At 40.8% G+C, this 72,089-nt stretch overlaps 1 protein-coding gene, 1 long non-coding RNA gene and 2 other non-coding genes across 5 annotated transcripts; 1 reads left to right on the forward strand and 3 right to left on the reverse strand.

The window, feature by feature from the left end:
* Positions 1–26,547: 26,547 nt before the first annotated feature.
* On the reverse strand, positions 26,548–26,681 carry LOC111751354 (small nucleolar RNA SNORA31). Its single transcript, XR_002786435.1, has one exon. It is a non-coding gene; the product is annotated as a small nucleolar RNA SNORA31 (small nucleolar RNA).
* A 457-nt stretch (positions 26,682–27,138) lies between these two features.
* Positions 27,139–31,181, reverse strand: TPT1 (tumor protein, translationally-controlled 1). 2 transcript variants are annotated; one of them, XM_023551276.2, is made up of 6 exons: positions 31,038–31,181; positions 30,709–30,782; positions 29,989–30,179; positions 29,619–29,724; positions 28,634–28,750; positions 27,139–27,673 (listed from the first exon to the last, which is right to left on the reverse strand). In XM_023551276.2, exons 1-6 carry the CDS (start codon positions 31,063–31,065, stop codon positions 27,671–27,673), a joined length of 519 nt encoding a protein of 172 aa, XP_023407044.2. In that variant the 5' UTR covers positions 31,066–31,181; the 3' UTR covers positions 27,139–27,670. The 2 variants fall into 2 exon arrangements, with proteins under 2 accessions (XP_023407044.2, XP_064126171.1); XM_064270101.1 differs by lacking the exon at positions 27,139–27,673 and adding an exon at positions 29,247–29,306.
* Positions 27,742–27,870, reverse strand: LOC111751353 (small nucleolar RNA SNORA31). The gene has a single exon (XR_002786434.1). It is a non-coding gene; the product is annotated as a small nucleolar RNA SNORA31 (small nucleolar RNA).
* Positions 31,182–31,236: 55 nt separating the features above from the next.
* Positions 31,237–37,691, forward strand: LOC111751339 (uncharacterized). Its single transcript, XR_002786410.2, has 2 exons — positions 31,237–32,509; positions 37,011–37,691. It is a non-coding gene; the product is annotated as an uncharacterized LOC111751339 (long non-coding RNA).
* Positions 37,692–72,089: the final 34,398 nt, after the last annotated feature.

Here is a 72,089-nt window from a genome sequence, read left to right on the forward strand (position 1 = left end):
TAATCTAAATTGTGAACTGACTACATGGGAGGATGTGGAAGGGAAGCTACAGGGCTCAGGAGAAAGAAGAGATGGGAGGTAGGCGAAAGAAAAAAGCTAAATCTTCATCTTCCATAGAGGAAATATTTGATACTGAGAAATAAAGAAATAATACTTGAAGCAAGTTATTTAGAAATAAGGAGTTAAAAAAAAAAAAAAAGACAGTAAATGAACAGAAACTGGTGACTTTAGAGAGTAGAAACATCCCAGATAGGGTGGAATGGAACAAGGGACTAATGCCTTTTGCTCTAATCATTAAATCTGACCACTTAAACTATTGCATGAAATATCTTGACTTTTTTAAACAAGCATATTTAAGCCACACTCGGCACAGTATATGTAATAGCTCATCTTCCATTATTCTTTTAATCCTGTAACAAACATGCACTGAGCACTTACCTACTAAGCGCCAAGAGCTGTTCTAAGCACTGAAGATACAACAGTAAACAAAAAGCAGTGAGAAAAAAAAAAACAGAGCAAAGCCAAAGCCCTCTTGAAACTTGCATGGGAGGGAGACAGATGAAAAAACAAGCAAGTAAAATACGTAGTATGCTAGATGATAATAAGTGCCATGGAGAGAAATAAGCAAAGAAGGGGGTTGGGCGTACAGGTGGGTGTGGGCTTAAATGTGGTGGTCAGGGACATCCTCTATGAGATTGACAATGTGACCTTTGAGTAGAGACTTAAAGGTGGTCAGAGTGAGCTATCTGGGAAGAACATCTGGGCAGAGGAAACAGCCAATGGAAGCATGCCTGGGTAGGGCTGCCCGGTAAAATAAATGTTGCTCAGTTAAACTTGAATTTCAGGTAAACTATGAATAATTTTTTGGTATGTTCCAAATATTTCATTGGGAATATTTGGGCATGGGAAGTATGGGAAGAGTGGAGTAAGCAAGAGAGAGGAAGATATGAGACCATCAAGACAGTGAAGGTCCAGACCAAGAAAGGCTTTTAGGACACTGTAAAGACTTGGGCTTATTACTCTGGGAGAGATGGGAAGCCACTGGAGGATTCTGAGCAGAAAAGAGGCAAGATTTGACTTATGTTCTAGAAGGATCACTCTGGCAAAGACATGTTGAGAATAAACTGTGAACAGGCAAGTTTGGAACCAGGAAAATCAGTTAGAAGACTGCTGCTGCAATGATTCCATGAAGAGATGGTAGGGGCTTGGATCAGAGTGGTAGCAATGAAGGTACTGGAAAGTGGGAAGATTCTGGATATATTTTGAAGGTAGAGTCTACAGGATTTGCTAGTAAACTGTGATGTCGAATGTGAGGAAAAGAGAAGTCAAAGATAGGCTCAAAGTTTCTGAGCTGAGTAACGAGGAGGATGGAGTCATTATTCATGATGGGGATGGCTGTAGCTGTGGGAGGAGTACATGTTGGGGTATTATCAAGAGCTTGGTTTTGTACATGGAAATATGGAGGAGGGATTAGATGTACGGGTCTGGAATTTGAGGGAAAAATCTTAGCTCAGATGTAAATTTAGGAGTTATTGTAGTTATAATGATCACAACCATTCCTTTGTCTCCTCCTTTAAAAGTTGAAAAAAAAAACAGTTGCCATCGCTCCAACTCACGGCACCCCATGTGTGTCAGAGTAGAACTGCGCTGCACAGGATTTTCAATGACTTATTTTTTGGCAGTAGATTGCCAGGCCTTTCTTCCGAGGCACCTCTGGATGGACTCAAGCTGCCAACTGCCAACCTTTCAGTTAGCAGCCGAGTACATCAGCAATTTGCACCACTCAGGGACTCTCTTGTGATAGTTACCTATTGCCAAATTAATGCTATGTAACAAACCACCCCAAAACTTGGTGACTTGAAGCAAAAAACATTTATTTAGCTCAAGATTTTGTGGATTAGCAATTTAGGCTGAGTTTAGCTGGGCAGTTCTGCTCATAGGTCATTTGGCCAGGGTTTCTCATGTATCTCAGTGAGCTGGAAGGTCAAGTGACTACTCTGGGATGACCTCTGCTGGAATGATTCATCTGTACTTCGCTTGACCTGTCATCATCCAGCAGGTTAACCCAGGTATGTTCTCTGGATGGAGAGAGGGGCAGATGGGGAAGGGGGAGAGAGAGTGGGAGAGGGCTGGGGGAGAGGGGAAAGGGAGGGAGATGGGGAGAGAGAGAGAGGGAGGGAGGGGGACAGCGAGAGGGGAGAAGGGGGAGAGGGGAGGAGGAAGATGAGGAGAGAGCAGGAGGGGGATAGGAAGGGTGAGAAAGGGAAGGGGCAAGAGGGAAGGGGAGAGGGAGAGGGCGATGAGGAGGGGAGGGAGAGGAGGGAGGAAGGGAGAGCGGGAAGGGGAGGAGGGAGGAAGCGGGAGAGATGGGAAGGGAGGGAAGGATGGGGAGGGAGGGAGAGAGAGAATAAAAGAAGGAGGGGGAAAAAAGAGGGGGAGGGACAAGGGAGAGAGAGGGAGAAGTGGGAAAGGGAGGAAATGAGGGGGGAGGCAGGGAAGAGGAAGAGGGAAAGAAGGGGAAGGGAGGGGGAGAAGGAGAAGAGGAGGAGAGTAAGGAGAGGGAGAAGAGGTGGGAGGGGATAGGGAGGAGGTAGGAAGGGATGTAGGAAGGGAAGGATAGAGAGAAGAAGGAGAGGAAGAGGAGCTTAAGTTCTCTAGAACCCTAGACTTGGAACTCTCACACCCACACTTCTGCCACATTCTAATGGTCATTGGGGTGGGAAATAGATTTTACCTCTTGGTGGGAGGAGCTACAAAGTCACACTGCAAAAAGAAGCGATACAATGAGGTCACTGGGTCCATCAATGCAATTAACTTACCACATGTCCCAACTCTGATGAGACATTTTCAACCCAGCCATATTAAAGTTTGAAGTCATTCTTTAAGGGCTATTAAGAAGCTTCCTGGGTTGGGTATAATGAGTTAGGTGAGCGTGGTTTCAACTAGTGGAACCAGAATCTCAATGAGATGGAGGCAGGATCCAAGAAACATCAGGACAGAGTGAAGGTGAGAAAATAGAATGAGGGTCCAAGCAGAAAGACAAGGAAAACAATAGGGGTATGTCATGACTGTATCATGATGAGGCCACTAGAGAAAGAATAAAGTTAAAAAGCTAAAAGGCCTCATCTTTCATCTCCTGTTTTCATGCAGCCTCTTGCCTTTATGAAGTGATACATGAAAAGCATTCCAGAATAGTATCCATTTTTGCCATATTAATCTTTCCATAAGGAGACCTGGTGGCAAAACGGTTAAACACTTGACTGCTAACTGAAAGGTCGGTGGTTCGAATCTACCAGTGGCCCTGCGGGAGAAAAGACCTAGCGATCTGCTCTGGTAAAGATTACAGCCTAGGAAACGCTATGGGGCAGTTCTACTCTGTCATAGGGTCGCTATGAGTCAGAATTGATTCGACGACACACAACAACAGCAATCATTCCACAGTACCTTGTTAACAAGTCATGTCGGATGCCTGATAGGCCTGGGGATTGTCAGGAAATTCTTCCTTTTTCCATCTTAAATTCCTATTTCTCGGCGTGGATCTTAGTCTCTCTCAGGATGGAGAGGACAACAGTATTTGTTGCCGTGGATGTCTTTAGCACTGTCTTACTACAACAGCACCTATTGAAAGTGGCATCCCCAGGGCCACTACAACAGTGTATATGGGCCTTTCACCTGCCTCGTGAGCACTTCTTCCAGAAACAAGCCAAGAGCAAAAGCACCAGCTTTCAAGACTGGGATCAACTCTGCCATTTCAGTGTTCTATTTTGGAAATAAAAAGAATACAAGCACACAGAGAAAAGATTCACACGGTATAAGAGAGGTGTTAGGCCCATCCATTTTTAAAGTGCCATCTAATAACTACTTGTTAACCCTGAACAAGAATCTAGGAAAGGGGAGTGGCTCAAATGAGTTTTAATAAAGAACCAAAGTCTCTAAAGGCTCAGTAACTATCAATGTATAGAAGATGGAACAGACCTGGAAATTAAACCAGGGGTCCCCAGGTTTAATCATAGCATTTTGGATGAGGGCTCTGTGGCCTGGGGGCCTGGACCAGCACTGGAGCTGGGACTCTGACTCCCCATCCACGGTTTATCTCTGGGGCGTGTTGCCACCCATTTACCAAGCTGCTAAGTGTGTGATGTTGTTGTTGTTGTTGTCGGGTGCCCTTGAGTCGATTCTGATTCATAGCGACCCCATGTGACAGAATGAACTGCCCCACAGGGTTTTGTGGGCAGCAGATCACCAGATCTTTGTCCTGAGGAGCCACTGGGTGGATCTGAACCACCAACCTTTTGGTTAGCAGCCCAGTGCTTTACGTTGCACCACCAGGGCTCCTTCAAGTGTGTGATCAGGAGGGATTTTGGGCAAAGACGTTTGAGAACAGCAACAGGGAGTAGGTTACATAAATGTTACATAGTCTTGAAACATTTCCTCAGGGCATCACAAAAGCCAGAGGATGTGAACAGGTATCCCGAATTTTGTATCAGACTTACAGGAGACCAGTATTCCCACAATTTCTCATGGTCAAGGACTCTTATGACAGCCACCAGGTATTCAATCAGCTGATGAGGTTTTATAGCTGAGGAGACTGAGGCTGACAGAAGTTGTGATTCTGAAGTTCCTACAGTCCCCCTTAGTGTGGGGCTTTTATTAGAACCTAGATTCCAAAACATCCTCATTGTGCTGGACTCATTCTACATGCCTTCTACCAGAAATTGACATAAAATCTTTTTCCTAAAATATTCTACATTCTACTTTGGTGAGTAGCATCTGCGGTCTTAAAAGCCTGGGAGTGGCCATCTAGGATACTCCACTGGTCTCACCCCTTTGGGAGCAAGGGAGAATGAAGAAAACTAAAGATAAAAGGGAAAGATTAGTCCAAAGGACTAATGGGCCACATTTACCATGGCCTGCACCAGACTCAGGCCAGTACAACCAGGTGGTGTCCGGCTACCACCACTGACTCCTCTGACAGGGATCACAATAGAGGGTCCAGGACAGAGCCGAAGAAAAATGCAGAACAAAATTCTAACTTAAAAACAAAGACCAGATTTGCTGGCCTGACAGAGACTGGAAAAACCCTGAGAGTATGCCCCCTGGACACCCTTTCAGCTCAGTAATGAAGTCACAACTGAGGTTCACCCTTCAGCCAAAGGTTGGACAGGCCCATAAAACAAGTGGAGACTAAAGGGGCACAGCAGCCCAGGGGCAAGGACTAGAAGGCAGGAGGGAACAGGAAAGCTGGTAATTGGGAACCCAAGGTTGAGAAGGGAGAGTGTTGATATGTCATGGGGTTGTTAACCAGTGTCACAAAACAATATGTGTACTAACTGTTTAATGACAAACTAGTTTTTTCTGTAAACCTTCATCTAAAAGTACAATAAAATGAAAAGCCTTTTTCCTATAAGGTTGCCAAATGAATGCAAAAAGTATCGTCATCTTTGAATTGTTTTAGCAGATCTAGAATGAAATTTCAAAAAAGAAAAAGATTTAGGAAGGAAAACATCTACAGCACAAATAAAATGCTGAAACATTTGGTGTACAAAGTGAGAAAAAACTTCATAAGTCTTTGTTATGGATTGAATTGTGTCCCCCCCCAAAATAATGTGTCATAAATCCTAATCTCTATGCCTGTGGTTATAATCCTATTTGGGAATGGGTTGTCTTTGTTATGTTAATGAAACAGGATTAGTGTAGGATGTGTTTTGAGTCAATCTCATAAAAGATATAAAAGGAACAGATTAAGAAAGCAGAGATAGGAGAGGATAGATGCCATGCCATGTGAAGATCACGAAAGGACCTTCTCCCAGATTTTTTTCCCAGAGCCAACAGAGAAAGCCTTCCCCTAGAGCCAACGCCCTTAATTTGGACTTATAGCCTCCTACACTGTGAAAAAATAAATTTCTGTTTGTTAAAGCTGCTCTTTTGTGGTATTTCTGTTATAGTAGCAATAGATAACTAAGACAGTCATATTTAAACTAAAGGGTTGAGCTTAATTTAAAGAATGTTCAACATGAGCTTTACACTCTTTTAAAAATTATCTACATGAGATTGGAAACTCTGATGGTGTACTGGTTAAGAGCTACGGCTGCTAACTAAAAGGCCTGGAGTTCAAATCCACCAACCACTCCCTGGAAACCATATAGGGCAGTTCTACTCTGCTCTATAGGGTCGCTATGAGTCGCAACCAACTGGACAGCAATGGGTTTGGTTTTTGGTTTTGGTTATAAGACTATCAACAGTACAGATAGTCCCCAGTCTAAGATGTATTCAAAGCACAATGAACTGAACTTATATGACTGTTTTGTTTTTTTGCTTTGTACATATTATCATTAGTAATCCGCACTACATAAGGTGTTGTAGTGCGTGATTTGCTGATGTCCTCATTCTCAGGTATTGACTCGCAGATGTTCAATGTTATGATTTACTGTTCAAAATACTGCTGTGTAGCAGGCTATGGAAACAAACAAAAAAAGGTATTCGACTTACTTCAAAACCGACTTACGATGGCGTTGTAGGAAGAGAACCACGTCCTAGTGGCCTACCTGTAGTGGCCGCTCAACCCCAGCAGGCCTCAGAATTCCCAGAGGGGTTTTAAAATGCTGGACATTCTTTTTCTTTTTATTTTTTTAAATAGCTTATTTTATGATTATTTGTTGTTGTTAATACACACAGAACATATACCAATTCAACAATTTCTACATGAATAATTCAGTGGAACTGATTACATTCTTCAAGTTGTGTGACCATTCTTACCCTCCTTTTCTGAATTGTTCCTCCCCATTAACATGAACTCACTGCACCCTAAGCTCTATCTACCCTTTCCAGTTACTGTTGTCAATTTGATCCCATATAGATAGTTCTTTAAAAGAGCACAATGCTCGAAGCAGACACTCTTGACTAATTCAGCACAACTATGGTTTGAAGAAGAGTTCAGGGAATATTAAAATGCTAGTCATTCTGATTCAATAGGACTAGTGTGGGGCTCAGTATATTTTTTTTAATTAAATTGATTTTTTGAATAGGCAACACATTCCTGGGGGAGCCCCGGTGGTGCAGTGGTTAAAGCATTCAGCTGCTAACCAAAAGGTTGGCAGTTTGAACCCATCAGCTTCTTCGTGGGGAAAGATGTGGCAGTCTGCTTCGGTAAGATTACAGCCTTTAAAAACCCTATGGGCCATTAGAGAAATGCAAATTAAAACTACCATGAGATTCCATCTCACACCAGCAAGGCTGGCATTAATCCAAAAAACACAAAATAATAAATGTTGGAGAGGCTGCGGAGAGATTGGAACTCTCATACACTGCTGGTGGGAATGTAAAATGGTACAACCACTTTGGAAATCTATCTGGCGTTATCTTAAACAGTTAGAAATAGAACTACCATACAACCCAGAAATCCCACTCCTGGGAATATACCCTAGAGATACAAGAGCCTTCATACAAACAGATATATGCACACCCATGTTTATTGCAGCTCTGTTTACAATAGCAAAAATTTGGAAGCAACCAAGGTGTCCATCAACGGATGAATGGGTAAATAAATTGTGGTATATTCACACAATGGAATACTACGCATCGATAAAGAACAGTGACGAATCTCTGAAACATTTCATAACATGGAGGAACCTGGAAGGCATTATGCTGAGAGAAGTTAGAGGCAAAAGGACAAATATTGTATAAGACCACTATTATAAGATCTTGAGAAATAGTAAACCTGAGAAGAACACATACTTTTGTGGTTATGAGGGGGGGAGGGAGGGAGGGTGGGAGAGGGTTTTTTATTGATTAATCAGTAGATAAGAACTGCTTTAGGTGAAGGGAAAGACAACACTCAATACATGGAAGGTCAGCTCAATTGGACTGGACCAAAAGCAGTTTCCGGGATAAAATGAATGCTTCAAAGGTCAGCGGAGCAAGCGCGGGGGTCTGGGGAACATGGTTTGCCGGGACTTCTAAGTCAATTGGCAAAATAATTCTATTATGAAATCATTCTGCATCCCACTTTGAAATGTGGCGTCTGGGGTCTTAAATGCTAACAAGCGGCCATCTAAGATGCATCAATTGGTCTCAACCCACCTGGAGCAAAGGAAAATGAAGAACACCAAGACCACACGACAACTAAGAGCCCAAGAGACAGAAAGGGCCACATGAACCAGAGACCTACATCATCCTGAGACCAGAAGAACTAGTTGGTGCCCGGCCACAATCGATGACTGCCCTGACAGGGAGCACAGCAGAGGACCCCTGAGGGAGCAGGAGATCAGTGGGATACAGACCCCAAATTCTCATAAAAAGACCATACTTAATGGTCTGACTGAGACTGGAGGAATCCTGGCGGCCATGCTCCCCAGACCTTCTGTTGACACAGGACAGGAACCATCCCCGAAGGCAACTCATCAGAAATGAAACGGACTGGTCGGCGGGTGGGAGAGAGACGCTGATGAAGAGTGAGCTAATTATATCAGGTGGACACTTGAGATTGTGTTGGCAACTCTTGTCTGGAGGGGGGATGGGAGGATAGAGAGAGAGGGAAGCAGGCAAAATTGTCAAGAAAGGAGAGACTGAAAGGGCTGACTCAAGAGGGGGAGAGCAAGTGGGAGTAGGGAGTGAAATGTATGTAAACTTATATGTGACAGACTGATTGGATTTGTAAACGTTCACTTGAAGCTTAACAAAAGTTATAAAAAAAAAAAAAAACCCTATGGGGCAGTTCTACTGTGTCCAATAGGGTCACTACTAGTCGGAATCGACTCGACAGCAGTGGGTTTGGTTTGGTTTTTTGACGTAACCTTCTAGAGACATTCTAAGGAATATACAAGCAAATACACTCTTTTTTAACACGCTGCTCTGCACCTTGCTTTTTTTTTTAGAAAAAAGTCAATTTTACTGTATGATACTTTTTTTTGTTTTTATTACTGTACCTTAGATGAAGGTTTATAGAACAAACTAGCTTCTCATTAAACAATTCGTACACATATTGTTTTGTGACGTTGGTTAACATGTCAACACTCTCCCTCCTTGACCTTGGGTTCCCTATTACCAGCTTTCCTGACTCCTCCAGCCTTCTAGTCCTTGCCCCTGAGCTGTTGTGCCCCTTCAGTATTGTTTTGTTTTATGGGCCTGTCAGGAGTGACTTCATTACTGAGCTAAACAGTGTCCAGGGGCCATACTCTCGGGGTTTCTTATACCTTGCTTTTTTATGTAAAAATAGATTTGGGTAATTACTTCATATCAGTACATAAAGAACTCTTCATGGTGTTCTTGTTGTTTCATGATACTTCTATACACAATACCATAATTTATTCAAATTTTCCTTCATTGATGGACAAAAAAAAACAACACTTATGTATATTCAATCTTTTCCTATCACAAACATGTTTCAAAGGATAACTCTTTACACATATCCATTCATTTGAGGTGATTACAGTTGTAGAGTCAATTCCCAGAAGTGAATGTTTGGCCAACAAACACATGAAAAGATGCTCGCAATCATTAGCCATTACCAAAGCCAAACCCATTGCTGTCGAGTCAATTCTGACTCATAGTGACCCTATAGAACAGAGTGGAACTGCCCCATAGGGTTTTCAAGGAGCAGCTGGTAGATTTGAATGCTGACCTTTTGGTTAGCTGCCATAACACTTAACCACTACACTACTGGGGCTCCATTATGCAAATCAAAACGACAATAAGACACCATTTCTCTGCTGCTAAAATGACACTGATTAAAAAAAAAAGAAAATAACAAATGTTGGCGAGGATGTGGGGAGATTGGAATCCTTATCCACTGCTGGTGGGGTGGTAAAATAATACAACCACTATGGAAATCAGTATGGTGCTTCCCTAAAAAACTATAAATACAACTACCTTATGATCTTTTTTTTTTAATGATCCAGCAATCCCACTCCTATGTATATGCCCTAGAGATCTAATAGAAGAGACAGGAACAGACATATGTATACCTATGTTCATTGCAGCACTATTCACCATAGCAAAAAAGATGAAAACAACTTAAGTGACAGATGAATGGATAAACAAAATGTGGTAGATACATATGATGGAATACTATGTAGCCAAAATGATGAGTCCTCAAAACATCTTATAATGTGGATTAATCTGGAGGACATTATGCTGAGTGAAATAAGTCAGTATCAAAAGGACAAATGTTGTATGATCTCACTTTTACCAAACTACAGGAACAGGTATATGTACAGAAATCAATGTTCATTGGGGGTTACTAGGGATGGATGGGGTGGGAGGAGAGGGAGGATCATTCTCTAAATAGTAGACACTTTTATTTTTGGTGATGGGAAAAGTAACACCAAATGTGGGTGAAGTGCAAGCAGCTTGACCAAGGTAAATACACTTACTCCTCACTTATTGATTTTCTCATTATCCAACATTTCACATTTATGACAATAGTAAAAAATCTACTCTCCAACTATCTTGTGCATTAATGATGTACGTCTGGCAGTAAAGAATGCCAAGATGTAAGGTGAGAATAACGCTGGCTGTAATGGTTAAAGTTATGTGTGAAGTTGACTAGGCCATGATTCTCAGTGGTTTCACAGTTATATAATGATGTATTTTGGCAGTTATATAATGACGTAATTTGACAGTTCAATATGTAGTCATCTTTTATTTTGTTATCTGATGTGGTCGTCCTCCATTTTCACATAACACCGATCTTCATGACTCGGGTCTTTGGAACTTAACCATGTGCTTAAGTGAGGAAAGGGTATAATGTTACTCAAGAATAAAGGATGTTTTTGATAAATGCTATGACATATATAATTTTGCTACAATAACCAAAAAATGTGTGGTTATGTATGTATGTAGGTATGAATATATGTGTATAAGTATGCATATGTATGTATGTGTGGATATATGTATATACATGTATGCATATACATGCATACATATTCATATGCATGAGAAAGCACAGAGAGAGCACAGCTACAGCTATTTCTAAGACATAACCAAACACCTTGCAGGGTTGTTTTACTGGATTTAAAGGCTTCGGACCATAGTCTCTGGGATAATTCAGTCAATTGGCATAATATAGTTCACAAAGGTCACGTTCTGCATCCTAGTGAGGTGAGTAGGGTCTGGGGTCTTAAAAGCTTGTGAGCAGCCATCTAAGATACAACTACTGGTCTCTACTCATCTGGAGCAAAAGAAAGAAGAAAACCAAAAACTCAGAAGAAACTAGCCTACAGGACTAATGCCAAAACCAAACCAAATCTGTTGCTGTTGAGTCGATTCTGACCCATAGCAACCCTATAGGACAGAGTAGAACTGCCCCATAGGTTTTCCAAGGAGCAGCTGGTGGATCTGAACTGCCAACTTTTTGGTTAGCAGCTGTAACACTTAACCACTGCCCTACCAGGGTTCCACAGGACTAATAGCCTACACCTCCTCTGGCCTCATCTACCCTGAGACCAGAAGAACCAGATTGTGCCTGACTGCCAGTACTGACAATTCTGATCAGCGCTGCAACAGATAGATCCTGACAGAACGGGAGAAAAATGTAGAACAGAACCCAAATTCTTAAAAGGTTTGGACTTACTGGACCAGTTGAGACTAGAGGACTCCCTAAGACTATAGCCCCGAGATAGTTTTTAAACTATCCGCCTGAGGTCGCCTTTTAGCTAAATAACGGAGTGTCCTATAAAATAAAGAATATCACCTGTGAGTACCGCATTCCCTTAAAAAATCATCTATATGAGACCAAATGGTCAACAATTACACTAAAGCAAAGATAAGAATGTAAGGGACAGAGAAACTAGATTACTCAAAATGGAACAACCAGAATGGAAATTATGAGAATATTAACACATTGTGAAAAATGTAATCAATGTCACTGAACAATTCGTGTAGAAACTGTTAAACGGGAACCCAATTTGCAGAGTACACTTTCACTGAAAACAGAAAAATATTATTAAAAAAGAAGTGACTGGCTGGGGCAATGGTTACATATTTGTGACTCTGGTAGATATTGCCTCCTTGCCCTCTGTAGAGGTTACACTCTCACACCCACCCGTGGTGTCTGGGGGTGCTTGTTTCCCTGCAGCTTCCTAGAGAAGGGTGAGTAAAACGTCTTATCTTCACCCATTTGATAGGTGAAGGACAGTGTCAGAGGGCAAGTTTAATTTGAACTTCTTGCATTACAAGTGAGGCTGAATATGTTTTCATATGTTTAAAATCCACTTACAGTTCCTTTCCTGTGAACTCTTTCATTATATCCCTTGCCCATTTTTCTATAGGGTTGTTGGTCTTTTCCTTATTGACTTATAGTGTTGGGAGACAATTCTCTTGGATTTTTCACATTCCTACATGGTTCAGGCCTTCTGAGTAAAAGACATATTTGAATAACCAACAGCCTTAGACGCTAGAGATAGAGATGTACCTCGTCACAGACATCCTGGGGTAATAGACTAGAGGCTCCCACCTACTCCTAGAGGACATCTGACTACATTCCAGAAAAAAAAAAGTTTTTTTTTTTTTTACATTCCAGAACAGTGAGTAAATGCCCCTCTCTGGAGGGGAGAATAGCACATGTGCTAGCAGCTCTATAGCTCAGCATCTTAATTTGGGGTTCTGCTCCTACGATGCACCCCACTGCACATGCAGGCAGCAGCTGGCTCTCGTCACATCACCTTGTGGGGGTTGAGGTCTGGGGGATGAATGGAAGATGTTGCTTTGGCTGCTGTTTTTGCTGTAATAAACCATCTATACCTCTGACCCAGAGCTCTTGTGTCCTCTCAGTATATACATAGGAAACTGTGGTAGACTAACTTCTTAGTTTGCATACAGGGTAAAACCTCAGACGCTTTACGGGTTTTGACTTGACATGTAGAAATTCCTCTGTCATGTGAATTGCATCTGCGTTTTAAAAAATCATACCAAGTGATTATGAATCAAGGCCAGAGATGCGAACAAGGGTGCTACATCCTTCAAGATTCAGCAAAATGCCAGATTTCCCACTATGGAGTCACATACTGCATGAAACTTTGGAATCCCAAGTAGGATGAGAAACATTCTATCACGCAATAGCAAATGCAAAGAGCATTACATTTAACTTCAGACACTGAAAGGAAAGGTAAGTGTTTACAGATATTAAGTGCTTTGAAAAATAATCATTTCACAATCAAGGTAGAAGAGAAGAATTTTGCATTACTTTGACAGTTTAACTCCATTAGTGACCAAGAGGACAAATGGCTTGTGTGAGAAGCCCTTCGGCTGTAAGAAATTGCTGCTCTTCAGACCCAAACACTCTTGTCTATGTGATTATCCAGTTTTCCAATTTTAGTGACTGTTTTTTGAAAACAGGAGTGACACAGGAAGAATTATGGCCCAAAGCATTTCAGGAACCCGTGAAAGCTCATTATTTACTCCACTGGCAAGCCCTTACTGACTGCCTCCTATGCAATACACTGGGAAAGCAGGGAGACTGACAAAACCCCATCGTAACTTTCCCTGGGTGGCTCAAACAGCTAAGCACTCGATTACTAACTGAAACGTTGGCAGTTTAAACCCACCCAGAGGCACCTTGGAAAAAAAGCCTGGTGATCCGCTTCCAAAAGGCTGTAAGGTCACAGCCTAGGGTGTTGAGTTTGGGAGTGAGAAGTCTAGTTGAGTATGTTCAATCCTTAAAACCTGCACCCAAACTTTAGCTACGACGTAGAAAAACAAAACGTCTGTTTGGGAGTGAGAAGTATGGCAGAGTGTGCTCATTCCCTAAAACCCATCCCATTCCATCTTAGGGTCCATAGCTATTCCCACATTTCTCCCTTGAAGAAAAGCCAAATTTAAAAACCCGTATGCTCAAAGTTTATATTTGCACTTTTAGTATATATGAGTGGGTTAGATTATACACTGACCAATTTCCTGTTATCTGCCCAAAAGAACTATATTTGCTGCCTAGCTAGTTGCCTCTACTTGACCATCTTACCTTGCTCCACCTGCCATTAATTACTAACCTCTAATGTGGAGTCCCTGGCCCTAACAGTTAATGCACTCCGAAGTCCACAGACAGGCACCTCGGAAGAAAGGCCTGGAGATCTACTTCTGAAAAATCAGCCATTAAAAACCCTATGGCGCACAGTCCTACTGTGACACACGTGGGTCTCCATGAGTTGGAGTCAACTCCAGAGCAACTGGTTTAACAAAATACGTAATCACACACCTCTCACATCTACCTATGCCATGTGGACCAGCCACATACTTTGCAGTGCCCCATGAAAAATGAAAATGTGAGGCTTCTTTATTAAGAATTTCAAGACAGTGACAGCAGGAGCATTAAACCCAACAGATGGCCCTTATAAGCACAGGGCAACTGCACCGTTTGCAGGCCGTGCAGCCAGCCTTGCATGGGCTGCAAACAGGAGGGGAACAAGGTGAGCATGAGTGTTGGGGTGTGTGAAAGAATGAGGCCAAGTGAACCCGGGGCAGGAGATGGAGTAGGAGAGTAAAAAGGGGCCTGGGATACAGACAGAAGAGGAGATTATTCAGCAAAATTACTATAGGGTGTTAAGAGAGGAAGCTAAGCAGTAGTTGGAAGGAGCTTTACATAATACACACACACCCCCAAAACCACAGGGCTTCGGCGAATGCCTTACTAAACACGCCTCCACATTGCTCCTGGGGTGCTAGAAGTTCTGTTGCTTTCACTCCCCCCAAGCCCTCCTCCTCCCTTGCTGTGGAGCAGAGCAGAACAGGTTGTAAGTTACATAACCCATTTTCAAAATCTTAGTCACTTTTACTTTTAATAGATGCCAGCAGTTGGTGTTTACTGCCATGCTCATATGACAGCAGTCAACAAGGGTATGGACACCCAGTCTATGTTCTACTTAAAACCCATCAGTGTGCATGCCTCTCAAGTTAGTACAAAGGGCGAGACATAGGAAGGGCAGAGTGCTAGGAAAGCGATAGAGAAAAATATTAAATCACATTGCAGACTTGAGTTTCACTTAGCTTCTAATTTTGTCCCTGCCATCTGTTGATTTACAGTATTGCACCTCAGGGAGGTACTCAAAAGAGGTATTGATTTTTTTCTTTTAAATTTCCTGTGCAGTAATGTTCCCCCTTTCACTTGCCAGTTTTTCCCGAGTTGAATATTAGTTTGGTTACTTGACCTACATACATGACAAATTGGTAGTTCTGAAGGGAAACTCCCAAATTAATGCACTTGAGGAAAGCGAATGCATCTTGGTCTTTTCTTTCTTTCCTGTCTTTTCAATGACCTCTTCTTTCTTCATGGATGATGTCCTTGGTGTCATTCCATAGTGTTCAATGCATCAAATCTATTTTTCAGATGATTTCTAAATTCAGGTGGGATATAATCAAGGTCATATTTTGGCTCTTGTAGACTTGCTCTGATTTTCTCCAGTTTCAGCTTGAACTTGCATATGAGCAATTGATGGTCTGTTCCACAGTCGGCGCCTGGCCTTGTTCTGACTCATGATATTGAGCTTTTCCATTGTCTCTTTCCACAGATGTAGTCCATTTGATTTCTGTGTGTTCCATCTGGCGAGGTTCAGGTGTATTGTCCCGTTTATGTTGGTGAAAGAAGGTATTTGCAATAAAGAAGTTGTTGGTCTTGCAAAATTCTATCATTCAGTCTCTAGCATTGTTTCTATCACCAAGGCCATATTTTCCAACTACTGATCCTTCTTCTTTGTTTCCAATTTTCGCATTCCAGTCGCCAGTAATTATCAATGCATCTTGATTGCACGTTCGATCAATTTCAGACTGTAGCAGCTGATAAAAATCTTCTATTTCTTCATCTTTGGCCCTAGCGGTTGGTGCGTAAACTTGAATAATAGTCGTATTAACTGTTCTGCCTTGTAGGCATATGGATATTGTCCTATCACTGACAGCATTGTACTTCAGCATAGATCTTGAAACATTCTTTTTGATGATGAATGCAACACCATTCCTCTTCGAGTTGTCATTCCCAGCACAGTAGGCTATATGATTGTCCGATTCAAAATGGCCAATACCAGTCCATTTCAGCTCACTAATGCCTAGGATATTGATGTTTATGCGTTCCATTTCATTTTTGACAATTTCCAATTTTCCTAGATTCATACTTCATACATTCCAGGTTCTGATTATTAAAGGATGTTTGCAGCTGTTTCTTCTCATTTTGGGTAGTGCCACATCAGCAAATGAAGGTACCGAAAGCTTTACTCCATCCACATCATTAAGGTCAACTCGACTTTGAGGAGGCAGCTCTTCCCCAGTCATCTTTTGAGTGCCTTCCAACCTGGGGGGCTCATCTTCCAACACTATATCATACAATGTTCTGCCGCTATTCATAAGGTTTTCACTGGCTAATGCTTTTCAGAAGTAGGCTGCCAGGTCCTTCTTCCTACTCTCTTAATCTGGAAGCTCAGCTGAAACCTGTCCTCCATGGGTGACCCCGCTGGTATCTGAATACCGGTGGCATAGCTTCCAGCATCACAGCCCCCACAGTACGACAAACTGACAGACACGTGGGGGCCATTGAAAAGACAGGGTCACTGAAAAGACAGGAAAGAAAGAAAAGACCAAGGTGGATGTCAGAGGAGACTCTGAAGCTTGCTCTTGAGCGTCGAGCAGCTAAAGCAAAAGGAAGAATTGATGAAGCAAAAGAACTGAACAGAAGATTTCAAAAGGCCTCTAGAGAAAACAGACTAAAGTATTATAATGGCATGTACAAAGAGCTGGAGATGGAAAACCAAAAGGGAGGAACACGTTCGGTGTTTCTCATGCTGAAAGAACTGAAGAAAAAATTCAAGCCTCGAGTTGCAATAGTGAAGGATCTCACAGGGAAAATATTAAAAAACGCAGGAAGCATCAAAAGAAGATGGAAGGAATACACAGAGTCATTATACCAAAAAGAATTAGTCGATATTCAACCATTTCGAGAGGTGGCATATGATCAGGAACCGATGGTACTGAAGGAAGAAGTCCACGCTGCTCTGAAGGCATTGGCAAAAAACAAGGCTCCAGGAGTTGATGGAATATCAACTGAGATGTTTCAACAAACAGATGCAGCGCTGGAGGTGCTCACTCATCTAGGCCAGGAAATATGGAAGACAGCCTCCTGGACAACTGACTGGAAGAGATCCATATTTATGCCTATTCCCAAGAAAGGTGATCCAACTGAATGCGGAAATTATAGAACAATATCATTAATATCACACGCAAGTCAAATTTTGCTGAAGATCATTCAAAAACGGCTGCAGCAGTATATCGACAGGGAGCTGCCAGAAATTCAAGCCGGTTTCAGAAAAGGACGTGGAACCAGGGATGTCATTGCTGATGTCAGATGGATCCTGGCTGAAAGCAGAGAATACCAGAAGGATGTTTACCTGTGTTTTATTGACTATGCAAAGGCATTCGACTGTGTGGATCATAACAAACTATGGATAATACTGCGAAGAATGGGAATTCCAGAACACTTATAATTGTGCTCATGCAGAACCTTTACATAGATCAAGAGGCAGTTGTTCGGACAGAACAAGGGGATACTGATTGGTTTAAAGTCAGGAAAGGTGTGCATCAGGGTTGTATGCTTTCACCATACCTATTTAATCTCTATGCTGAACAAATAATCTGAGAAGCTGGACTATATGAAGAAGAACGGGGCATCAGGATTGGAGGAAGACTCATTAAGAACCTGTGTTATGCAGATGACACAACCTTGCTTGCTGAAAGTGAAGAGGACTTGAAACACTTTACTAATGAAGATCAAAGACCACAGCCTTCAGTACAGATTATACCTCACCATAAAGAAAACAAAAATCCTCACAACTGGACCAATGAGCAATATCATGATAAACGGAGAAAAGATTGAAGTTGTCAAAGATTTCATTTTACTTGGATCCACAATCAGCAGCCATGGAAGCAGCAGTCAAGAAATCAAAAGACGCATTGCATTGGGCAAATCTGCTGCAAAGGACCTCTTCAAAGTGTTGAAGAGAAAGATGTCACCCTGAAGACTAAGGTGCACCTGAACCAGGCCATGGTATTTTCAATGGCATCATATGCATGCAAAAGCTGGACAGTGAATAAGGAGGACCGAAGAAGAGCTGACGCCTTTGAATTGTGGTGTTGGCGAAGAATATTGAATATACAACGGACTGCCAAAAGAACGAACAAATCTGTTTGGAAGAAGTACAACCAGAATGCTCCTTAGAGGCAAGGATGGCGAGACCGCGTCTTACATACTTTGGACATGTTGTCAGGAGGGATCAGTCCCTGGAGAAGGACATCATGCTTGGCAGAGTACAGGGTCAGCAGAAAAGAGGAAGACCCTCAATGAGGTGGATTGACACAGTGGCTATAACAATAAGCTCAAGCTTAACAATTGTAAGGATGGCTCAGGACAGGGCAGTGTTTTGTTCTGTTGTGCATAGGGTTGCTATGAGTCGGAAGCGACTCGACGGCACCTAACAACAACAGGAAAGGGAAATGACTTGTAGAGCTCTGTTTTGAATAGATGTCCAGGAAACACCAACTTCCTCTGTGCCTTGCCAGATTTCCACCAGCTGCTTAGGAAATGGTAGATGATGCGCACAGAAGAATCATTTTATAACCCTGCACTGTAGCTGAGGCCATGAACAAGCTGCATTTTACAAGGACTTGTCTGCTGTCTTGGTTGTTGTTAGTTGCCATCAAGCCAATTCTGACTGGTGATGATCCCCTGTGTGCAGATTAGAACTGCTCCATAAGGTTTTCAAGGCTGTGGCCTTTGGAAAGCAAATCGCCAGACCTGTCTTCCAAGGGCCTCTGGGTGGGTTTGAACTGCCAACCTTTTGGTTAGTAGTCCAGCACTTAAGTGTTGCGCCACCAAGGACTCTTGTCTGCTGTCTTTACACACAAGGAAAATCACCAAGAGCACAATTAGATTTCCAATATCTAAATGTTAGACACTCATGAAAGAATGTCTAGTAGTTACAGACCTTTTATTAAAAATACCGTGTTTTTAACTCTTGACTAACAATTGTCTCAGGGTCCTCTCCCATCGGCCGAGGACACCGAGTCACCTGATGTCTCATTTCTGCTTTCTCTATTTGTGTCAACTGTGACTCACATGCAGAAGCGCTGCATACGGCATCTCCCCGTGTGTCCCTGTGCGCCCTGCTCTATGTCAAAGCTCGCTGATGCATGCGTGTATCAACGAACAGACGTGTCAGGTGGACCCAGGGAGGAGGGAAGTCAGCAGCTGAAGGAAACACTTTAATTCCAGAGGTTTTCATGGCCCAGCAGATGGAGGAACTATAAATGCCAGTTTCCAAGGTCAGGTATACAAAACCATACATAATAGCACAAATCCATAATGTACAGACTAAAAAATATTAGAGTGTTCTCATAGTTAAAAAACATTCCCCACGGTGGTTTAAGTGTGCTTTGGACTACAGACAAACACAGGGGTGAAATACACCATTGTTACATTGACTAGCGGATGGACTCGGAGGACTTCAGAGGAATAGATATAAACTATCGCTATTTTTAAGGAACTCTGGTGGTGCGGTGGTTAAAGCATTCAATGCTAATCAAAAGGTTGGTGGTTTGAACCCACCAGCTATGCCACGGGTGGACAATGTGGCAGTCTGCTTCCTAAAGATTACAGGCATGGAAACCCTATGGGGCAGTCCTACTCTGCCCTATAGGGTTGCTATGAATCAGAATTGACTTGATTGACGGCAATGGCTTTATCATTATTTTTAACTTACCCGAAACTTCAAGTTTAAAGAATCCAAGTCCCAGACAGAGTGGGAGAAAAATGTAGAACAAAATTCAAATTCACAAAAAAAGCAGACTGGTTTGCTAGAGACTGGAGGAACCCCCAAGACTATGGCCCCCAGAGACCCTGCTAACTCAGAACTGAAGCCACTCTTGAAGTCCAATTTTCAAAGATTAGACAGGCCTATAAAACAAACAATAACACACATGAGGAACGTGCTTCTTAATTCAATCAAATATACAAGACCAAATGGACACTTCCTGCCCAAAAGTAAGACGAGGAGGCAGGAAAGACAGGAGCTGGGTGAATGGACATAGGGGACCCAGGGTGGAAAGGGGGAGAGTGCCGTCACATTGCGGGGATTGCAACCAATGTCACAAAACAATTTGTGTATAAATTTTTGAATGAGAAAGTAATTTGCACTGTAAACTTTCACCTAAAGCAAGTTAAATTTTAAAAAAAGTTTAAAGAACCCAGCTAACCTTATCAAAATGGAAAATGTCAAGTACTTTTTCTTTAGTTGCATATGCTAAACACTTTGGTTGAGAATTTTCCTTTAGAATAATGGAATATTAAATATTATCGAGGGCCCTGGTGGCAAAGTGGTTAAGCTCTTGGCCACTAACTGAAATGTCAGCAGTTCCAACCCACCAGCCACTCTATGGGAGAAAGATGTGGCTGTCTACTTCTGTGAAGATTTACATCCTTGGATAGCTTATGGGGCAGTTCTAATCTGTCCTACAGGGTCTCTGTGAGTTGGAATCAACTCACTGGCAGTGGGTTTTTGTTTTAATGGTATTAAAAGAACTGTTTCCTAAGAAGCAGATGACAATTTTACATAAAAATGAGAAAACTGTTTTCCAGTCCACTTGTTTTTTAAAGTATGGTCCATAGCCATAAATCTATCGAAAAACATCAGGTTGCATCCTCAGTTCTTATGGGTAAAGTCTCTCAAAACACTTGTCAAATGCCACAAAGCAGGTCTTTTATACGGATAGGTTTGTGACTCACCAGAGGCTATAACTCTTAAAATAGGATTAAGGGTTGTGTAGTAGTTATATGAATAACATTGCAAAGAATGGGAATACCAGAACACTTAGTAGTGCTCATGAGGAACCTGTACATAGACCATGAGGCAGTCGTTTAAAGAGATCAAGGAGTGGTTTAAAATCAAGAAGGGTGTGCATCAGGGTTACATCCCTTCACTATACATATTCGATCTGTAAACTGAGCAAATCCAAAAAGCTGGACTATAGGAAGAATGTAGCATCAGGACTGGAGGAAGACTTACTAACAACCTGTGATACGCAGATGGCACGACCTTGCTTGCGGAGAGTGCAAAGGACTTGAAGCACTTACTGATGAAGATCAAAGACTACAGCCTTCAGTGTGGATTGTACCTCAACATAAAGAAAACAAAAATCTTCACAACTGGACCAATAAGCAACATCATGATAAATACTTGGATCCACAATCCAAGCCCATGGGAGCAACAGTCAAGAAGTCATCGACATGTTGTATTAGGCAGATGTGCTGCAAAAGACCTCTTTGAAGTATTAAAAAGCAAAGATGCCACTTTGAGGACAAAGGTGCACCTGCCCCAAGCCATGGTATTTTCAATTGCCTAATACGTTTGTGAAAGCTGGACAATGAATAAGGAAGATCGAAGAAGAATTAATGCCTTTGAATTATGGTGTTGGGGAAGAATATTAAATACACCATGGACTGCCAGAAGAATGAACAAATCTGTCTTGGAAGAAGTACAGCCAGAATACTCCTTAGAACTGAGGATGGCAAGAGTTCATCTTACATACTTTGGACATGTTATCAGGAGGGGCCAGTCCCAAGAGGACATCATGCCTGGTAAAGCAGAGGGCCAGAGAAAAAGAGGAAGACTCTCAATGAGATGGATCGTTACAGTGGCTGCAACAATGAGCTCAAACATATCAAGGATTGGGAGGATGGCACAGGACTGGGCAGTGTTTTGTTCTGTTGTATGTAGGGTTGCTATGAGTAGGAACCAACTCAACAGCACCTAACAAGTAGTGATATTGACTCATGGCAACCCTATGCACTACAGAAGGAAATGCTGCCTGATTCTGCACCGTCCCTACAATCGAGAATCCGATGGGTTTTTACTGGCTGATTTTTAGAAGCAGATTGCAGGCCTTTCTTCTAGTCTTAGTCTGCAAGCTCTGCTGAAACCTGTTCAGCATCATAGCAACACACATGCCTTCACCGACATACCGGGTGGTGGCTCTGCATGAGGTGCAGTGGCCAGGAATTGAACCCAGGTCTCCTGCATGGAATGTGAGAATCCTACAATTGAACCACTACTGCCCTCAGTAGTGATCTACGGAGTGTGAATTACGAGTCACTATGGATCACTCTGAGTCAGAATCGACTCGACAGCAGTGGGTTTGGTTTATGGATGTGGTATATAGTGGTTAAGTGCTATGGCTGCTAACCAAGAGGTCAGCAGTTCGAATCTGCCAGGCGCTCCTTGGAAACTCTATGGGGCAGCTCTACTCTGTTCTGTGGGCTCACTATGAGTTGGAATCGACTGGACGGCACTGGGTTAGTGGGCTACGGATGTGGTATCCACTAAAGTCCTCCTGTTTTTAGTTTCATCTTGCTGAGTATTCTGCCAGTCAAGGTCACTCAACTCCATGCACGCAGGCAGATCAACAAAACTTTAGAAGGATGTTTTGTTATCAAGCTGGTTGAAGTTTGTAGTTCTTGCATTTTTACAGTTTAGTTTGTAGTAACTTATTAACCCTGTAGCTTAAACCCCAAAACTAATCCAGTTGCTGTTGAGTCAATTCCAACTCAGGGCAACCCCACGTGTGCAAAGTAGGTCTGTGCTCTACAGCGTTTTCATGGCTGACCTTTTGGAAGCAGATGATCAGGGCTTTCTTCTGAGGAGAGTCTGGGTTGATTTGAACCACCAACCTTTCAGTTAGTAGTCCAGTATTTAACCAATTGTGCTACTTGGGACCCCCTGCCCCCGCAGTTTATAGATTGAATTTACATCAAAACCATTTTTATTACTGACTTAAAGAATGCCTACTGATTCATATTTGAATCATCCACACCTATTGCTTTTGCAGACATTCGTAATACCCAAAAAACATGTACTTACATTGTGATTTCATGGGTGATGTGCTGCCTGTGTCTGCTCTATTCCCTTGAAAAAAAGAGCCCATTTTAATTAGGTTTTTCTCTCTACCACCCAGACCCCCTAAGTCTCAAGTTCACCGTTCTCAGTCTTCATCTTAACCAAATTGCAACAGGTGACCTTGCTGACTGCTTCCTCCCCCCTTGGTTCTCCTATCTCATGGCTGCTCCTTTTTAATCTCCTTTGCTGGCTCATCCCACCCAACCACCTCCATCTATGTTGGAGGGGTGTCTCATTCCCTAGGTGATCTCATCCTCTCCACTCTCCTCCTGACTCCAATACACAACTGCTTACCCAATGTTACTTGAACAATGTGCATTTCAAGTTAAACCTGTCCAAAACCCGTCTTGATTTCCCACCCTCTCCATTTCAGTAAATATTAACTGCATTCTTCCACATACTTGGGCCAAAATCCTTGGCATCATCCTTAAATCCATTTTTCTCACACTCTTTATCCAAGCCATCAGCAAATCCTGTAGTCTCTGCCTTCATTTCCAGACACCTTTTCAACTACCACTCTAAGCCACTGTCATGTCTTGCACTATACACTAAATTGTTCTGCTTTCACCTTGCCAGCCTAGACTTTCCTCCACCTTACACTGCACTTTCAACCCAACAAAGTGATCCTTTTAAAATTTTAGTCAGATCACGTCACTCAAAACCCTCCCATGGCTTTCCTTTGTGATCTGCTCTTCCCTTACCCCACATGCTGATACCTCTCTACCTCAAATCTTTCCTCTTCATTTGGGTCTGGCACACTGGCCACCTTGTTACTGGAACATGTCAAATATTCCCACTTCAAGGTCTGCATTTGCTGTTTTAGAATGTTTCGCCCCCAGATATCCACATCTTATTCCCTCACCTATTCAAATAACTTCACTAGAGACCTTACTAGAGTCCCTGAATGGTGCAAAAGGTTAAGGCACTTAGTGGCTAACACCGAGGTTTTAGTGGCTAACACTGAGGTTTCAGTCCAACCAGAGGTGCCTCAGAAGGCAAAAAAACATCAACCATTGAAAACCCTGCAGAGAAGCCCTGGTGCCGCAGTGGTTAAGTGTTCAGCTGCTAACTGAAAGGTGAGTGGATCGAACCCAACAGCGGCTCCTCAAATGCAGCAGTCTGCTTCTGTAAAGATTACAGCCTTGGAAGCCCTGTGGAGCAGTTCTACTCTGTCCTGTAGTTACTATGAGTTGGAACCAACTCAACGACAACAGGGTGGAAGACCCTGAGCCACAGGCACCCCGAAAGCTAGACCTGGATTCCCGATCTACAGAAACAGATGTTAAACAGAAAACACAACTGTCATGAATTGATCTGTGTCCCCCAAGTGTTGTCAAATTGGCTAGTTCATGATTCCCACCATTTTGTCATCTGTGATTTTCCTGTGTTGTAAATCCTACCTCTGTGATGTTAATGAGGTAGAATTAGAGGCAGTTAATAAAGCAGGACTTAATCTACAGGATTAGGCTGTGTCTTAAATCAACCTCTTTTGGCATAGTGGTTGAGTGCTACAGCTGCTAACCAAGGGGCCGGCAGTTTCAAATCCACCAGGCACTCCTTGGAAACTGTGGGGCAGTTCTACTCTGTCCTGTAGGGTCTATGAGTCGGAATTGACTCGACGGCACTGGATTTTTTTGTTTTTGAGTATGAGACGCGAGCAGCGACAAGAGGGGCCTCCTATACCAAGAAAGCTGAGCTGGGAGTGGTGCACATCCTCTGGAGCCAGAGTTCCACTGCAGAGAGGCTCCTAGACCAAGGGAAGATTGATGACAAGGACCTTCATCTGGAGCAGACAGAGAAAACTCTCCCTTGGAGCTGGTGCCCTAATTTGGACTTGCAGCCTACTAGACTGAGATTTTGTTGAAGCCGTCCACTTGTATTTGTTATAGCAACACTAGATAACCAAAACCCTGTGGACCAGTTATACTGACACACATAGGACCACCTTGAGTTAGAGTCAACTAGATGACAACATATTTTGGTTCTTAGACACTGTAAGCCTTCCCTGTTGGTCCGCTTTGTTCTCCATATGCAGAATGAAGCCCAGTGCCCAAGGGCCACGAGGAACAAGCCTGTATCAAACTTAATGGTACAAAATGACATATACCTCTCTAGACATACCCAACCCCCCAGTGCCATCAGATCGATTCCGACTCATAGCAACCCTATAGGACAGAGTAGAACTGGCCCATAGTTTCCAAGGAGCGCCTGGTGGATTCAAACTGCCGACCCTTTGGTTAGCAGCTGTAGCACTTAACCACTATGCCATAAGGGTTTCCTGAGACATAGCAGGAAGAGCAAATACCTTGTCCAAAATGTCTTAACCTGAATCTGTGGATATAACCAGGAAAAAAATCCAGAATGAATGACTTAAGATATAAGTGGGGACTCTTGGAAATACAGCTCTAAAGAACATTTTCAGGACAACTGAAGAGTTTAAGTATGAACTTGATTTTAACTTTCCTGTAGACTTCGAAATTTTAAGTCAAGGCAAAGGCAGGTTCATCTCCCCCACAGCTTTTGCTATTCCTACTTGCTCTTCTTCCAGACTTCCCATGGCTGGCTTCCTAAACAGACTTTAGCTTGGATAACACCCCTATGTCCATGGCCAGTTTTTCAAAGCACTGGTAGCAGCTACCTGAAAATTCTTGTGGGTACAAATATTTAGGCTTGTTTCCACCTGTCACCAGAGGGCACTACAAACCCATGTGCTTGAAATCTTAGGCCACTGTAAATTCAGAGCCCTGGTGGCACAACTATACACTCAGTGGCTAACCAAATGCCAGCAATTCAAACCCACCAGCCAGCTGCTCCTTGGAAGCCCTGTGGGGCAGCTCTACTGTTCTATAGGGTCCCTGAGTGTTAAACAACTAGGTGGCAATAGGTTTGGGTTTTTTAGACTGTAAAATCAGAGCACTATCCAGCAGCTTTTTGTTGAATACACAGGACTTCCTCCATGTCATGACAAGGTTGAGACAATGTCCCAGTTATCTGTGACATTTTTATTACTGTTGTCTTTACAACCCATGAAATAAGGCAAATGCTTTAAAGTGGTTAAACTGAGATTTGACTCATGTGGATCCTAACCCTGGGTGCCCCTCCCCCACGCTTCCCTACTAGCTGCTTATACCCATGGTGTTATACTTAGTGCCTTTAGTCGCTCTGGAGGAGGACGAGGTGCCCTTCTGGTAGACTGGCTGTAGTTATACACTAAGCATGCTGTTCCGAAAGGTCTAAGATGTACAGTATTTTGCTAATTATCAGACTACAGTTGTCTAGAGAAGGCAACATTTTCTTAATACAAGCTGTCACCACCGATTCTATCACAATCCGCTTGATCAAGCTCCCAGGCTGAATACAGACGGACTTTGAAGCCTAAGGGCGAACTCCAGAATGCCCTCACTGAATTCACCCCAATGGCATAGAACCAAACGGAAGACTTATTGGTTTGCCTGTAATGTTTTAACTTTTAAAATGTAATTAATTAACCAGGAAGCAAGGGTGTTACAGAAATATCTTCCAACACCTCTCATGTAAACTGATAACTTTAAAGATTCCTTTTTTGGGACTGTTTTCTAAACTGTTTACAAGGTTATTTCTGACTTCTCTACCCTTCCCCCTCTTCCAAAATCCCTGTATTCCCCTATTCAATCTTGGCTACCACAAGCAGGCAGGCAGAAAGCGCGAGGAATTTTTTTTCTTGCATCTGTAGCGGAAACCTCAGAAGCAGACAGTAACTGCTCCAGGTCTGTCAAATAGATGCATTTTTCTATTCTCATTGATACCGTCTTCTCAACTGTTTCGCCCACCAGCTATCCCAGCTGCATCTATAATCTCATCTTCTAAGGCAAACCTTTTCTATAAAAGGCCATAGTAATTGTTTTAGGCTTGGAAGGCCCTGAAGCCTCCTGTCCATCCCAACCACTGTTGTAGTATGAAAGCGGCCACAGATAATCCATAAGCAAATGAGCACGGCTGTGTTCCAACAAACTGGCCATTGACATTTTCATTTGTCAAGGCATTTTTGGTTTTTTTTCAACCACTAAAAACCATCTTATTAGCTCATGAGTCACTTAAAAGGTGACAGGTCAGGCCAGTTTGCCCATCCCTGTTTTACCATCCCAACTCCAGAGTTTGACACATTCATTCCAAAAAACTTCTAGATTTTTCTACAACTTGGTTCTACTTCATTTATGATAAATAAACTCAGACAATACTTAGCTTCCAACTGTTTTAGTCTCTTTTTATTCTTTTGGTAATCTCTTCCAGAGTTAGCTACTTCCGTTTGTAGGTGGTGATTATGTAAGGCTCCAGTTCCAGTGCTGGCATCACTATGAGCATGGTCTCTCCCTTTCCTTCGACTCAGAGTTAAGACCTTCGATTCCTGTTTTGATATTTCGGTCCCAGGAGTAGTTTAGCTGTAGCAGTCATCTGAAGACAGTCTTCACGGTAGTGACCTACGACCAGGCTCTAGCTTCTCCATGAACACTACAGGAATGAATTTAGTTTAAATATATTGAACTCAGAGGCATTCTCTCAAGTGAGTTTAAATGTATTTTATTTTTAGACAACCTACAAGACATGTTTTTTTTTTTTCCTTTAAAAAAAAATGCCTCCACTCCAAATAAATCAAGGTCAAAATAAATGAAGAGCTCAAGATGACATCAGTCCCATTTGTCTAAGTCCTGGTGTTGTGTGGATGAAAAGCAGCAGCCAGTCAGGATGACAGAGGATCCAAATAATTACCAAATTTGTTACTGTAAAAACAAGAAGGACTGTATTAACACTTTTCCAATGTGAAAGTAACTCCACTTATCTAGGCTGCAGATGTATTCCCTCATTCAATCTGGGCCGCCACAAAGACAGGCAGAAAGCGCAGGGATTTTTTCTTTCGCATCCTAGTGCAAACCAAAAGAACAACAGCAAATTGTTCAAGGTCTATCAGTGGATGCAGAACTTCTTTACAAGTCAGAGGCAGCATCTTCCTTAGAAGTCTCTTTTGCAGCAAGCTGACTTACATACACTCTGTTCTACCAACAGAAACCTCAGATACAGCCTGAAGAATCCCTTTGGCAAGTCATTTTGTACGGCCACACATGACATTTCTGTCCATTGTTGCCTCTATAACCTTATTCAGCGTACCCTTAATATATATGGAAGCTTCTGTAAACAAGGACAATGAATGCTTTCATTTCTATACCGCCTACGGCAAATACTCAGTGAGTGATTTCACTTTAATAAAGCAATTTGTGCACTAGTTCAGTGGGCAGCTCTAACTGTATTTACCTGACAAGAAGTTTAATGTTGCTAATGCTCAGTAAGCCAAAGTAAAAGGTTTTGAAACTGATACGTATGTGTGGCCAAATTATGAAAAAGAAAGCACTTTGATTTCAACAGGCCACTTCTATTGGGAAGATCAACACAAATGCTTACAGTCGATCTCCAGTTCATTATTCAAACTGCTTTACAATGCCATCTATGGTCAAAGTTTTCTATAGGCTCTAAGCCTTTCTATACTGTAACACGCTTACACATGCCATGCGAAACATAAGCCTTCTTTGACAACCCCAGGTTAAGGGCAACAAAAAAAACTAGATCCATGTGTTAAAAGGAACTGCTGTGGAACCCGTTCTAACTATCCCAGTAGCATGAAACAATCACACCTAAGAGAACTCCATTTTCACATTAGTAATTCTGACTAACTTCCTCATACTTACACATTTCTCCATTTCTAAACCATCCTTAAAGAAAATCATATATGGGGTCACGCCATCCTCACGGTAGTCCAGCAGAGCAACCATACCATCTGGATTCATGTTTTCACCAATAAAGAACTTGGAAAGCAAAACAAATACCCAGAATTAAACCATTATATATAAGTATGTATCACTGTAAGACAAACCCCACCAACTACAATACAACAAATCAAAGGATGATTCAGAACCCCAGAACGGTTTCATCAAGAAAATGTCAGCAACTAAAAGCTCTTACACCTTGGAGAGAAACGGTCACTAAGCAAAGATTTATTCTCCTGATTAAACACTTATGATCAAATAAGAATATAGAACGATCTAAGACACTTCAGAATTTCCGAAAACTGTTTCACTCTCAACCCCACATATGTAATTCCAAACCAAGTCTATTTACATAGTCAAACACAGGGAACATATGTATGCAAAGAACACGAGGCTGACAATGATATAGTGTGCCATATGTGGAAGTTATCTTATGGCAAGGGGCTATCTGAAGGCTAGAAAATATAGGAACCAGGGTTTTTTTTAACTCTGAAAGGTAACGGGAAGCCACTGAAGGTTTCTAAATAGGACTTACGAACTGAATATGTCAGAGCGCTCAGAGACAGCAACGTCAGAATTGTAAAGATAGAGGAAACTGCAAAACCAAATAGAACATTAACAAGCAATTTATGAATGGAAGCATGGATAAATGTCACCTGGGAATTAAGGCATGACATTTTGGAATCAGAATAGACTGGACCTAGAAATATTTGGGAGCAGAGGAGGCTATTTTCAATAGCCTGGGCAACCTGTGAGTCTGTGAAGCTACCTATGTTATCTCATACATATGTATATATATATATATAAAAACTCTCAAAAAAACAACTATGCCAAAAAGATTCATGAAGTAATTTATTTCTCAGTTCAAACTATACATGTCTTTAATCCAAATGTTTAGGTTATTTACCTGGTAGTTTTTGAAATTAGCAAGGATGTGCTTGATTTGTTCTGCAGCCCCTGTCATAAAAGGTTTTACTCTTTCTGGTTTCTGTTCTTCAAGTTTGCCTTTGATTCTAAAACAGTATTTTATTAATAGGTTAAAGTGTTGAATCCTGAGCCAAGTCACTTTTTTTTTTTTTTTTCATTAAGAATGCAAACTACAACAAGCAATTAAAAGATCTAAAAGCAGAACGCATGCTCCAGTATGCTCACAAGTGGTTTACACAAAACCAACCACCCTTGTTTGGGCCCTCAAGAACCTGAGAAGTTAGCCAAACTCTAAATCCTCAACTATAAGAACCCAGAGACATCAGCCGGGCGTTGCCAACATCACTTACGATTTCATGTAATCTTTGATGTACTTCTTGTAGGCTTCTTTTGTAAAACTGGTTTCCTGCAAGTGATGGTTGATGACAATATCAACACCGGTGATTACTGTGCTTTCGGTTCCTTCACCATCGGGGCCTTCAGCTGAGGCATTTCCACCAATGAGCGAGTCGTCAATGTTACCCTCTGTCCTACTGACCATCTGCATTAAGGAAAAGCAGGAGTTTAGTTTGAAAGGACGTCCTTGACAGTAGTATAAACGCATCCAAAAATCCTTCTATACCCTCAGTTCATGCACGTTATCACCCTCCCACCCTACATTCTTGGTTCTTGTTAAGAACTACATTACTTGGAGAATAAATTGACTTCTTGAAACATTTTAACTCACTAAGAACTAATTCTTTCTCTCCGACAACTAGAAGTTGCTTCCAGTTGGGGACTCTGGTCGCTAAGGGGAGATGAGCAAGCACGGATAGGACAAACGTGACGGGCTTCGCACTCCCAAGCCGGAGACATCATGTCCTGGACAGCCGGGAGGATGGGCGCCGCGGCCGCGGACCTATTTCCAGGCACAGCTCCGCCTCCACTTTTCTAGAAAAACCTAAGCCCGGAAAGAGCGTCTCCTCCGCCAGGAGGCGGCGGAAAGGATTGCACAACCTCGGGCAGGGGAGCGGCGGAAACCCGAGCCTGCCCGGCCTTGCCTCCCCCGCGCGACCGCCCGGACGACTCACCTTCCCCTCCACCTCCAGGCACAGCCCGTCCGCGATCTCCCGGATCTTGTAAATGTCGGAGAACATCTCATCATCTGCTCGGGGACACAGACCCGCCCATCACGGGGCGCCCGGCCTCGGAGGCCCGGAGCCGCCATTTCCCCCGCCTGCCGCACGCGGTCCCTGCCCCTCCCCGGGCGCTCACGACCCCGGCGCGTGGCCCAAGCACCGACTCCCGCTCGCCGCCGGCGTCCCTGGGCCCAAGACCGCGGCAGCGGCGGCCCCCGCCTCCCCTTCCCCGCCCCGGAGCCCCTGAGCGCGCCAGGAAATGCAGCGCAGCAAGGACTCACGGCTGATGAGGTCCCGGTAGATAATCATGATGGCGGCTGAGGGGAGACGACGGCGGCGCTAGCTTAGCAGGAGCCCGGAGCCCAGAGCCCAGAGCGAGCGCGGTGCGGCCGGAGCGGCGCTCGGGGGGAGGGGGGAGCGGGCGGAAAAGGCCGACTCAGCCGCTCCCCAACCTCATATAGAGGGCACGTCCCCCTACGTCATCGCCCGCTGCGCCTCCGGAAGCGCCGCAAGCGGTGACGTGGAACTCAGAGCCGCCCGCAAGGCGGGGCCGCGACGCGGGCGCGGGGGAGGGGAGGGGACATCCGGGCACCCTGCGCCGGGACACAGTGCCGCGTTCCCCGGGGCTCGCGGCCGGGGGGAGGGAGGGGAAAACGGGGTGCCCCCGACGCTCTTTAACTCTGCGCTGAGGGGCGGGGCGGAGAGGGGCTTGCTGGGCCCGCCCAGCTTCTCCCTTCCGCGCGGGGCTGCCGGGGAAGCTCAGGGCCTGGGTGGGACTTAGATGAAATCTTTTCAAGGTACCGCCCCAAGCCTTGCCTAGCTCAGTCTCCACCCCTTTTTGTGGGCAGAAGTGTCTGCGGTTATAGGGGGTTTTGGGATTACGGAGGGCCGGGCACGCGGTCCTGGAGGAGAGTGCGAGGCTATACACAGGATAAGGGCAGGAAATTGGTGTTTGGTTTATGGTCCCTGTGGACCTCGGAGAACTTTTCAGCTTTGGCCCCAGGGCTTCCTAGCCTGGAGTTGGGAACGCCTCTGTGGGGCAGAGCCCAGTCCGGGTAGAGGGAGCCAGCTTGGACCGCCCGGCCCCGGAATAATCGTGGTTCGGAGGCTGCACGAGGCTTCTATGGGCGCAGATTCTGTGGGAGAGGGTTTAAGGAGGAGGGAAGGTGTCACGGAAGTCTGCACGGTTTTCCCGTCTTTTTACTTTGGACCTTTATTTGAAGTGTTGCTGTATTTCTGTGGCGGACAGCTAAAGAGCTCTTCCCCTTTGTGTTTTGTACCTGGTCTTGAATTATGTTCGTTTGAAAAAGGACGTGTTGTCACTTTAAGATAAAGTTGAAATTTTATCTCTGGTATTAGAATAATATCAAAATAGAGAGCTTCCCACTTGCCCAAGTGTTATTTGAAGGATTTTAGACCCAGTTGGAGCCCTGGAGGCGCAGCGGGTTAAGAGCTCGGCTCCTAACCAAAACGTCCACAGTTTGAACCCACCAGCCGCTCCTTGGAAATCCTATGGGGCAGTACTACTCTGTTCTTTAGGGTCGCTATGAGTCTGAATCGACTGGACGGCAATGGGTTTGGTTTGGTTCAGACCCCATTACAAGGCACTAAAAAAAAACCTCCCTTTTTAGGCGCTGAAGGCAAAGATGTATGTCACTATGAAACTTGAGAGCTTGTTCCATTCCGCAAGTATTTTTGTGCTTTCCTGTGTCCCTGGCGCTGAGATTTCCACGGAGATCACAACTGTGAACAGGTTAGACCCAGTCCTAGCTTTAATAGACATTTTAATTCTAGTAAATCAAAGAATCAGGCAAGTATAATACATAAACAGTTTTTCATAAAAAATAATGAGAGCAACAGCCATCTAATTAGGTTGGTAGAGAAGTCAGAATGGAAGAGACAGAAAATGAGGTCCTCCCAGGGCTATGCTGGACACTCCAGAGGACACATGGCTGGGAAGAAGCTAGAAAAACAGTATGAAAACAAGCGGACATCTTCTAGTGGATGGTTGCTGAAGAACCTGTCAAACCTCTTAATCACACATTCTGGCATGTGTGAGTGGAACAGATTATTATCTGAGACATATCACGTTTTATTTTTTCCCTCAGCTCTGGTATTTTCAAATTATTCAGAAATATTTCCATTCACTCATATTGTACCGCTAAATATTACTCTCTTGACAGCCTCTCCAGTTTTATGTTTGATTAAAATTTTTTTGAAGTTAATAAAAACAGCAGCTGTGGTGAAAAAGAGAACTAAAGTTGGACTCAAGGCACCTTTATCTTACTAGCACTGTGACCTTGGAGACATCAGCCTCCCTGAGCCTGAGTATAAAATTGAGTTTTTGTGAGTTAAAGTCTTTGTGAATTAAACCAGACAATGAGAAAATGCCTAGCATGCTCAATAGGTAATCAGTAAATATTGGTTAAATTTGAACATATACATCTTCCCAAATTCTATTAATTTTCGAAATATCCCTGAAACTATTCTATTAACTCTGTGTTACTTGGAAGTATTTTCTAATTTAGTTGTTATAACATATGTTGTACTAAAAATGTTTTTCTATTTAATACAGCGCGAATAGTGGGGCCCTGGTAAAGCAGTGGTTAAGTGTCTGGCTGCTAACCAAAAGGTTGGCAGTTCAGATCCACCAGCTGCTCCTTTGACATCATATGGGGCAGTTATACTCTGTCCTATAGGGTCGCTATGAGTCTGAATCGATGGCAACAAACTTGATTTTTTAATGGGTTTACATACCAAGACAATCTGCTTTCCATAGCCTTGGAAAGAAAGCCTATTGGGCAGTTCTACTTTGTCCTCAACAACATACAACAATACTCTAATAGTGGATCACTGAAAGAATTTAACTGTGTTCTTACGAGATTTCTACCTCAGGTTCATATTTGGTTGATCCTAGCAATTCAGTGACTAAAACCAAAAAAAAAAAAAGAACCAAACCCATTGCTGTCCAGTCAATTCCGACTCATAGTGATCTTACAGGATAGAGTAGAACTGCCCTGTTGGGTTTCCAAGGAGTGGCTGGTGGATTCGGACTGTTGACCTTTTGGTTAGCAGCCGAGCTCTTAACCACTGCGCCACCAGGGCTCCTAATTCAGCCACTCAAAAACCCACTGCCGTCCAGTCAATTCCGACTCATAGTGACCCTATAGGACAGAGTAGAACTGCCTTGTGGAGTTTCCAAGGAGCGCCTGGCAGATTCGAACTGCGGACCTCTTGGTTAACAGCCAAAGCACTTAACCACTATGCTGCCAGGGTTTCCAATTCAGCAACTAAAAAAATTCTAAAAACATAATTTCTTACGAAAATCTGATTTGAATTTCAGGATCCTGTGGTCTTGAAAATCTATGCAATATTTTGAAAATGTCTCCTTAAAAGACTTGGAATGTAACCAGTTAGGGGGAAATTAGTAGCTAAATTTTTTTAATTGCTAGCCAGTAGGACCCCTGGTGGTGCAGTGGTTAAGAGTTCATCCTCTAACCAAAATGTCAGCAGCTACTGTGCTAGAGAAGGATGTGGCAGTCTGCTTCTGTAAAGATTTACAGCCTTGGAAACTCTACGGGGCACTTCTGCTCTGTCCTGTGGGGTCGTTGAGTCAGAATTGACCCAACAGCAACGGGTTTTGTTTATTTGCCAGCCACTGACAAAATTGCAAGGATTTGGCCTTTTTCAAAGCTGAGTAGCTTTAATTTTGACACGATCAAAAGTTTTTTTTTAATAACGTTTTATTCTTTACGATGATTTAAGCAGTGATTTCTAACAAAATTTAAGCTTGTCCTAAATTTTATAACTGAATACGGCTTGGTATCTCTTGCAATTAAAGAGATTTCAAAGAGAATGTCTTCTGGCCTCTTCACACAAATCCTCACAGCAGAAAATCACCTTATGATGGCTCACCATTTTATCAAGGATTGACCACTGTCTTAGTTTCTTAGTGCTGCTATATTTACCACAAGCGGATGACTTTAATGAACAGAAATTTAGTTTTTCACAGTTTAGGAGGCTAGAAGTTCGAATTCAGGGCACTGGCTCTAGGGGAAGGCTCCTTCTGTCCACTCTGGGGAAAAAGCTTTGCCTCAGCTTCTGTAGCATTCTTAGTGTTCCGTGGAGATCTTCACGTGGCATCTATCTTACTCCCATTCGTGCTTGTTTGCTTCTGTGCCTGATCTGCCATTTTTATATCTCCAAAGTGGCTATGTTTAAGACACACTTTACACTGATATGGTGTCATTAACATAACAAAGAAAATCCTATTCCCAAATGGAATTAAATCCACAGATATAAACCAAAAAACCCAAACCCCTTGCCGTCAAGTTGATTCCGACTCATAGTTACCCTATAGGACAGAGTAGAACTGCCCCATGGTGGTACCAATTGCCAATCTGACACAAAGGGTCCTTGTCTTTTCCTGAGTAAGAATACACACGAAAGACAGACTTTATCTTCAGCAAGCTTTGTTTTGCTTGAGTCAAGCAAGAGGAGTCAGCGAGGATCTAACCCTCTCCAAAAGACTGACTCGAAAAGGGAAGCAAGGCTAGGGCTTTTATGGGTTCGGTGGAGACAACAGAGTAATGAATATTTAGTGGGCTTCTTTCAAGGGGTGGATACTTCTCAGAATGGTGGTTCATGTTAATTAGCCTGTCCCTACATCTGGAATCCAAGATGGAACTCACTGATATTCAAGATAGACTCCTCTCAACAGCCCTTGGCATCACTTACTACAGGATATAGCGCAAGCACACTGATCTTTGGCACTACATCACCATCTTCGGAGGGCTAAGGAAGGTTAAATAGCAGTCACACTTTGTTCTTCTGTGCATGTGGGAGCCTGTAAAGGGGGAAGGGACTAGAAAAAACACTAAGAAGGAGACAGTAATTCGTGGGTTCTTTCAGCCTTATCTCATGTTGACAGGGTATGGTTCTTGTTTACCCAACTTCTAGATAGTGATCTTTTAACAGCTCTTTTGTTAACCCTATCTGTCTTAATAGGGTTTCCAAAGAGTGGCTGGTGGATTCTAACTGCTAACCTTTCGGTTAGCAGCTGAGCTCTTAACCAGTGTGCCATCAGCATTCCCCCACAGGTACAGGGCTCAGTATTTACAAAAAATATTTTTGAAAAATGCATTCAATCCGTAACAACTACAATGACTTAAGCACATAGGGTTTATTCTCTCATAGTAAATAATTTCAGGAGTATGCAGCCCAGACTGATACCAGTAGCTCCATGGGCAGCAGGTATCCAGGTCTTCCTTTTTTTTTCACCAGCCGTAGGTTCCCTATGGTCTACAATAGATGCTGGCACTCCAGCCGTCACGTCCATCTGGCAGGCAGCAAGAAGAGGGCCCCTTTAAGGAGCTTTTCTATGTTATGCTGAACAAATACATGGATGGACCTAGTTGCAAGAAAGGCACTTGCTCATTGTGACTGGTTCATAGCCACCTTAAATGAAATCAGGGTTCTGTCATTAAGGAAGAAGAAGAATGGATATTGGCAGGCAACCAGCAGTCCCTGCTATAACCACAGTACAAAAGATCTAGTTCTTAGTTTTGAAGAGATAACTTTGCTCATTGGTGATCAGGTTCAGGGAAACCGATTTATATTTACCAAACTCATGAGACTTATTTGCAAACCAGAATACCATTAATTTATGATGAGAAGTTCCTATTTCAACTGGTGAGCTGTAGTGTAGAACGCAGTGACTTAGGAGTTAAAATTGGAGCCGTTTTTCCCTGTTCTTGAGTATAAAGAATGTGACCCAGCTGGAACTGGACTCAGAAGGAGACATCAACTGGGCCCTGAGGTATAAAAACAATAGCTAGAACAATCCTGGAAAATATCTTTTAGGGAACCTTTCACATAAACAAATACTTAGGCAGAGCCAAAAGACCCACGTATTTTGCATTTTTTCTATTAGCATTTACTAAATAGTTTTTTTGACCAATGAAGACCCTCCTGACCATCACTGAAATTTGTACAAATGTTTATTAACAAAGACAATTCAAAATGTAGAATCACAATGATTTAGCAGCTTTTAGCCTATCTGTGAAAAAGTAAAACTTTTAATGATTTTACTCATTTGTAGTGTCAATACAAATGATTCTGTGATTTTTTTTGGACTCAGGCAGACATAGCTTTGGCAGCATGCTTGTCTGTTTCCCACTTTCGCCTCTTGGAACATATGTTGAATAAAATCTTTCTTCTTGTTTTACTATAACTTTGTGGTGATTTTACCCTAGGATAATTAATGGCGTAGTCGGCAGAATATTTCTGAAGCCGTGAATCCAGTCGACCTCGAGGAGACCTGGACTGTGGAACAGAAGCCAGCAAAGAGGTCCTGTTGTCTAGACTCCACACATTTGCACACCACATCCTCTTGGAAAATGAGACTTTGCTGCTATTTTTTGTTCTCTTTCTCTTGTTTCCTTAAGTTTTGTTTGGCGTATTTGTTTGAAGATCAATCGTTTAATTAAGGAGAATCTTTCTTAAATTTTTTGCTTCGTTATTTGGTTAAGAGTGACATCTAGTATCTCTTTTGGTGAACTACAGTTTGGTGTCTGGATTCGGGCATTTGAAACACTAAAGAGATAATTCCATTTTCAAAGAGCTCTGGGGTTGGTATAACAAGGCCTTAAAAATGGACAAATCGTTCCTAATATGCCTGGGAATTAATGAAAATGATTTTGTTCTAACAAAGGTTTTTTATGTTTTTGTTGACTTTAAAAGCAAAATCTTTCTAACTTAAAAGCTAGATATTGTGTGAAACGTTTTATTTAAGGAAAAGGGATCATTTTGTGTTAAAGTAAAACTAGTAGTTCCAGAGTGGGAGAAAGGAGGCATAGGACAAGCCTAGAAGGAAAAAAAAAAAAAAAGAGGGCTAACCAAGAAATAATGGATTCATTTATAAAATTGCTAAAGAGCTTTGGTATTTACTGGATAGATAAAAGGTTGTGATCCAGAGAAAGCAACACTGCTTACAAAGAGAATGGTAAAAGGGAAAGAAATTAGTTATCTTTTGACATTCAAAATGCCTAGGCTGAGTTAAACATACATTTTATATGAATTGGAATGACTCTGAAACTTGCTCTCAAACGTTGAGCAGCTAAAGCAAAAGGAAGAATTGATGAAGTAAAAACTGAACAGAAGATTTCAAAGGGCAGCTTGAGAAGACAAAGTTAAGTATTATAATGACACGCGCAAAGAGCTGGAGATGGAAAACCAAAAGGGAAGAACACGCTCGGCGTTTCTCAAGCTGAAAGAACTGAAGAAAAAATTCAAGCCTCGAGTTGCAATAGTGAAGGATTCTATGGGGAAAATATTAAATGACACAGGAAGCATCAAAAGAAGATGGAAGGAATACACAGAGTCATTATACCAAAAAAAATTAGTCTATGTTCAACTATTTCAAGAGGTAGCATATGATCAGGAACCAATGGTACTGAAGGAAGAAGTCCAAGCTGTTCTGAAGGCATTGGTGAAAAACAAGGCTCCAGGAATTGATGGAATATCAATTGAGATGTTTCAACAAACAGATGCAGCGCTGGAGGTGCTCACTCATCTATGCCAAGAAATATAGAAAACAGCTTCCTGGCCAACTGACTGGAAAAGATCCATATTTATGCCTATTCCCAAGAAAGGTGATCCAACTGAATGCGGAAATTATAGAACAATATCATTAATATGACACGCAAGCCAAATTTTGCTGAAGATCATTCAAAAACGGCTGCAGCAGTATATCAACAGGGAACTGCCAGAAATTCAGGCCGGTTTCAGATGAGAACGTGGAACCAGGGATATCATCGCTGTTGTCAGATGGATCCCAGCTGAAAGCAGAGAATACCAGAAGGATGTTTACCTGTGTTTTATTGACTATACAAAGGCATTCGACTGTGTGGATCATAACAAATTATGGATAACATTGCGAAGAATGGGAATTCCAGAACACTTATAATTGTGCTCATGCGGAACCTTTACATAGATCAAGAGGCAGTTGTTTGGACAGAACAAGGGGATACTGATTGGTTTAAAGTCAGGAAAGGTGTGCATCAGGGCTGTATTCTTTCACTATACTTATTCAATCTGTGCTGAGCAAATAATCCGAGAAGCTGGACTATATGAAGAAGAATGGGGCATCAGGATTGGAGGAAGACTCACTAACAACCTGTGTTATGCAGATGACACAACCTTGCTTGCTGAAGGTGAAGAGGACTTGAAACACTTACTAATGAAGATCAAAGACCACAGCCTTTAGTATGGATTGCACCTCAACATAAAGAAAACAAAAATCCTCACAACTGGACCAATGAACAACATCATGATAAATGGAGTAAAGGTTGAAGTTGTCAAGGATTTGATTTTACTTGGATCCACAATCAACAGCCATGGAAGCAGAAGTCAAGAAATCAAAAGACGCAATGCATTGGGTAAATCTGCTGCAAAGGACCTCTTTAAGGTGTTGAAGAGCAAAGGTACCACCTTGAAGACTAAGGTGCGCCTCACCCAAGCCATGGTATTTTCATCTGCATCATATGCATGTGAAAGCTGGACAATGAATAAGGAAGACCAAAGAAAAATTGATGACTTTGGATTGTGGTGTTGGCGAAGAATATTGAATATACAATAGACTGCGAAAAGAACAAACAAATCTGTCTTAGAAGTACAACAAGAATGCTCCTTAGAGGCAAGGATGGCGAGACTGCATCTTACATACTTTGGACATGTTGTCAGGAGGGATCAGCCTCTGGAGAAGGACATCATGCTTGGCAAAGTACCAGGTCAGTGGAAAAGAGGGAGACCCTCAACAAGGTGGACTGACACAGTGGCAGCAACAATGAGCTCAAGCATAATGACTGTAAGGATGGCACAGGACCAGGCAGTGTTTCATTCTGTTGTGCATAGGATTGCTATGAGTTGGAACCGACTCGATGGCAACAACAACAACAATCTTGTCTTCTACCAGGAATCGAAAGAGGAGGGTAGGGCAAAATCAGGCCTCTGTGGCCTCCAGCCTCTGAGGTCATATAGCTCCAGGGAAGTGTGGAAAAACCTTTTCTAACTAGGTGGAACCTTTCTAGACAAAAGAAAATAAGAAAAATGGCATCTTACTGTAAAAAAGAAGTTACCATCAAGCCTATTCTGACTCATAGCAACCCTATAAGACAGAGTAGAACTAGGGTTTCCAGGCTATAATCTTTATGGAAGCAGATTGCTACATCTTTCTCCCAAAGAGCTACTAGTGGATTCAAAATGCCGACCTTTCAGTTAGCAACCTCGGCAGCCAAGCTCTTAACCACTGCACTACCAGGGCTCCTTGTCTTACTATAAAAAACCAAACCAAACCCATTGCTGTGGAGTTGATTTGGACTCATATGGACCCAATAGGACAGAATAGAACTGCCCCTCAGAATTTCCAAGGAGCGCCTGGTGGATTTGAACTGCCAACCTTTTGGTTAGCAGCTGTAGCACTTAACACTATGCCACCAGGGTTTCCTGTCTTACTATAAAAAAAGAAACTATCAGAAATCTGGTGGATTCCCATCATAAAAGAACTGTAAACAAGTTCTCTACTGTAGAGAAATTCTAAGAAGCCAGAAGATAGAAATCACAATGAGACACACCAGAAGTGTGGCCTGGAGAAATGTTTCCACCCTTCGCCAGAGACTTAAGGTTATATCCACATCAATGAATTGTCTGTTGAGCAGAGACTTTGCAATTTCCAAAGCCAGTTGATAAAATCTTTAAGGGCTAAAAGTAGTTTGGGGAAATATGTGAAATAGTAAAAATTGAATAAAAACAGAATATTTAAACAAACTTTACTTCAACAGCAATTATGTTTTATGGTATACAGGCTTAAAATAATTTCCAAGACCTTTAAGGTAACTAACTGATATTAAATTGAGTTAATATATATGCATCATTTTTTAAGTTTATACTTTTGCTTTTTATGCCACAGAGAAAGAATATATATATTAATTAGGAAATAATATTGGGGTCATTATTCCCTGTCCTTGAGCATAGAGAATGTGACCCAGCTGGAGTTGGGCTCACAAGGAGGCAACTAGGCCCTGAGGTATAAAGACAATAGCTAAGATAATCTTGGAAAATATCTTTTAGGGAACCTTTCACATAAAAAAAAAAAAAAAAAATTTTTTTTTTTTTCATATAAGCCGGAACACAAAAGACTTTCCACTCATCTTTTTCTATTAGCAGTTACAGAACAGAAAGTTTGTTGGACCAATGAAGACCCTCCTGATTGTTGGTTACTGAAACCTGCACCAATGATTGTTAAGAAAGACAATTCAAAATGTAAGATCAGTTTCTAGCCAGTCTGTGAAAAGGTGAAGCTTTCAATGATTTTGCCCATTTTGTAATGTTAATATGTACTGATGACTCTGTAACATTCTTTGGACTTGGGCAGACATGGCTGTGGTGGCATGCTTGTCCACTTCTCAACTTTTGCCTTTTTGAATATACGCCAAATAAAACTTTCTTTTTGCTATACTAAACTTTGTGATGTTTTTACCCTACAATACATATGTATATACACACACACACATCTTTTTTGGCGGGGGGTCTGCTAATTAGTGAGTTCATTTTTGCCACTTAAAGGGATGTACTATAAGAGGTATGCAACAAAGATGATGTTTAAGATGTTTATTAAAAAGAAATTTATTTAATATGGTCAAAGGTTTTATCCATCTGGCCTAAGTTTAATGGTTTAGTTTATGAGATTTTTAGGATTTTTAATGTTAAATAGCATGTAAAACAAATAATTGAGTTTCTTGTTAAAACAACAAAATTTTCTTTGGTTACTAGGTAGAAGGGTTAATTTATTTTTTGTGTAATCTGCCTTGAAGGCAAAAGTTCAGCATCGCATTAGAATAAGATCCCTGAGTTGAAAACCAAGCCACATGGCCAAAAATAAAAAAATAAATAAGTGAAGGTGTTTACCCTTGAGATCTTTGGTTAAATAACTTATATATTGTCCCTCAGTAACCTATAATAAACTCCTGACAACCTTGAAACTTCATGGAAAGCCACAAAAAAAATTTTTTAAAGGAAAAGTGCTAAAAAGGTTTATCTAATATGTTATAAATTACACAGAACATGTCAAAATCGAGAGAAGCTCCTGATTCTCTTTGGGTTAAAATTTATATGTTAGTGTTTACTCCTATTTTTTCCCTAATATTAGACAATAAATGCATAATATTATGCCATAATTTTATCCTTTTTTAATTGATAACTTGGTTGCAACTTAATTTTTTTTTAATTTAGCATCACCAAAGCCAGTGGTCAAACTGGGGAAATTCACATCGTTTACCCATTGTCTTAGTTATCTAGTGCTGCTATAATGGAAATACCACAAATTGATGGCCTTAACAAACAGTTTAGGAGGCTAGAAGTCTGAATTCAGGGTGCCAGCTCCCAGGGAAGGTTTTTTGTCTGTGTTGTCTCTGGGGGGAGGTCCTTGTCTTCAATCTTCCCCTGGTCTAGGAGCTTCTAGTGCAGGGACCCCCAGGTCTAAAGGATGTGCTCCACTCCTGGCTCTTCTTGCTTGGTGGTAATGAGGTCCCTTTCTCTTTGCTTGCTGCTGTCTCCTTTTATCTTTTGTAAGATAAAAAGTGATGCAGGCCACGCCCCAGGGAAACTCTCCTTACATTGGATCACGGCTGTGGCCTAAGGGTGTTACATCCCACCCTAATCCTCTTTAATATAACCTCATTAACCACAGGCTAAGGTTTTTGTTTTTTTTTTTAAGGTTAGAATTTACAACACAAAGAAAAATTACATCAGATCACAAAATGGAGGACAACCACACAATACTGGAAATCATGCCCTAGCCAAGTTGACACACATTTTTGGAGGTCACAATTCAATTCATGACACCCATGAAGTTTTTTAAATTCTATTCAGGTGTTTAGAGACTTGATAAACTTGGTATATTCTTTGTATTTCCTATATGTATTATGTCTTTTTTTATTATGTCTCACGATTATTATGTATTATATCTGAAGCTCTTTGAAAATAAGTTTGTTAGATTTAGAGAGAGTTTCTGTCTAAAGTTTTTTTCTTAACTGACTTTATTTGGCTTTGCATTACTTTTGTAATTAATTCAGGTTTTTCACTTTTAAGAGTATTATTTTTATAAGTTAATCATGTCCATATTCAGTTTTGTCATCTGTAGATAAGTTTTTACTTTCCTAATTTGCTGAAAATGTTTGACCAAAATATCTCAGCAAAAAGACTATATTGGACTTGTGAAAAGGACTGTGATTAGACTGAATCAAGATTTCCAGAACGCTTATGTAAAAGCTAATGGGTTCACAGATTGTGGCTGATCCAAAATCACATGGAATAGAAATTAACTACAATAGTACTGAGTAAACTAAAGGATTCCTATAGGTTTTATGTGGGAATAGTGCTGATATTTTAAGGTCCTCCTTTCTGGATATAAGAAAACATTTTCTTTCTTTCTCCTGAATTATCTAACTAATGAGTTTATATATATTTAACTCTCGAATTAGAAGTTCCTGTTAGTAAGAAGTTCCTTAGCAAAGTTGTAAATATCATAAACAGAAAAGTGTCTGAAGTTCTAGCTATGATTTTACAAAATAGAATAGCATTAGATTTCATGTTAGTCTCCCAAGAACAGTTTGTTCCTTAATGGATAAATGTTGCTATGCTTATATAAATGTACAACCTGAGGTTTTACAGAATGCAGTTACTGCTGAGGCACATGAAAGGAAATTGCTGATGTTGCTTATGTATAAATACCTCATGAATTTGTTTCCTTCAAAGAATTAGGAATCATGGTTTCATTGGTTATTTCAGACTTTGCCTAATATTGTTAGTGTTTCTGTTCAACCTTCTAGCTCACTGTATGGTGCCTGAGACCTTAAAAACAAGATGGTACCCAACTACCATTATTGAATGTTTTTGGTTAAGGATTCTATAGTAGGATCATGATCAAACAGGAGGGAATGATGAAAGAGTTGTAATTCTCCTGGAGTTCAGATTTCTGGCTTTCATGGTAGTTGGGGTAACCCACATAGGCCATTGCCCTTGGATGTTCTTTTGAACTTTGAGCTTTGAGAAAAAAACTCATTTCTGAAACCACTCTTGAGTCAAACAATGGTCCAGATAAACCAGCAAAATCATTTTGCTCTGGTCATTATGCTTTTTTGAAGCATTCAGTCTGTTTTGGGAAACTGACTCCAGAGATCAGACTGGGAGCTATGTTCAGGGTAAATCAGTAATTATTTTAATTAGTCTTCAAGGCAGTGTTGTAATCAAACTGTCACCAACTTGCTATGAAGAAAATTATGTATCTTGAAGAAGCCAGGTTTTCAGAAGAGATCAACTTCACTCCTTAAGTCAGCCTTTTGGGAAACAAAAGGCTGTAGTAGTTCCTCCAATGTGGCCTTGCCCTGAAACTGAGGCACTTGGCCTAACTAAAATGGCTAACACAATGTCTTGCTCAGTCTCCATTTTGTCTTAGGCTTCACATCTGCTTCTGAGAAAGTGATCCATTACTGTTGATGAGTAAACCAAGGAGGGGCAACTTGCCCTCCGAAAGAACACTTAGTATGTTTTAAGTAGATTAACAGAAGACCTCCAACAGGAAGGGACCATCCTGTATTATCTTGATCATCATGTATTCTCTAATGGAAACTTGATTGTCACATGTAAATATTTCTACACCTTTTGTTTCCTCTAGACAAATTTTGTGTGCTCCTACGGATACATTTTTGTGTGTTGGATCCAACTATCCTAGTTTAGATGATACCTTTCCAACTGACAGTGAGTTTATGTGGGCAATATCTTGTTTTAGATTCCTAGAGAATGCATGGGCAATGCACTTTAGAAACTTTAGGGTAACCTTTAAATATTCATAGTAATGATGCTAATAAATATTGGAAAGATAATGCTAAATTGTTACACATTGTAAAGCAAGAGTCAGAAGAAAACCCAGTGGCCCAGCACTCAAGATGGGGCTGGTCATTTCTAAGCACTTTAATTCCTAATGATGGTATAGTTGAACTAGAAAAATCTTTAAGGAATTTATCAATCACTATGGGGCAAATGTGACATAGTGGTTAAAAGCTAAAAGTTTCTCAGTTCAAATCCACCAACTGGTCCTTGGAAATCCCATGGGACAGTTCTACTCATCCTACAGGGTCACTATGAGTCAGAATCAAGTCAATGGCAATGGGTTTTTAACCGGATGGGGCAAATAGCAGACGAAGTTGCTAGTGGTATGGAAAAACAGCAGCAATCTCTGACCTTATTAACAAAGGTGGCATTAGATAACAGAATACCTTTAGATTTTTTATTAGCCCAAGGGAGGTAGAGTCTGTGCTGTAGCAAATACCTCTTGTTGCATTTGAATAAATAACACAGGAGAAAGTAGAACAAGATACACATAGAATTAGACAGCAAGCTACTTGGTTACACACTATAACACCCATACAGACACCAGATTTATTTGGTTAGTTACCATCAGGAATAAGTACATGGGCTAGATCACTATTGCAAGGAATAGTAATATTCTTAGTCTGAATCTTTATAGTATTAGGCATAATAAAACTTATCTTCTATTGTCCTATGCATTTAAAAGGCAAAAGAAAGGCTCAGGTTAAAATGTTGATGTACATTGACTCTGCTCATTTCTGCAATGCGATTGATGGGAATGTCACTCTTAAGATCCTAGTGAAGAACCAGATGGTATCTGGTAGAAAACCAGTACCATGAGTATAAAGAGCCTGCCATGGCCACCATGTAGGAGCCCACCAAAGTCCAGGTTTTGATCACTGATGACCAATCTCCAATCGAAAGAAAGGGAGTGACCTAGAATTAAAATTGGAGCCATTATTACCTGTCCTTGAGTATAAAGATTGTGACTTAGTTGGAACTGGACTCACAAGGACACATAAACTGGGCCTGAAGTACAAAAACAATAGCTAGGACAATCTTGGAAAATATCTTTTAGGGACCCTTTCACATAAACAAATACTTAGAGCACAAAAGACCCATATATTTTCCACTTATATTTTTCTATTGGCATTTAGTAAGTAGTAAGATTTGTTGGACTTATGAAGACCTGCCATTACTGAAATTTGTACTAGTGATTATTAAGAAAGACATTCATAATGTAGAATCATGGTAATTTAGCAATTTTTAACCAATCTGTGAAAAGGTGAAAATTTAAATGATTTTACCCATTTGTAATGTTAGTATATGCTGATGATTCTGTAACGTTCCTTGGACTCTGGCAGACATGGCTCTGACAGCCTGCTTGTCTATTTCCCACTTTTGTCTTTTGGAACCCATGTCAAATAAAATCTGTCTCCTTGCTTTATGGTGGTTTTACCCTAGGACAGTAATCAAGTTACTCAAAATGTGACTTAATTAACAAGAATTTAAGTCAGAGGGAGTTGGAATGCAGTATATGATTGTGACAGAAGGTTTTTAGGAATAAACCAGCCAAGCTCGGCTAGGCCTGGTGTGTGGTCTGAACACCTTCATTTTTGATATGTTAATGAGATGTTAATAAGAATGTATTACTTTTTTTTTTCTAGGCTCTTCCTACTCTGTAAACAAATAATTTTAGTCAAGTTGTAAGGCAAGATTTCTTCCTCTAGAGCAGAAGTGTCTAATAGAACTTTCTGTGATAATGGAAATGTTCTGTATCTGCCCTGTCCAATATGGTAGCCACTAGGCACGTGTCTCTATTGAGCACTTGAAATGTGGCTAGTGTGACTATGGAACTGAATGTTGCCTTTTATTTAATTTTAATTAATTTGAATTTAAATAGTCACCCATGGCTAGTAGCTGTATTGGACAACGAAGTACTAGAATGTAAGCACTATGTCGGGGTTTTGTTTTGTTAATTGCTGTACCTCAGCAAGAGAAAAGGGCCTGACACACAGTAGTCATTCAATAATTATTTTTGAATGAACAAATGAAATGAAGTTTTTTTGGTCATTTTTCTTAATTAGATGAAATCTAATCCTATCTCAATTAATTGGATTTCACATATATCTAAGACCCAGTAAGTATCACAGCGCTTTTCAAAATAAGGGTTAAGTAACAATTTAGCAAATAGCAACCAGTTTAATTTTTTAAAAATGCAATAGAATAGAATAAAAAGAAAATACAGTAAGTCACATACAGTAAAGGTGAATAATGATTCATGAAACTTTTGCTTAGATTTTTCCGTGTGTCTATGCACCAGGTCCTGATGGAAAACATAGTCTTACTGTGTATCTAGGTCAAAAAGGTTTGAAACTCAATAACTTCAGCAAATTTTCTCTTCAAATACTGTCTTGCTTGACCACATCAACTGTTTGGTTTCAGTGGATTCTTTTCTTTGAAATAAGCCGCAAGGTTTGGTGAATACTTATTTTTGACTCTGAAGCCCATGTTCAGACATGATTTTTGTTTGTGTCTTAATTTACCATGGTGACTGAGTGTGGCCTTGCCTGATGCTAATGTTCTGTGAAATTATTTATGCTTAATAGGAAAACACCAAGGGCTAGTGAGTGCCTGGCTAAATCCTGGCATCATCAAGGCCTAGCTGATAGTAAAGGATCTCTTATGTAAGTAGTATAACGTCCATTAGCATTTTTGACAAACATAAAATAATCATTAGAATCTATGGTATTTTCAAGACATTTGAATATTTTAATTTTAAAAAATAAAATTTTTTCCAATTATTGAAACAGTAGTGTACATTATAGAGAATTCCACCACCCATCTGTCAGTTTGTCATACTGTGGTGTTGCGGTCATGCTGGAAGATATATCAGCAATATTTCACATACCAACTGGGTTGCCCATGATGGATAGCTTTTCAGCTTCCAGATTAAAAGACTAGGAAAAAAGACCTGGTGATTGACTTCTGAAAGTTAGCCACTGAGAACCTTATGGATCACAGCAGAAAACCGTTCAACTTGCTTACTTTGGACATGACATGAGGAGGGATCAATCACTGGAGGTGGAAATCATGTTTGGTGAAGTAGAAGGCCAGGAAAGGTGAGAAAGACCTTCAGTGAGATGGGGCGAAACAATGGCTGCTGCAGTGGATTTGAGCATGCTGGTGATTATGAGGATGACTCAGGATTGGGCAACATTTTGTTCTGTTGTATATCAGATTCTCATGAATTGGAATCAACTCAATGGCAGCTATCTATAGAGAGTCAATCCCTAGAAGAAATCAGCAATAACTAGTGTTGACATTATAACATTCTCTCCCAATCTATTTCTATGGGTTAAAAAATGGGATCATACTAATATTAAAGAAACTTCTTCACCAAATGACTATCAGGCATAAGTCACTGTTTTGTTTCAAGCTAGCTATAAGAGAAGAGAGGTCTATGAGCAAGCAATTCAAAATCTTTTCTTGGTTGGGATTATTTTTGGAAAAAAGAGTAGGATAATCATTTTTTATTGAATTTTTAAAAATGTCTGGCAAAATATTATTGGGTTAATCAGTCAGCTTCTTAATCTCACTTAGTTTGATCAGAAAATTGTTAAAGCATTTTTTATTATTTATTATGAATATTTTCCCATGTTATTAACTGTCCTTCTAAAATGTCATTTGAAATTATTATAAAACATTCCAACAGATGAATGTACTATTATTTCCTTTTAAATTATAAATTAAAAAAAAACTGGAAAATACAGAGACAAAAGAATTAAAAACAACAACATTCAGGTACCTGCCAACCACAGTTGATAGCTGCTTACAATTTTCATATTTGCTTCGAGTTTCTTAAAATAATTGAAAAACTGTTACAAATAAAGTTAAAGTCTACTTTATCCCTGTTATCTCCATCAGAAATATATTATCACATCTATAATATTATATGCGAGAGGAGAAAGACCACAGAGCTGAGTTAGAGAAAATGTAATGACCACTTAGTGGTGGTTGAACTTAGCCTCAGTTTCTCCATCTCTTACTCACAGAATTATCATTGGGCTTATAAGTACTTTGTAAACTATATAAATGAATGAACAAATAAAAATACTGGAGATATTTATATACTTATTTTATCTTCCTTCCAGATTATTAACTTTTTGGTGGACTTATTCCTCTTTTCTACATGACCTTTCCATTCCTGGTACATCCTATCCATCTGCCCACCTCTCCCATAATAGCCATGAAATTCAGCTCATAGTAGGAACCCCATACAATTTTATAATATCAAAGAAAATTTAGGATTTTGAAATAAAGTGCCTGGAGATAATAAAATTTCATTATGAGAACAAAGTCAGGTATAGAGCAGCATATATAGTATCTTTATGTAGGGGAAAAAAACTCCATATATCTTCATATGTATAAAAATTTCTCAGAAGTCTCATAATAAATTACTAATAGTGATTGCTAGGGGAACTGCCATAGGGTTAATGAGAATAAAGGGATTAGAGAGATTTTTTTTTTAATTTTATAATCAGTGGTACTCTTTTAACCTGTTTATATATTACTTTACCGAGCCCTGGTGGCACAGTGGTTAGAGCTCTCAGCTGGTAACTGAAAAGTCAGCAGTTTGAACTCACCAGCTACTCATGAGAGAAAGGTGTGGCAGTCTGCTCCTGTAAAGATTAACAGCCTTAGACCTTCTGTTGGCCCAGGACAAGAACCATTCCTGAAGCCAACTCTTCAGACATGGATTGGACTGGACAATGGGTTGGAGAGGGATGCTGGTGAGGAGTGAACTTCTTGGATCAGGTGGACACGTGAGACTATGTTGGCATCTCCTGCCTGGAGGGGAGATGAGAGGGTGGAGGGGGTTAGAAGCTGGCGAAATGGACACGAAAAGAGAGAGTGGAGAGAGAGAGCAGGCTGTCTCATTAGGGGGAGAGTAATTGGGAGTGTGTAGCAAGGTGTATATGAGTTTTTGTGTGAGAGACTGACTTGATTTGTAAACTTTCACTTAAAGCACAATAAAAATTACATATAAAAAAAAACCTATGAGGCTGTTGGAAACCTTGGAAACCCTATGAGGCAGTTCTACTCTGTCGTATAGGGTCGGTATGAGTGGGAATTGACTTGAAGGCAATGGATTTGGGTTTTTGGGGGGGTTGACGTATTACTTTTACAATTAAATTATAGTTCAGTGCTTCCCATACTTTGGGATTTTATGCAGCAATAATATTTCTTAAGAAATTTGGGACCTGATATAAGTTTGACTTTTTTTTTTTTAATCTTGCCAGCAAGCTCATTAAAAATACAACTATTGTCTACCATTACCATTTCATAAGTGAAAGGGTATGATCTCTAACAGGCAATCTTCTAAATTGTATACATTTAACTCTGTGAAAAAGTCATTACATTGTCCGTATTTTTCTCATTTTTGCTTTGAGTTTTTGACAATTTTTTAATAGACTGGTGTTCGGGGGTTGGGTTTCTTCCTTTATTTTATACCTGGCCCAGGTACCAAAAAAAAAAAACCAAACCTGTTGTCACTGAGTCGATTCCGACTCATAGCGACCCTATAGGACAGAGCAGAACTGCCCCATAGAGTTTCCAAGGAGCGCCTGGTCACTTAGAACTGCCAACCTTTTGGTTAGGGTGAGTGATTTGCCCAACGATACCCAGCTAGTGGTAAGGAGGGGAGGGGTTCAGCTTTATGGACTACTGGCTCCCAGTGGGGTGCATTGGGTTGAATAAATGAATAAATGCTTGAATAGAGCTGGATGCTTTTAATTCTTAGTCGGTCTTAAGCCTTTTAGAACAAATTGACCTAATCCATGTATTTAGAATATAGGCAGCAATGAATAAAGAAATGAAAATAAATTACAGTGTATTTTGGAGGCAGTATTTTAATTGGCTCTAATTCATCTTTGAAATTGATCACATAGTTAAATAAACAGGGAAGGAAATGACAGTAGGTCTTTTCATTTCAGCTGATGGGATGGTAACAGCTATTTTTCAAGGCTGCCTTAGCAATATTAACTGTGGAAAAGGAAATTACATATCTTTTTAGATCTCATAAGGCACATTACCAAACCAAACCTGTTGCTGTCAAGTTGATTCTGACTCATAGAGACCCCATGTGTGTCAGAGAAGAGCTGTGCTCCATAGGGTTTTCAATGGTTGTAATCTTATGGAAAGTCCCTGGGTGGCACAAATGCTTTGTGCTTGACTACTACCTAAAGTTCTGCAGTTTGAACCCACCCACCAACTCTGAGGAAGAAAGGCCTGGTGACCTTCTTCCATAAAGATTACAGCGAAGAAAACCTTATGCAACAGTTAGTTCTACTCTATAACACATGGGATTGCTGTGAGTCGGAATTGGCTCAATGACTATGGGTGTTTGGTTAATCTTAGGAAATAGATCACCAGGTAAGGCATATTAAAAAAAGCATATTAGGGCATAATAAATTATAACTGCTTTTAAATAAATGTTTTAGTTTTATTGAAATATCAGATATATAAACACTTGTCAAAAAGCCCAAGAACTAAATTTATAAGGCATATACAAACATGAGTATATAATTTTTTACTGGCCCATTTCTGTTGTACCCTGTATTGTATATCATACATATACAATAGATTGAAATAAAGTTCTGTGTTGACAAAGAAATTTATTTCCAAAGAGTAGTCTTGCTTAACACAAGTCTGTGAAAAATAGTCATTTCACATTAAAAAACCCATCATCATCATTTTTATGTAAAAGCTAAACCAAACCCGTTGCCGTCGAGTCGATTCGGACTCATAGCGACCCCACAGGACAGAGTAGAACTGCCCCGTAGGGTTTCCAAGGAGCACGTGGTGGATTTGAACTGCTGGCTCTTTGGTTAGCAGTTGTAGCTCTTACCCACTACGCCACCAGGGGCCCCTCATTCTTATATACCAAAAAAAAAAAAAAAAACCAAACCCACTGCCCTCGAGTCGATTCTGACTCATAGCGACGCTACACATTTTTTTTTTTTTACATAGTACTTTATAATTCACAAAATACAGAAAAAAAAAAAACTTTACAAATTTACTTCTGTGTACATTACCAACTTTGACTCTGTTCGTAACAGCCACTTGAGGGAGACAGAGCAGTTTATTGTTTTCTTCATTTTGTATGTGAGAGAGTGAGGTACAGAGAGGTTAAGCGACTTCCCAAGGCCACACAGAAAATGAAAGAACTTAGCGCCAGGAACCATTATTGATTCCAGATCAATGAAGACATTTTCCTGGATCACATGATGCCTTCAGGGGAACATAGACATAACATAGACATGTAAACGCAGCTGGAACATAGTGGTTCCCACCTGTGCTGCTCAGAACCCGAGTTTCATACTAGGAAGACCTGGGTTCAAATTCTGGTTCTGCTACTTAGAGCTGTATAACTTTAAACAAGGCACTTACCTTCTCTGAGCCTGGGCTTCTTTATTTACAAAATAACTCCTAACAATACAATTGTGAGTATTAAATAAGAAAATGCTATAATGTATGTGAAAATGATATAAAGGTATTTAGCTACATGTTTTCTTCTTTAGGTATCATTTGTAGTTTAAAATAACTAAGTTATTTGCCTAAATCACACTGTTTGAATGTACTGCCAAGAAAGATGTGAGACCTAATTATCAACTCGACTCTACAGTGCAATGTGCTTGAGGCACATAGTAGCTGCTTAGGAACTTTTTTGGAATGAGTCATCATTTCAGCCAAGCCCTTCCCACACTGAACATTGCCAGGGCAGCTCTCTAGTGTCTTTTAAGGACAACATTAAGGACGCCAACACGTATTTCAAGAAAGATAATATATTAGAAAGCACTTTGCAGAACTGTAAAGCTATGTACAAACTAAGGAATAATGATTAGTATTAGCAGGCTAATAACAATAATCTTAGTTTCTGGCTGAATTGGCCTTCAGTTGGAAATCTGTGGTCATTTATTGCCTATATTATTACCAAGCGCTTCAAGCCCTTAAGGCAGTGATTCTCACCCTGGGGTGCACTTTAGAATCACTTGGGAAAAATTAACAATACTGATGCCCAGGCCACACTCCAGATCAATGAAATCAGAATCTCTGGGGGTTGGGCCCACGCATCCGAATTTTTTAAACTTTCAAAAGTCAAAAAACCAAACCTGTTGCCATCTTAAGTCGATTGCAACTCATGACAACCCCATGTGGGCAGAATAAAATTGCTTCATAGGGTTTTCTTGGCTGTAATCTTTATGGTAGCAGATTGTCAGCCCTTCTTCTATGGCACCAGTGGCTGAGTTAAAACCACCAACCCTTAGGTTAGCAGTCGAGCACAGCCATTTGCACCACCCAGAGGCCTATTTAAATTTTCCAGATAATGCCAACCTGCAGCCAAGGATGAGAATCTCTGCCTTAAAGGATTTTAATGAGAGGATTTTTCAAAATAAGTCAAGAGAAGCAATTTAATACCTTTTAAAACTACAGCACTAGTTGCCATTGAGTCGATTCTAACACATGATGATCCCATGTGCTTCAGAGTAGAATTGTAATCCAGAGGGCTTTCAATGGCTGATTTTTTGGAAACAGATGACCAGGCCTTTCTTCTGACATGTTTATGGGTGGACTCAAACCACCAACCTATTGATTAGTAGCCAAGCACGTTAATCATTTGCACCACCCAGGCACTCCTTTAAGAGTACAAGTGTTTAGTAAAGGAAGCCAAAAAGAGAAAACAGCCAAGTTGTTTGGGGCATGCTGACACCATGCTCATTCTGACTTCCTATTAGAAGGAAAGGAGCCCTGGTGGCGCAATGGTTAAGTGTTTGACTGCTAACCGGAAGGTCAGTGGTTCAAACTCACCAGCCACTCCTCCAGAGAAAGATGTGGCAGTCTGCTTCTGTAAAGATTACAGCCTTGGAAAACCAATGGGGCAGTTCTGCTGATTGAGTCGGAATTGACTTGATGGCAATGGGTTTATTAGAGAGGAATTGCTCAAAAGTCAAGTTTCTCTCCCTCTGAAAGAGAGGCTACCAACTGTCTCTAGAAATAAAAGGTATTCACTTGGCTCAAATGGTCACATTTTCCATAGGCCATCCATGACCACCATGTTTAAAATTGCAATCCCAGAGGAAATGTAATGTGTGGCTAACTGCCTCCATGAACAGCTCCCTCCTTTGCGTGAGACCGTAAGAACTAGATGGTATCCAGCTATCATTACTGGACAATTTGATCAAAGATTCTATAGAATAAGTGGGATTCATATCACGTATACACAGATGGTTCAACATTTGAAAAACAATCAGTGTAATCCATCACATAAATAAAACGAAACATAAGATACACATTATCTTATCAATTGATGCAGAAGAGGCATTTGACAAAGTCCAACATCGATTCATGATAAAAACTCTCAGCAAAATAGGAATAGAAGGGAAATTCCTCAAAATAATAAAGGGCACATATACAAAGCCAACAGCCAATATCATCCTAAATGGCGAAAGTCTGAAAGCATTCCCCTTGAGAATGGGAAACAGACAAGGATGACCTTTATCACGACTCTTATTCAGCATTGTGCTCAAGGTCCTAGCCAGAGCAATAAGACAAGAAAAGTAAATAAAGGACATCCAAGTTGGTAAGGAAGAAGCAAATTATCCCTCTATTTGCAGATGATATGATCTTGTGGAAACCCTGGTGCCATAGCAGTTAAGAGCTATGGCTGCTAACCAAAAGGTCAGCAGTTTGAATCTACCAGGTGCTCCTTGGAAACCCTATGGGGCAGATCTATTCTGTCCTATAGGGTCGCTATGAGTCAGAATCGACTTGATGGCAATGGGTTTGGTTTGGTTTTGGTTTTTTTTATGATCTTATATGTATACACAGAAAATCCCAAAGAATCCACAAGAAAACAGCTGAAACTAACAGATTTCAGCAGAGTATCAGGATACAAGATAAACATACAAAAATCCATTGGATTCCTCTACACCAACAAAGAGAATGTCGAAGAGGAAATCACCAAATCAATACCGTTTGCAATAGCCACCAAGAAGATAAAGTACTTAGGAATAAATCTAACCAGAGGCATAAAACACCTGTATAAAGAACACTACAAGGCACTACTGCAAGAAACCAAAAGAGACCTACATAAGTCGCTCATGGATAGGAAGACTCAACATTGTGAAAATGTCAGTTCCACCCGAAGCAATCTACAGATACAATGCAATCCTGATCCAAATTCCAATGACATTTTTTAACGAGATGGAGAAACAAATCATCAACTTCATATGGAAAGGGAAGAGGGCCCAGATAAGTAAAGGATTACTGAAGAAAAAGTACAAAGTGGGAGGCCTCACACTACCTGATTTTAGCACCCATTATACCACCATGATAGTCAAAACAGCCTGGTAATGGCACAACAACAGACACATAGACCAATGGAACAGAATTGAGAATTCGGATGTAAATTCATCCACCTACGAGCAGCTGATGTTTGACAAAGGCCCGAAGTCTGTTAAATGGGGAAAAGACAGTCTCTTTAACAAATGGTGCTAGCCTAACTGGATATCTGTCTGCAAAAAAATGAAATGAGACCCATTCCTCACACCATGCACAAAAACTAACTCAAAATGGATCAAAAACCTAAACATAAAATCTAAAATGATAAAGATCATGGAAGAAAAAATAGGGACAATGCTGGAAGCCCTAATACATGGTATACAGAATACAAAGCACAACTAAAAATGCACAAACACCAGAAGAGAAACTAGATAACTGTGCACTCTTAAAAATCAAACGCTCATACAAAAACTTCATCAATATAGAGAACCTGAGGTTGAGAAGGGAGAGTGTTGACATGTCGTGGGGTGGTTAACCACTGTCATAAAATAATATGTGTACTAACTGTTTAATGAGAAGGAAAAAAAAAAAACTTCACCCAAAGAGTAAAAAGACAACCTATAGACTGGGAAAAAATTTTTGGCTACAACATATCCGATCAGGGTCTAATCTTTAAAATCTACAAGATACTGCAAAACCTCAATGACAAAAAGACAAATAAGCCAATTATATTCACTAACTAGATAGTAGACAAGAATTATCTTAAGTAAAGGGAAGGACAACACACAATACAGGGAAATTAAACCAAAAGCTAAGAAGTTTCCTAAATACAACCAAACACTTCAAGGGACAGAGTAGCAGGGGTGGGGGTCTGGGGACCATGGTTTTGGGGGACATCTAGGTCAACTGGCAAAACAAAGTTGATTAAGAAAATGTTCTCCATCCCACTTTGATGAGTGGCATCTGGGGTCTTAAAAGCTAGCAAGCAGCCATCTAAGATGCATCAATTGGTCCCAACCCACCTGGAGCAAAGGAGTATGAAGAACACCAAAGACATAAGGAAAATATGATCCCAAGAGACAGAAAGGGCCACATAAACCAGAGACCAGCTTAAGACCAGAAGAACTAGATGGTGCTTGGCTACCACCAATAACCGACGTTAACAGGGAACACATCACAGAGTCCCTGATGGAGCAGGAGAAAAATGGGGTGCAGAACTCAAATTCTAGTAAGAAGACCAGACTTAATGGTCTGACTAAGACTGGAGGGATCCCAGAAGACATGGCCCCAGACTGCTTGTTAGCTGAGAACTAAAACCATTCCCGAAGCCAATTCTTCAGACAAAGATTAGACTGGACTACAAAACATAAAATGATACTGGTGAAGAGTGTGCTTTTGGCTCAAGTAGATACATGAGACTAAATGGGCAGCTCCTGTCCAGACGCAAGATGAAAAGGCAGAAGGGGACAGGAGCTGGTTGAATGGACATGGTAAATACAGGGTGGAGAGGTGGAGTGTGCTATCACATTGTAGGGAGAGCAACTAGGGTCATATAACAATGTGTGTATAAGTTTCTATATGAGAAAGTGACTTGAATTGTAAACTTTCACTTCATGCACCATTAAAAGAAAAATTCTAGGGCAAAATTTGAGAGAAAAAAAAAAGGACAAATAACCCAATTACAAAATGAGCAAAGGGTATGACAGACACTTCACCAAAGAAGACATTCAGGTGGCTAACAGATACATGACGAAATGCTCACGATCATTAGCCATTAGAGAAATGCAAATCAAAACTACAATGAGATTCCATCTCACCCCAATCAGGCCGGCATTAATCCAAAAAACACAAAATAAACGTTGGAGAGATTGTGGAGAGATCAGAACACTTATATACTGCTGGTGGGACTGTAAAATGGTATAACCACTTTGGAAATCAATTTTGGAGCTTCCTTGAGAAACTAGAAATAGAAGTACCACAAGATCCAGCAATCCCACTCCTTGGAATATATCCTGGAATAAGAGCTGTCACACAAATAGATATACGCATACTCATGTTCATTTGCAGCACTGTGCACAATAGCAAAAAGATGGAAACAACCTAGGTGCTCATCAACAGACAAATGGATAAACAAATTATGGTATATACACACAATGGAATACTATGCAATGATAAAGAACAATGAGGAATCCACAAAACATCTTACAACATGGATGAATCTGGAAGGCATTATGCTCAAGAAAATGTTTAAACACAGAAGAAAATATTCTTTGATGGTTATGAGGGTGGGGAGGGAGGGAGAGGGGAATTCACTAACTAGATAAAAAAAAAATTTTTTTTTTTTTTTGATAGTAGACACGAATTATCTTAGGCAAAGGGAAGCAGAACAACTGGACTGAACCAAAAGATAAGTTTCCTGAACACAACCAAACACTTTGAGGGACAGAGTAGCAGGGGCAGGGATCTGGGGACCATGGTTTTGGGGGACATCTAGGCCAACTGGCATAACAAAGCTTAAGAAAATGTTCTGCATCCCACTTTGGTGAGTGGCATCTGGGGTCTTAAAAGCTTGTGAACTGCCATCTAAGATGCATCAATTGGTCCCAACCCACCTAGAGCAAAGGAGAATGAAGAACGCTAAAGACACGAGGAAAATATTAGCCCAAGAGACAAAAGGGCCACATATACCAGAGACACCATCGGCCTGGTGCCCGGCTACCACCAATGACCACCCTGACAGGGAACACAACAGACAGTCCCTCATGGAGCAGAAGGAAAGTGTGGTGCAGAACTCAAATTCTAGTAAAAAGACCAGACCTAATGGTCTGACTGAAACCAGAGGAACCCCAGAAGACATGGCCCCAGGACTTTCTGTTAACCCAGAACTGAAACCATTCCAGAAGCCAAGTCTTCAGACAAAGATTAGACTGGACTATAAAACATAAAGTAATACTCGTGAAGAGTGTGCTCCTTAGTTCAAGTAGATAAAAAAAAAATTAGATACACGAGACTAAATGGGAAGCTCCTGTTAGGCTGGATGAGAAGGCAGAAAGGGACAGGAACTGCTTAGATGGACACGGGAAACCTGGGGTGGAAAGCGGTGTGCTGTCATATTATAGGGATTGCAACTAGGGTCACATAACAATATGTGTATAAATTTTTGCATGAGAAATTAACTTGAGCTGTAAACTTTCACCTAAAAAAAAAAAAACCAAAACAGTGCCGTCGAGTCGATTCCAATTCACAGCGACCCTATAGATGAAAGCAGAACTGCCCCACAGAGTTTCTAAGGAGCGCCTGGCGGATTCAAACTGCCGACCCTTTGGTTAACAGCCACAGCACTTAACTACTATGCCACCAGGGTTTCCAGTCAAAAGGGGGGAAATGTAGAATGGAATTTCAAATTTTCATGAACTCCAGGCTTTCTGGAACCATGGAGACCGGATGAACCCCTGAACTACTGCCCTGAAAACCAAACAACACTTTAGCTTAACTAGTAAAGAATGTTTCCCTTGAGCATTATGCTCTTTTAAGAGCTATCTGTATGGGATCAAACTGGCAAGAGCAACTAGAAAGACTGGATGGGAACCTCGGAGGACAGTGAGTTTATCTTAATGGGGGAGAAACAACTCAGAAAAGGAGGATGAGAATGGTTGCACAACTCAAAGCATGTAATCAGTGTCATCGAATTGTACATGTAGAAATGGTTGAATTGGTGTTTTACTGTGTATCTTCTCAAAAACAACAATATAGTAAATAAACCAACTTGCAATCCCAGGCATCCTCTGGAAATCTCCATTCCTCTTTTCTCCTTAATCTGTCTTTGTAGCATTTAATATCAACCAACATACTATTTCTTCTACTTACTTATTTTATTGTCTGCCTTCCCTCAAAATTGTAAAAGTGCCATGGAGGCAGACTGTCGTTTTGGTCACAGATGTGTCCTTAGTGCCTAAATTGCGCCTAGGAGACAGCCAGCATATAATTAACTGCAGTAATGCTGACGGGATCGTATTTTCTCAATTCATGTATGGCTTGCAACTTAGGTTTTTGCAGAGCTATTAACTGAAAAATGAAGATGGAAGAACAGCAGCTAGTGGCTAGAAGCTGCTGTTTGGATAACTTAGCATGCGAAAGATGTCTTCCCTTGGAGCAGAAAAGTGCTCTAAGACATGTTGTTAAAAGGCAGGTTGTGCAACACGTAACATGTATAGCAAACCACTGATTTACCACAGAGATATGCACAATGACCTACATATGGCTGTAACGTACATGTGCAAACGCATAGACAAGAGTCTAGAAAGATATGGCTAACTCTGGGAGGCAGCTGAGCTGGGGAGGAACAGCCAAGGAGAACTCCAGCACTAATTGTAATGCTGGGGTGTTCACCACAGCAATGTTTTCGCATTTGATTTTTCCAAAGTTCTTTTTCTCGTAGATATCAAACATCGTGATACAAATAAAGTATTAGGAGTAAACCAGTTGCCATCGAATCAAATCCAACTCATGGTGACCCCATGTGTGTTAGAATAGAACTGTACTCACAGGGTTTTCGATGGCTGATTTTTCAGAATTAGATCACCAGACCTATCTTCTGAGGCACCTCTGAATGGACTCGAACCTCCAAACTTTCATTTAGCAGCTGAGTGCATTAACTATTTGTCCCTCTCAGGAACTCCAAATAAAGTACTGGGAAGTATTTGAGTCAGAATCAACTTGACGGCACACAACAACATAGACAATTTGCAAAGAAAATACACTAAAAAAAATCAGAAGCACACATACCTATGAGGAGCTAAGGGAGTTCCATATATAAATTGTGTGGCTGGCAGGTAATGGGTTTTCTGATCACTTAATAAGCGTGCACGTGTGTGTAACTTGCATGATTCTGATCCGAAAAATTGACCCACAAATTATCTTGTTTTAAATGGCAGCAAGTATTTATCAGCAGTGGGTAAGAAGGGATGAGTGGGTGCTTGCCAACACACTGCAGGAGGAAGACAGCTTATCTTCTATTTTCCACTCTTTCTAGTCAAGAGCACACTAGGATGGGAATTAAAGATAACATAACTTGGAGAGTATATTAATTTCTTTACATTTTGCCTTGTTTGAAAAATTACTGGTAGCAGCTTTGAGAGTTATATGCAACACAATCACTTTCAAAAATTAACAAGGCAATTGGCACAAATTGAAAATGAGAATAAGACAGTAAGAGGAAGCCAGGGGTAAGGATGGTATTGAACTGGGTGTCATCAAGTCCTGCACAGTTGTTAGAGGTAGGCTCGAAGCAAACAGGGGAATATAATTAGTTATAAAATTTACCATGATTTTGTGTAAAAATAATTTGTTCTAGGAAGAGCCTTTTGTGTCCGACAATAAGACATGCAAGGCATTTTTTCCATGAGCTTTCGTCGTGTGATTTAGACTCAACAAGACCCCCACAGTAAATTTAGTAATGGGTTTCACTTTTATCACCTCCTTCAATGTAGGCCTAACCTTCAAATTCAATTCAGTCAAAATAATTCTACCAGTAGGCAGAACAAAGATGACTTGGAGTTCTTCATAAAATTGTTTAGACAGGATATTCTTCAAGAAATCTACCACAAATATTGTTTCGGTTGTGACATAGGTATCTGCTGGGGTCTCTGGTCCCCATTAACCCAGATAAGGTTGACGAGTACCCTGCCAGGAAGTTCAAAGCCTCCCCAGGAGCTCCATGAATGTCTAGACAGAGATATAGACAGGCAGCTGCCGTTGAGTCAACTTCTGCTCATGGCAACTTTACGTACAGCAGACTGAAATGTTGGCTCCTGCATCACCCTCACAACCACTAGCGTGTTCGAGTCCATTGTTGCTGCTGTTGTGCCAGTCCATCTCGCCGAAGGTCTCTCTCTCACCTTCTCTGGCCCTCCGCTTTAGCAATTGATCCCTTCTGATGATGTGTCCAAAGAAAGTGAGTGGGACAAAGTTCTGCTGTGATCCATAGGGTTTTCTTTTTCCTAAATTTTATTTAGTTTGTTGTTGTTGTTGAGAATATACACAGCAAAATATACACCAACTCAACAGTTTCTACAAGTCCTATTTAGTGACGCTGATGACATTCTGCAAGTTGTGCAACCGTTCTTGCCCTCCTTTTTGGAGTTATTCCTCCCTCGTTAACATAAACTCACTGCCTCCTAAGGTTCCTATCTAATCTTCCCAGTTGCTGTTGTCAGTTTGATCCCATACAGACAGTTCTTATAAAAGCATACGTTCAAGGTAGACTTTTTTTTTTACTAGTGCCATGGATTGAATTGTGTCCCCCCAAAATACACCAACTTGGCTCGGTCATGATTTCCAGTATTGTATGATTGTCTACCATTTTGTTATCTGATGTGATTTCCCTATGTTTGGTAAATCCTAATGCTATGATGTAATGAGACGGATTATGATTATGAAATCAGGATAGTGATTACTTTGAGGGAAGGAAGGGGTTGAGATGAGATGGGATTAGTTCAGGGCTGCAAAATGATGATGTTCTAATTCTATCCATTCTCTTTTAAAGACATTAATTTTATAAAAGGACACTTTCTCTCATCCATTATTTGGTTATAGAGTGGTACAGTTCATATACGAAGGCAGGATAGATAAATGCTTGCCTCTTTCTCTTTATTTTTTGATTTTCAAGATAATGAATTGGTTTCCTATAATCACTTGTAGGTGATCAACGAGGCTTTTAAAAAACACATGAATTTAAATATATTTTATGAGTTTCAATCAGTTGCAATTATTTTTATTACTGAAGCTCAGGTTATCCCACCTTTGGCCAGTGGGAGCCTCTTCAGGTTGGCTCCAGAGTCCTTTTGATGTGATCCTAATAGTCCTGGATAAATTCCTCAACTTCTTTTCTTCCTTTTTCTTTTGGCTGTTGTTGAGAATATACATAACAAAACACAAAACATACACTAATTCAACAGTTTCTACAGGTAGAATTCAGTGACATTGGTTACACTCTGTTTCCTTGCTTTGATCTTCTTCTTCACTGACTCATATTATCTATATGTTAGATCTTCTTTGCCTATCTTCAGTTTGTCATTTCCTCTCAAGTGTTTGGGTTTTTCTTGCATATTTTATTTTTATTATTAAAATGTTTTCTCCTTTTTTACTTTCTATTTCTCTTAAGGCATTATCTACTGTTTTATTCGTTCTCGGGTTTCTTCTAGTTTAATCTTCATTTCTGAAATGACTCTTGGTTTTTTGTTCTTGCCTGAGTTCTGTCACCTCATTTCTTAGTTTTTCTGATTCCAGTTTATGTTGTTCTTTTATGTCTTGTACCATTTTCTCATGTCTTATTCTGAAATAGAATGTTATAATTCTGCTATGTTCAATGGGCATATTTTTATTACCTGTAGGGATGTTATTCTTCTCATTCAATTTTCTATCTTATAATATCTTTGTATTGGATTTGATCTCATTACTTTGCTATTGTTTGTTTTTGTGTAAGAGTTAGTTTTTCTGCCCTTTTAGAAGGAGGTATGTTCCAGGGTAGCTTTTCTAATGTCACAGTGCTTTCTCTCTCTCTGTTTTTTTTTTTAAATTTATTGAGTCTTTGGTGAATGTTTACACAGTTAAGTTAGGTTCAAATTGTTCATTGACATTAGTTACATTTATCACAATTTTTCAACATTTTCTTTAATTGTATCTATATCCATCCATATGTGCCCACTCATTTTTTACTTTGGTTGTGCTGTGCTCATAACATCCATGTTCGGTGCCACTTTTCCCATTACCAAAAATAACAAGTTTCTATTGTCTAAAGCATACTTCCCTCCCCCTTCTCCCTGGTAACCACCAATGAACATTGGTCTCTCTATATTTATCTGTTCTTGTCTTCTGATAAAAGAGGGATCATACAATATTTGTCCTTATATACTTGGCTTGTTTCATTCATTATTATGCCTTCCAGGTCCATCCACGTTATAATATGTTTCGTGGACTCATCATTATTCTTTATGGTTGTGTAATATTCTATTTTATGTATGTACTGAAGTTTTCTTATCCATTTACCTGCTGATAAGTACTTTGGTTGTTTCCGGTTTTTTGCTATTGTGAACAAAGCTTCAGTGAACATAGGAGTGCATATATCTGTTCATGTCAGTACTTTTAGGTCTCTGGGGTATATCACTAGGAGTGGGATTGCTGGATTGCAGGGTAGTTCTATATCTAGCTTTTTTGAGGACATGCCCTACTATTTTCCACAGTGGTTGTACTATTTTACAGTCCCAACAGCAATAGATCAGGGTTCCAATCTCCCCACATCTTCATCAACATTTGTTGTTACTAATTTTTTAAATCAGTGCCATTTTAGTTGGAGCAAGATAGTACCTCATTGTAGTTTTGATTTGCATCTCTTTAATGGCTAATGACTGTGTGAGCATCTTTTCATGTACTTGTTGGACACTTGTATGTCTTCTTTGGTGAAGAATTTGTTCACGTCCTTAGCCCATTTTATAATTGGGTTGTTCATCTTGTGTTGTTGAGTTATTGAAATTTTCTGTAATTTTGGAGATTAGACCCTTATCTGATATATCATTTCTGAAGGTATTTTTCCCAGTCTGTAGGTTCTCATTTTATGCTCTTGATAATGATTTTTGATGAGCATATGTTTTTAATCTTTATAAGGTTCCATTTATCTATTTTGTCTTCTGTTTGTGCATCTGCTGTTACCTTTGTTATGGCACTGTTTTGTTTTGTTTTTTAGAAGATTAGGTCCCATAATTTTCTCCCTATGTTTTCTTCTAGGAATTTTATGGTTTTAGGTTTAACATTTAGGTTGTTGATCCATTTTGAGTCAGTTTTTGGGTATGGTGTGAGGTATGGGCCCTGTGTCATTTTTCTGGGGGTGGATATCCAGTTTTGCTAGCACCATTTATTGAAGAGACTGTTTCTGCCCCACTGAATGGACTTTGACCCCTTGTTGAAAATCAGTTGTCCATAGATGTTTGCATTTAGTTCTGGGTTCCCAATTCTACTCCACTGGTCTATGTATCTATCATTGAACCAATACCAAGCTGTTTTGATTACAGTGGCTGTATAGCATGTTTTGATATCAGAGAGTGTGAGATCTCCTGCTTTGTTCTTTTTCTTCAATAATACTTTGGCTATTTGGGATTTCTTTTTGTTCCATATGAAGCTGGTCGTTAGTTTTTCCATATTAGTAAAGAATGTTGTTGGATTAGTATCAGGATTGCAGTGTGTCTGTAGATCACTTTAGGTAGTATTGACATTTTCACTAAACAAGTCTTTCAATCCATGAGCACAAGATGTCTTTCCATTTTTGTAGGTCTCTTTTAGTTTCCTGTAGTAGAGTTTTATACTTTTTATTGTATAAGTCTTTTATGTCCCTAGTCAGGTTAATTCCTAGGCATTTTATCAGTTTGGGGGCTATTGGAAATGGTATTGCTTTTTTGATTTCTTTTTTGGAGAAATCTTTGTTAGTGTATAGGAACCCAACAGATTTTTGTGTGTTAATCTTGTACCCTGCAGCATTGCTAAATTCTAGGGTTTTCTATGTACAGGATCATGTCATCTACAAATAAAGACAGTTTTATTTCTTCATTTCCAATCTGGGTACCTTTTATTTCTCTCTCTTGTCTTATTACTCTGGCTAGGACCTCCAGTACAGTGTTGACTAAGACTGGTGATAATGCATATCCTTATCTCACTCCTTCTCCAAGGGAAGGCTCTCAGCCTTTCTCTGTTAAGTATAATTTTGACTGTTGGTTTTCATATACGCTCTTAATTAAGTTGAGAAATTTCTCTTTTATTTCTGTTTTGCTGAGAGTTATTATCAGGGAAGGGTGCTGGATTTTAATGAATGCCTTTTGTGCATCAGTTGATATGATCATATGGTTCTTTTCCTTTGTTTTATTTATGTGACGGATTACCCTGATTGATTTTCTAATGTTGAACCACCGTTATCCCCAGTATGCATCCAATTTGATCGTGGTGTGTGATTTTTTGATATGTTGCTGAAGTCTGTTGGATAGAATTTTGTTGAAAAATTTTGCATCTATGTTCATAAGGGATAAAACCAAACCCATTGCTGTAGCGTCAATTCTGACTCATAGCCACCCTATAGGAGAGAGTAGTATTGCCGCATAGGGTTTTTAAGGAGCAGCTGGTTGACTCAAACTGCCAGCCTTTTCATTAGCAGCCAATCTCTTGACCGCTGTGCCACCAGGGCTCAATTTGGTCTGTAATTTTCTTTTTTTTGTGACATCTTTGTCTGGTTTAGGTATCAGGGTTATGCTGGGTTCATTGAAAGAGTTCAGTAGTGTTCCTTCCTCTTCTATGTTTTTGAGGAGATTGAGTAGGGTTGGTATCAGTTCTACTCTCAATGTTTGGTAGAATTCTCCAGTGCAGCCATCTGGTCCTGGGCTTTTTTTGTTGTTGTTACTGTTTGAATAACTACCTGTTGATCCATACACAAGTTTTTTTTTTTTTTTACTTTTCAAAAATTGTGCTTTAGATGAAGGTTTACAAAGCCAAATTAGTTTCTCGTTAAACAATTAATACACATATTGTTTTGTGACATTGGTTGCAACCCTGTGACATGTCAACACTACCCTTCTCGACCTTGGGTTCCCCATTTCCATTCGTCCCGCTTTCCTAGGAGTTGTCTTTGAATAGCCTCACTCCTGCCTCCATATTCAAGCCTTCAGCAAGCTGTGTCAATTACGCCTCCCACAGGTATCTCAAATCCATCCTCTTCTTTCTACCTCTCCACCACCCTGATTAAAAGCCCCGTTTCTTGCCTGGACCACTGTAATAACCAACTTCTAGTTTCTACATTTGCTCCTTTATAACCTGTTATTGATGTAGAGGTCAGAAGTTTGGTTAGTAAATCAGGTTGTGATAAAGGTCATTACCCTACTCAAATCTTTCTAAGGAGCTTTCTATTGAATTTAGAATAAAATTTAAACTTAAAAAAAAAAATCCTTTTAAGTGGTTTCACTTTACACTTAGAACAAAATCCAGTTTCCTTATGTGGTCCACGAGGTCCCTCATGATCTGATGCCTGTCAACCTCCATGACCTCAATTCTTTCTTTGTCAACGATTTACTTCTCCTCTCCAGAAACTTTTTCTTTTATCTTCAATATTCCTGAATTTACTATGATATGTATGTTGTTGTAGCTGCTGTCAAGTTAGCACCTGACTCATGGCACTGCCCAGCCCTGCACCATTCCAATGATTGGTTGAGGATTGGACCATTGTTATCCATAAGGTTTTCATTGGCTGATTTTTGGCAGTAGATCACCAGGCCTTTCTTCCTAGTCTTTCTTAGTCTGGAAGCTCTGCTGAACTTGTTCAACATAATAGCAACATGCAAGCTTCCACTAACAGACGGGTCGTAGCTGCACTGAAACTGAACACAGGTTTCCCACATGGAAGGCAATAAATTTACTTCTGAACCACCGCTGCTAGACAGGTATGAGATTTTCCTTATCTCCCCTTCCTCAGCCACTCCTCTCTCAGCCTCATTTTCTTCCTTTCTGTTTTCTGAACACATCAAGTTCTTAGGTATTACCCACAGGCCTTTGCACCTGCAGGGACCTCTCTCTGCAGTCCTCTTCCCAGGCTCTTTCTCTTCCTTCAGCTCTCAGTTCAAATGCTCCTATTCAGAGAGGCCCGCCCTGACCACCCCCTCTGAGGTGGCTGCTCCCCGACCCCTGTTAGTGTGGCATGATCTATTTTCTGTGTGTTTATTTCTTCTCAGCCTCCAGAAGGTGAACTCCAGGAGGGCAGAGGTGCTGACCACCTGGTTCTACATTGCATTTCCAGAGCCTGGTAAGGTGTTTGATCAGGAAATCTTTTTCCTAACACTGAATGAAGCAGAAAGCCAGCAACTGAAGGTGCTGTCTGCCTCTCAGGAGCTATGGGAACACTCCTCTTTTTATTTTCCTTCTATGCATCTACTTCACTTTCCATCCTGTTTATTGGCTTACACTAAGATTTTGGGTGTTATGGTACCAGTTGGTTCCATCTCTATAAGACTGAGTTCAGCCCAGGTGGAAGCAGTCAACCATCTTAATCTCTCATGTCCCAGGAGAGGGAAACCACCTTATTGGGGTCAAGTGTCTTGTCCCTGCCCTGGGTGGCAATAGCTGGTAGCGGACCTAAGGTGGGGAGTCAGGAGAAGAAGGCTCTTTTCAAACAGGCCCATCCCCCTATTCCTAAGGAGGTGGCAGTCACCCACAGGCAGATCCTCTAGTGTCCTGACCTGCAAAGCTGAGAACCAGCTCCCAAACCGTGAGAGCCGGTCAATGAGGCCCTTATCTGAGCAGCCAGCTGCCTCTGCCCAAGCCATCTCAGTATCTCACTCCCTAATTTCAAAAGGACGAGCTCTAACCCTTCCCAGGAGGTTGATGTTAAGACTGCCGTGCCTGGGTTGTAAGGATGGAGCCCTTTCTCTGCTGCAACCTGCGGGGTGCTCACAGTGCCTATGTGCAGGGATCCCTAGCTGAGGCTCCTCTCCTCTTGTGGGAGGTGCCCTAACAGGCTCATTTGGTGGGCGGTGGCGGAGTGCAGGGCAAGGGTGGCGGAGTAGGGTGGAGAAGGTTCTTTGTCAGTGGTCTCTTTCTCTCTGAAAACTTTAAGGAATTTCTCTTTGATATTCTTAAATTCACTATTATATGCCTAGGTGTGAGTTCTTCCTTACCTATCCCTCTGTGAGCCCTCTCAGTCTGAGGGCTTTCATCTCTCTTTAATTCTGAGATTCATCATCATGAGATCTCGGCTGCTAACCAAAAGGTCAGCAGTTCAAATCCACCAGACACTCCTTGGAAACCCTACGGGGCAGCTCTACTCTGTCCTACAGGGTCGCTATGAGTCAGAATCAACTCCACAGCAATGGTTTTTTTTTTTTTTTTTTTAATTTCTTCACACATCTCCTCCTCTCCATATTCATTGATTTTTTCTAAGTTAACACTGTCCTTCATAATTTCTGTCCTCTAGAATTCTTAACTTTTACATTTTCAATGTCTTTATCCTTTCCTTTCTCCTTCCATGAGAATTTCTCAAGTTGACCTTACATTTTTGCGAATTCTTTTCTTGACTGTATCAATTTTACCATTTATTCCCTTTATTCTATTCTTTATTTATGTTTTCACTTGAACCTATGAGTTTCTCGTTTTTGTGGCAGAGCAGGTGGTGGGAGCTGTGGGCATGGAGGGGGCATGCTTGAGGAGATAAGGGAAGGCGGATACACCCTAGGGTGGAAAGCCCCAGACATCAAAAACTCCTCACCCCAGAAACAAGTTCAGGGCTTTACTGCAATCCTCTTGGGTAGAGTGCTGAAGGCTTTAGGACAGGCAATTCCCAGACTATAACCCTCCAGCCTTGAGGCCTTGAGGGGGTGGGGATGGAGAAGTGGAAGTGAACTCCTGAGTCTGGTCACTCCCGCTGGTTTTCTCAGCTCCTAATCCCCTCAGGGCTCTTGAACCCATTTGAACCTGAGGACCTCTGCTGGACAGGACTCCTCTCCCATTTGATCTTTTCCTGGCCACCCTCTCCGCTCTGGCTACACGCTGTTCCAAACAGCCTCCCACCTCCCTGGAGGCTTCTCAGTTTTTACCCGATCTTGATCTGCTCCATCTGGAGGCACTTGGTGAGGCTGGGGATGGAGCCAGGAGTCCTGAGCTAACCCAGCATGCAGGTAGGAGTGGGAACAGAATCTCCCACTGGAGGAGACAAATCCACAGTTGATATTTGTTATCCTAATTATTTTTAGTTTGTTTGCTAAATGCTTGAGACTCAAAATGTGGCCCAATCTCAGCATCGCCTGGGAGCTTGTTAGAAATACAGAAATACAGAATCTCTGGCCCCACCCCAGACCTACTGAATAAGAAGCTGCATTTTAACAAGATATCCAAGTGATTCATATGCCCATTAAAGGTTGAGAAGCACGATTCTACATAATATACACTCTTATAATAAGGAAAATTATATATATATATATATTTTAGTGGTAGAATTTCCCCCATGAGTCTCTCTTTTCTTTCTTTTTTTACATTTTATTCTAGTTTGGGTGAAAGTTTACAGAGCAAATTAGTTTCCCATTCAACAATTTATACACATTTTGTTCTGTGACATTAGTTTCCATCCTGTCAACGTGACAGCACTCTACCCCCTTTCTCCCTGGGTTCCCCGTTTCCATTCACCCATCTTTCCTGCCCTCTGAGCTTTGTTTTTGGGCAAATGCTGCGCTTTTGGTCTAGTATGGTTATTGTTCTGAGGAGCAGGTTCCTCACAGGTGTTACTGTTCACTTTGTAGAACTGTTTATTATTTGGCTGAAAGGTGATCTCCAGGAGTGGGCTCTGTTCCAGCTTTGAAGGATGTCTAAGGGCCATAGTCTCGGGGGTCCCACCAGTCTATTGTTTTTCTCCCACTCTGTCCCGGAGTTTCTATGATGATCCCGATTAGAGCTGTAGGTAATGATAACCGAGCACCATTTGTTCTTCTGGTCTCTGGCTTGTGAAGGTTGTGGTTTGTGTGGTCCATTAGTCCTTTGGATTATTTCCTTGAGTCTTTGATTTTCTTCGCTCTTCTTTGCTCCAGACAAGAAGAGACCAATAGTTGTTGTATCTTATATGGCCAGTCACAAGCTTTACGACCCTAGATGTTACTCACCAAAGTAGGATGTAGAACATTGTCTTTATGGACTATATTATGCCAATAGACTAGATGTCCCCAAGACTATGGTCTTAAGCCCTCAAGTCCCGTGACCCAGTCCCTCAAGGTGTTTGGTTTTGGCTCAGAAGTTGTCATAACTGTTCCACCTTTGTGCTCTACTATATATGTGAATATATTTGCAGCACATATAAATACACACGTAGAAATATCCTCTGCCAAACCTGTATATGGTTGTGGGCGAACTCCCATACGCCATCCCACACCTGTTCACTTTACATAGCCACCTCTGTATCCACTCGTAAATTATTTTTATTACTGTTATTGCAGGATTGTGTATGTAATAGTATTTACCATTGTTCCTTTTAATCTTTCATTCTTCCCAGTTTCTTCCTTTGCCTTGCTCATGTTGTGCTGACATTCCCCTTATTGTGTATGGCCTTTCCCTTCACCCAAGTTAATACATATCCAATATCCAGTTAGTAATTTCCCCTTCCTCCCCCTCCCATCCCTGGTAACCATCAAAGAATGTTTTATTCCGTGTGTAAACCTTTTCTTGACTTTTTATAATAGTGGTCTCATACAATATTTGTCCTTTTATGATTATTTCACTCAGCATAATGTCCCCCAGGTTCATCCGTGTTGTGAGATGTTTCATGGATTCATTGTAACTCTAACATTGCATAATATTCAATTGTGTGTACGTACCATAGTTATTCCATTCATTCGTTGATGGGCACTTAGGTTATTCCCATCTTTTTGCTATTGTGAATAATGCTGCAATGAACATGGGTGCGCATATGTCTATTTGTTTGACAGCTCTTATTTCTCTAGGCTAGTAGTGGGATTGCTGGATCATAAGGTATCTCTATTTCTAACTTTTTAAGGAAGCGCCATGCCATTTTCCACAGTGGTTGTACCATTTTACATTCCCACCAGCAGTGTATGAGCGCTCCAGCCTTCCCACGCCTCACCAGCATTTGTTGTTTTTTTTTATTGCCATTTTTGCCAGGGCGAGATGACATCTCATTGTTGTTTCGATTTGTGTCTCTCTAATGGCTAATGATCACAAGCATCTCTTCATGTATTTGTTGGCTGCCTGAGTGTCTTCTTTGGTGAAGTGTCTGTTCATGTCCTTTGCCCACTTTTTATTTGGATTGTTTCCCTTTTTTTGTTATTGAGGTGTTGAAGTTTTCCATAAATTTTAGAGATTATTCCCTTGTCAAATACATCATTGCCCAAAAAAATTTCCCAGTCTGTGGGTTCTCTTTTTACTCTTTTGGAGAAGTCTTTTGATGCACATTAAATGTGTAACTTTGAGGAGGTCCTAGTCTTTTAGTTTATCTTCTGCTTTTTGAACATTTTTAGTTATGTTTGATAGTCTATGTATGCCATTTATGTAGATCTCTTTTGGTTTCTTACAGTACTGTTTTGTAGTTCTCTTTGTATAAATCTTTTACATGTCCGGTTAGGTTTATTCCTAAGTATTTTCTGTTGAGGGGGCTATTTTAAGTGGTATCCCAATGACTCAAAAAAAAGTTGTTGAGTTGCCTTTGACTCATGGTGATTCCACATGTATCACGTAGAACTGTGCTCCACAGGGTTTTGAATAGCTGACTTTTTGAAAGTAGATTACCAGGCCTTTCTTTTGAAGCACCCCTGGGTGGACTCAAACCTCCAGCCTTTTAGTTAGTAGCCAATCGCTTAACCATTTGCACCACGCAGGGACTCCCAATGATTCTTAACCATTGCCATTGAGTCGATTCTGACTCATATGAGTTGATGACTCTTAAAAAAAAACCAAAACCAAGCCCAGTGCCGTCAAGTTGATTGACTCATAGCGACCCAATGACTCTTAAAAAAAAAAAAAAAAATGACTCTTAGCTACCTCTATTTCTGGGCCATCAGGCTAGAATCTGGAGGCCATTTTGCCTAGATTATTGGGCATTCAGATGAGAAGTCATCTTTTCTCTCCTCCTACTACAGAGACAAAAACCTCTTAAACATTTATAGCAGTGATTCTCAAGCACTGGAAAGGAATGGGAAAGAGAAAATTTAAACTAGCATGTTAATTGATGATTAAATTATTATCATGGGATTATGGGGGGGAATGATTGGTAAACACATAATGCTCTCTGTGAGAAGAATACAGTAGAAAAACAAGCGGGTGAAATCAGTGGCCGTGACAGGAAGAGATTAAAAAAAAAAAAACCAACCACTGGAAATGACAACAAGAATATGAGTAATAATGTCTTAGCCCCAACTGTTCTTAGAGCGAAATCTCTCTCCCAAATGGTAATAAGGTATCTTCACTGAGCTGACCCACCCTGTCCAGTGGCTGACATCTCCCTGTGAGCCCAACAGGAGACTGAGAAGTAAAGGGGCAAGTGT

The sequence above is a fragment of the Loxodonta africana genome, chromosome 17, assembly GCF_030014295.1.
Source record: "Loxodonta africana isolate mLoxAfr1 chromosome 17, mLoxAfr1.hap2, whole genome shotgun sequence".
NCBI classification, from domain to species: domain Eukaryota; kingdom Metazoa; phylum Chordata; class Mammalia; order Proboscidea; family Elephantidae; genus Loxodonta; species Loxodonta africana.

Coding starts and splice junctions, on each gene's coding strand:
- TPT1 (XM_023551276.2), bottom strand. CDS start 31,065: ATGATTATCTACCGGGACCTCATCAGCC. Junction 30,783..31,037: donor CTACCGGGACCTCATCAGCC/GTGAGTCCTTGC, acceptor GTCCCCGAGCAG/ATGATGAGATGTTCTCCGAC. Junction 28,751..29,618: donor CTAATTTCAAAAACTACCAG/GTAAATAACCTA, acceptor TTGCTTTCCAAG/TTCTTTATTGGTGAAAACAT.